The 72,089-nt window shown below is 38.4% G+C and overlaps 5 protein-coding genes across 5 annotated transcripts; 2 read left to right on the forward strand and 3 right to left on the reverse strand.

The window, feature by feature from the left end:
* The first annotated feature begins 253 nt into the window (after window positions 1–253).
* On the forward strand, window positions 254–7,200 carry LOC108670788 (zinc finger protein Pegasus). Its single transcript, XM_018158281.1, has 3 exons — window positions 254–381; window positions 710–831; window positions 1,291–7,200. The coding sequence occupies exons 1-3, from the start codon at window positions 267–269 to the stop codon at window positions 1,936–1,938; spliced, it is 885 nt and encodes a 294-aa protein (XP_018013770.1). The 5' UTR covers window positions 254–266; the 3' UTR covers window positions 1,939–7,200.
* A 15,213-nt stretch (window positions 7,201–22,413) lies between these two features.
* LOC108670786 (heat shock protein HSP 90-alpha) lies at window positions 22,414–24,922 on the forward strand. Its single transcript, XM_018158278.2, has 2 exons — window positions 22,414–23,064; window positions 23,235–24,922. Exons 1-2 carry the CDS (start codon window positions 22,417–22,419, stop codon window positions 24,717–24,719), a joined length of 2,133 nt encoding a protein of 710 aa, XP_018013767.1. The 5' UTR covers window positions 22,414–22,416; the 3' UTR covers window positions 24,720–24,922.
* A 287-nt stretch (window positions 24,923–25,209) lies between these two features.
* LOC108670787 lies at window positions 25,210–28,439 on the reverse strand. The gene is made up of 2 exons (XM_018158279.2): window positions 27,407–28,439; window positions 25,210–26,661 (listed from the first exon to the last, which is right to left on the reverse strand). Exons 1-2 carry the CDS (start codon window positions 28,281–28,283, stop codon window positions 26,570–26,572), a joined length of 969 nt encoding a protein of 322 aa, XP_018013768.1. The 5' UTR covers window positions 28,284–28,439; the 3' UTR covers window positions 25,210–26,569.
* Window positions 28,440–31,872: 3,433 nt separating this feature from the next.
* On the reverse strand, window positions 31,873–35,377 carry LOC108670783. The gene is made up of 4 exons (XM_018158276.2): window positions 35,324–35,377; window positions 34,575–34,710; window positions 32,694–33,689; window positions 31,873–31,941 (listed from the first exon to the last, which is right to left on the reverse strand). The coding sequence occupies exons 1-4, from the start codon at window positions 35,359–35,361 to the stop codon at window positions 31,873–31,875; spliced, it is 1,239 nt and encodes a 412-aa protein (XP_018013765.1). The 5' UTR covers window positions 35,362–35,377.
* A 654-nt stretch (window positions 35,378–36,031) lies between these two features.
* LOC108670784 lies at window positions 36,032–39,483 on the reverse strand. The gene is made up of 2 exons (XM_018158277.2): window positions 39,092–39,483; window positions 36,032–37,661 (listed from the first exon to the last, which is right to left on the reverse strand). The coding sequence occupies exons 1-2, from the start codon at window positions 39,331–39,333 to the stop codon at window positions 36,032–36,034; spliced, it is 1,872 nt and encodes a 623-aa protein (XP_018013766.1). The 5' UTR covers window positions 39,334–39,483.
* Window positions 39,484–72,089: the final 32,606 nt, after the last annotated feature.

Here is a 72,089-nt window from a genome sequence, read left to right on the forward strand (position 1 = left end):
CAATCTATCGGAATTTTCTTCATTCAAAGTGAAAAATTTTTGTTATTTTGAAGTGTTCTAGTAATTCTTGTGTGGAGTGTGAGAAATGAAATCTGCTTCTTTTTGGAATTATTCATTTCAATGACAATTTACTGATCAACTCGGCAATGTTTTTATTGGCATGGTTCGAATTGGGACATTTTAGCTGCTTTGGATGCTCAGATCTTTTGGATGTTGATGTGCCAACGCGACTCTAAATTTCTCCTTCCAGATACAGCAAAGAAGAGATGCATTGCCCTCAGTGCGAGTACAAGTGCGTTCAGGACAAGGCTTTCAAGAGGCACATGGAGCTGCACGCTGAAAACAAGCCTATTACTTGCTTTGCTAGCTGTGTGATATGTGGTGAGTTCATCACTTGTTTTGTTTGCTGTTTCAAATGCATTGAATTTATATTTTAGTCACTGCGTGAAATGGTAATTTAAACAAACAGCGTATAAATATGCCTATTTGCTTTCAGTGCTTTTAATCCTCATGTCTAACATGAAAATTATATAGGTTTGTACCTATAATTGCATGATATTGCACCTTAATTGCAACATCAAGAAAACCTTGTAATGTACAGCTCAGTCAAGTACACCTCAGAATTAGATCACAGTAATTTGCTTGGAATTTTGCAGTGTCACAATACTTTTCAAGCCGTTTGTACTAACAAGATAATTGATCTTTGCAGGAGTTGATTTTCCTCAGGAATCTGAAGCTCGGTTGCACATGAACATAACGCATCGCTGCCCAAGTAACCCCGACCACTGGCAGTGTCCCATGTGTGGCTTCCATTCGGTCCAGGAGAAGAAGGCAAGTCGCACCGGATCCCGCGCCTGGATTTCGGCGCCATGTCTTGCTCGTTACATTTACTCAAATGAACTTTTATTTGATGTACATTTTTTTGAAAATTAACAGCATTCTAGTGATAAGCTCCATCAATTGTAATAAAATTGTTACATTTACTCAAATGAACTTTTATTTGATGTACATTTTTTGGAAATTTAACAGCTGTCTAGTGATAAGCTCTATCAATTTTAATAAAAATATAATGAATTTCGAATATTTCTCACTGTGGAATATAAGACTGAAAATAATTGTGGTAAAATTTATTACCATATGCGTGATATATTGCCATGGCTTGAAGAGTTATGGCCTGTGCGAATGCTGTCCGGAGGTGAGCAATGATTTTTTTTTAGTGTTGTGTCCATTTAACAGTTGATGAGTAGTTTGGCTTATACTGCATTTTGCTAATTGTTTCATTGCTTACAGATGATCCAGCACATCCGCATGCACACAGGCACCAAGCCTCATTTGTGCACCTTCTGCGACTACCGCTCAGGGCGCAGGGACAACCTGCGTTCGCACGTACGCCGCATGCACAAGGCAGAAAATTTGTTCGCGGATTCGTTCCAGCCATCAGCCGCCCTCGATGCCGAGGAACACTTCTTAGGGATGCAGCGAGCCAACGACGACCAAAGTGAAATAGACAATGAAGAAACTGATGGTGCTTATCGGGCAGTTGGCGCCGAGAACGCCATGTCTGGAAATTCTATGCGGAATGTTGCTGTTGGAGATCCACATCCCATTCTGGGGCTAGCTAACAATCCTCAAGATTTTGAGATTGACACATCATTGGTGAACTTGCCATACGGTGTCATGGAGAACTATCCGCTTGGATCCTCTAACATGGAGAATATGATGAACGACCTGGTGAACCAACCTGGAGCATTTGAGTCTCATATGCTGCAGTCGCCACAAATGAATGGATACTTGACATGGACTTCGCACGAGCACCAACACCAACACTCGCTGCCCATGCAATCTTCAAGCGATGGTCAAAACCTCAATAGCACCGAAAGCTCGTCCATGGATGCCAACGAGTCACATATTATCTTCACCATGTCGCAACATTCCTGAGAACAGGAAACTTTAGTTTTAATAAATTCCGTCTACTTAATGTGGGCTCATTTGGACTCAGATGGGAATGATAAAAAAAATTTCAAGTTTCTTTTTCATCAATATGATATTTTGACTTTTTAAGACCTATTTAAAGTTGTAATGTGATGGTTTTTACTTATGCAACTTTTATTTCTTTGTTCGATGGTATTCACCTTATGACCATTGAGGAGCAGAGTGCTGTCATATCAATAGGCATAGACAATTAAGTTAGACGAATTATTCCTACCTCTAAGACTGGTTAACTCTCCTATGCATGATAAGGGTTCATACGATACGTGCCTTCTGAGTAACCAGTACGAGTTAATTCTTACTTTATTACTGCCATGCAATTGCGGTGGAATAGTTAACTATGCAATGTAATATAAGTGTTCTTATTCATGCAATACGAGTAGCTACATTAAGCGTTCAAGTTTATTTTTTCTGTAGACATCACACCTCTCGCAGAATTTTACGCCTTTTATTATTTGAAAACTCGCTTCGAAATGCATGCACTGTTTTTACTCCATTTTTTTTATGATACTTAATATTAGCAGTTGTTGGGATAATTTTTTTTTTGTTGACGCTCAAGAATCACGTGGGTGATACCGAAGCGAGTAACCTAGAGCTGTGAACTAACGTACAACTAGTGCCATATCACGCACTATAGCTAATTATTTAGATCTTGATGCAAACGAACGCTTCATGACGCCGTATTGCATTGTACATGGTTATTGCTGATGCTCACTAATAGCTGCCTTTACACATACTTGCTCAATGACGACTGATGACTAGTGTGATGGTTGACAAAATATCGCCAGCTGTCTTTGTAGGTTACTCTAGTAAGTCAAGTTTGTATCAGTCTAACCGCTGCCTATTTCTGTGATGCCTCATTGTCAGTGTTTTGTATATTATATTCACTGCCAACTTAATGCCAGTGCGTTGCACCGTAGTAATCGCGTGCTGGAACTTGCTTACAAAAAGTTTTTGCACAGAAAAGAAAGCCAACCTCTATTTTTGAGAAAAATGACTATTGTGTGTGCCAAGTTGTATTTTAGTCGAATAACGTTTTATAGTTGAAGTATTCATATTGCCGGCAATGCTCATTTGCCGTTTTGAAAGTGGGCCTTGCGTATGTTTTTATAACAGAGCGTAATGCTGATGTCAATTTGCCCATGGCGTTATTTACGGCATACGATATAGCAGCTAGTTAATGTGTCAAGTAATCTTGTTGAAGAGTTGTGGTCAATTCTCATGATTTTGTAGCTTTGATAAGGAACTGAGGTGAATTTTATAGTCACTGCAGCTTTTCTCTGCCGTTCTAAATTTTTGTCACAAAAAAAGGGGATCTGGCATTAGTGTGTCGGTACGATCAGGTCCTATGAATAGTATTCGCTTTTGTGATATATTGTGCTGCTATAAATGCATTACTGCGAACCAATCTCTCACTTGCGGGAATCATTTTATGAAGGGGGTCATTTTACCCTGGAAAAATATTTAATGTTGAACTACAATTTAGATGTAATTGTTATTTCCATGTAATCGTATTGGGTCCTATGATGAGATATTAGTTCATCTCAGGAAAGATGAAATTGAATGGTAGCTGATCTGCGTACAAGTTGATGTTACTAGTTTGAGAAAATGAATTTCAGAATTTGACTGAATATTGCCTCCTAATGAATGCTCCTGCCCGTGTCATTGTTATGCGTCGTAGGCATGGGAGCTGCCTGTCCGTTACGGGACAGATCCTAGCATTATGATTTCCATTATTTTGGGGGGACATTAAAACGTCCTAACCATCTCGTGAATTGCGCCGCTTCCTATCGCTGAACAAGGGAAGGAACTTTGGTTTGCGTGTTGGAAAAGAAGTGTGTCGGTGGGCAATAACACTATTTTCTTAATATTATATATTCATATTGCCGAACCTAAAGCTGTAAGAGTGCCGACATGTAGATTGTTCAGCTAAATAATCCAACTGATAAATTAGCTTCGTTATCTGAAGTTCGCCTTTCCTAGCCTTCTGGAACAAAGAAGGATATGAAAATGTGATTTTGCGTAGCTTTGGCGTTCCGCTGAATCATCGTTGTTGGATCAGATTTCTACTGGGAGTTGGATTCCAGTAAAAATGTATAAGCGACACTTGTCTCCTATGACAGTTCAAGGTTCCTATTCAACTAGATTTTAGAAGCGGTTGTCTACTTCGCTTGTCTCGGCGAGAACTGAGCGTTTACCTGCCAAGTTAGAGTGAGATTATTCATGTCTTAAGTTTAATCACACACCAGATTTATATTATATAACCAATAGAACGTAAGACTTTTGATGTTAGCTGCTTCGTATTTAATGACGCGCCGTGAGATGATGGGAAGAATTATTCATGTTTATCCTTTAATTTTAATATAAGTTTGGCATGAAGTTTTGCATTAGCGTGAAATCTGGAAACGAGAATCATGGATGCTGTTCTCCGCTAAGTTGTGAAGGCGGTGATCTACCATTGTTACTACAGCATTTTTCTTTCATAAAACGACAGATTTTGTTTAACCTACATTATTAATGTGGTGAATTATTTTATTTCACGGTTTTTAAGTATGAGTAATATTGAGATCGATTGTGTCTCGTACGTGGAAGCACGCGTTTCTATTAGAGATATGCATTTTTTTCGCTCAACCGCGCTGAATTTAATTTTTTAACTCATAAAATTGCTAGCCATGATTCTTTGTACTTCATCATTTTGAATTAGAGGAGTACAAAACCTAAAAGTTTATTCAGTCAACTGTACGGAAGCTCGAAAGCTTGGTTGTCCAAGCCTCCCGTGCCGTATGCATTACCGTGGCTGCTGCTGAGTTTTGTGAGCGACAGCCAACATTTAGGTATTACAAAGTTGCTTGTGATTTTATTACATTAAGAGCTCAGTTGGTTTTGTCGATATTGCACGAGTGGTGCAAGAAAGCCCGATCTATTTTTTCTCCTATTACACTTCTTGGATAGGAGTTGGTGGTTTTCCATTTTTCCACGAAGTATTAATACTAGGACTCGCATTTATTCTTCGCGATTGGTGCTCTCATCTATACAATTGTTTGTCATAAACTAAGCGTGAGCTTCTTTGAATTTGTTAAGTGGCGTGAGTATGGCGATGTAGAAGATTTTGTTATGCTTGTGCAGTATTTGGTCTCGCAATGTACTAGACTAACCAGGTGAAATAACTCTTTTAGTTGTGCTGTTTTTTTTTTTCAAAACTCCAGTTGCTTTTTAACTCAAATTCGCTACTTTTTATGATGGCGACTTTAGTTTCGAGTGTAACCATTATTTTTTTCAGAATTATTTTTAATGCCAACAAGGAATATATTTCTATACCTCATTGCGGTTGGTCATGATAAACTTTAAAGCATAAAATGAGTTTGAATTGAATGTCATTGCGAGCCCGCTAGAAATTTTCAGTTTCACGCGATTGACATTACTCGCGTCTTCAAAAAAAGGAATGTATATGTTCCCTCCAAAATTACTAGCTCAAGTTTCTGCATTGCTGGAATTATTTTTATGTATTAAGTAAATAGCCTAGTTTATGTGATATACGTGGCGAGTATATTACGCTTTATACATTCCATGTATTTTCTTTTTTATATTTGTGCGTCTCTTTTATCATTTAAGCTCATATTGAATGGGAATTTTACAAGGGAACTTAATGTTTGTGCATTTTGTGCTTATTTTTGTAGCTTCGTATTATAGTTCCCTTCTACTTCTTCTTTGTTGTAATTTACTGAAGTTTATTCCACATAAAACATTGGTTAATAGCTGCCCTTCCTAAAATTTGCACGAGATAATGTTTCCTAATAATGTGCCGTTGCATCTACCAAATTTTTGACTTTTAAATTCCTGATCACGCTTAATAAGAACATAGGTTGTCCATTTGCCTTTCTGACGTTCATATGCAAACTCTGACGTTGTTACGTTCATATATAAACTGCGAGCTTCAGCTTCCACAGAAGCTCAAAGTTTAATTTCAGTCTAAATTTTGAAGTAACGTGGCTGCTTCATGAAGTCTATGATCAGTTCAATTTATTATTCACTTAGAGGTTCGTGTTCATCAGTGTTTTGTTTAATGACTCTGGAGTGCGTAGAGCTTAATTTAGAAAGTGTGCACTCAAGTTATAAAGTAAGTAATGTTGTTGTTCGCACATGTTATTCATGTTTATCTACTTTTGTCTTCTCGTAGTTTTAGATATTGATTATTTTATATTCTGGGGATTGACCTTGGGAACATTCGCTGTAACGTGTGGAGCGTTCATTCTATTTATGATCGGGCTAGCTCTTAAGAAGTTCCATTTCATTTCCACGCACACGGATTGTGTTTCAAAATTATTTGTATCTCCTCAGAGTTCGCCAGGATCGACCACCGCTCGCCCGATTTTTAACTAAAACGATCGATTCCCTTTGATTTATTGGTCTGTTATTATGGTGATTTAAAGACCAATTCCCATGCTACTTTGATAAATTTCATGCTTCGTATAAACGAAGTTGAGAACACTCCGACTGCCCGTCTGCGCGATGAGGCATGCAGGTCTCTAGAGTATCTCGCTCGCTGACTTTGTAGTGTCCTGGTAGTTTTGGTGCATCCACGTTATTCTAAAATCGATTCCAACAGTTATTTTCTTCCTGAGCTGCTCTTGTATTCTGGCCAGTTATTAATCCAAGTTATTTCTTATGTACATCCCTGTCCTCTTGAAACATTTGTTTAAATACTTGATTGTTTTACCGAAGTTACTGTCCCATTCTGTTAGTCATTTAACGTATACCAATCTTGCAGCGGCCTCTATCATCTACCCATTCTCGATCGGATGGTGCATGTTACGGGAACAAGGTATCCTTTTCCTCTCTTTGTTGGTGTTGAACTTGTTATCTTAAACCGTCCTGTATTAAAGCTTTGGGAGGATTTCAAGGTCAAGGCATTAATAGTTGAATTATTTGTTAGTGTTAGTTCCCAAATGATGCCTCGGAACATATCCTAGCTTTAAGAGGATGCAATACTCGGAGTGTTCCAAGTAGCATAAGCAAATCCTTACTGATGCAATGTGTGATGCAATGAAAGGATGAGCCCAGGGTATAGTGTTACGTCATTGAGCTTATTCCTACTAGATATAAAACCCTTAGCTGTAATTGCTACCGCTTAAGCAATTTATCACCTGTTGACTCAATTCCACTTTTGTACTTTTGTATCTTGCATAAAATATATATTCTCCATAACAAATATTGACGTGTGTTCTTTTCCAGTTGTCTTTTTCATGTACGTCCTGACATCAACGACAATTAGCTCTAATGGCAGATTTTGAATCGCCGTTTTAATTGCGGCTAGAACGTGACCGAGCTGATTATTTCTTGGATTGAAATCTGTATCATCATCGAAGCCCCATTAGACATCAATTCGGCTTCTCTTGAAGCCATTTGAGTATTTCAAATTCTTTGCTTCAGCTTTCTTAAGCAAAGCCATTTACGTATAATCAAAATTCTTGTATTCTAGGTTTCATTACCCGTTATGATGAGAGAATTTTTGTATTTTAACAGCTGAATCTTAGTTGGCCTATAATTTAACGAAATTCATTCTCCATTTCTCTCCATTCGCATGTCTACCATTGCTAACCGGCATTACCGGTTAAGAATTCTCACAGAGCTGTGGTGAGAGACTCAGTCTCTCGCACCCAGCTCTTAAGTTCGAGTCCCACTGAGGACAAGTTCTTCCGGGAAGCTCAGCTCATGGTCAACTCAGCCATTAATCCAACTCTGGTTGATAAAAGAGTACCTGGCTTGTCCAGGGTGTTGTGTAATGCAAAAATGGTTCTGGCGGTCAGCAAGCCAGTGATGGTCGTAGCATGGTTGAACCAGTACAAGGTTGACCCATCAGAAGCCCATTTTTGCGGATGTAGTTCGTTGTTCGCCTGTGACGTCACTGATCTCAGTGACGTCACGGGCAGTAACCAATCACCGAAATGCGATCAAATCAGTCAACCAATCCGTCATGAGAATGACGGGTTTGTTTACGTATCTGGATCTACGTGACGTAACAAGAAAGCTAAACTGATAGACGGAATTTGTCGTGGGTCAACCTTATATAATAAATAATAATAGCGGTTTCAGCATTTAGTAGGCTGTGGGCCTGTCGCCGATTCTTAATATCGCAGAACATCCGCAGCCTTTTGTGGTCTCGAACTCGCAACTCACTGCTACAATTCTGTTTTGCTTAATTAACAGTCCGGCCCCCTCGCCGATTCTGACTAGAAACTGGCGCACAGAGCTGGGATCGAACCCGCGCCTCTCTGCGCCAATCTTGGCACTCTGAATTTTAACCACTGGGCCACCCTGCCCTAAGTTTAACCATGCTCAGTGTGGTCTCATAATACAAGCCTAAAATGGATTGGAATATCGTAAATAGATCCAAAAGGGAATGTCATTAGCATAAGTTAGCTCTCATTATAAGTATTTAATTAGTCCAGAAGCTTTTATTATTGTCGGGATGAAGTATTTAAAAACTGAGCGGACAATAATTAATTATTAAATTTCCGCATGTAGGGAAACGGCACCTGTATGTCGGCGATGTCGGGAGTCGGGACCGTCCTATAACTAGTGGACANGTGTTTTACGATCGGTCCGTAAAGAAGCGTTGATCGGTTCAAAATGACATAAGAACAGGTTCTTTTGAATAACCTATGGATTGCCACCATGGCCCAAGGATACTGCACTGCAACTTGGAACTGTGGAAGATACAAATGAGCACTACCTTCTCATAAGCGGACTACATCGGGAAGCTCGGCGGTGGCCACCTATGGTATAGAATATAGATCCTGTTGCATTCCACGACGACGATCATCGGACGATGACGGCACGACCTGCTGGGTCAGCTGAGCCTGGGAGTGGGTGGGAGAGACTTCCCACGAAGGCACGAAGTTACGAAGTGCCCAATTTGCAATAGTAAAGGTCACAGTTGTGTACATCAAGAGTACAGGACGCCTAAGCAACCTCTGAGAGAACAGCAAGACCTCCTTGTGACACCACTCTGAGTCTCTGACCTAATTAAAAACTGCTGAAGATCTTTTGATTAATCCAGGTGCAAGTGCCCAGTTGAGAGCAACTCCAGTCACCTCAAAATGGATAACCATAACAACAACACTGCCCAAGGCCCCAATTTTTTTTCTTTGATCTTGATTACTCAATCATCAATGAAGATTACCTATACAGTTAGAAATTATCATATAAAAATAAGTGTAACTGTAATACAAGTAAAAATTGAAAATATATGGATTTTTTCTTTATTAAATTAAGTCTCCAAAATGGACTAATTTTTGCCACATTTTTGCAAAAGCTATCATATCTAGGTTTCCTATGTGCCAATTTCAAAGTTTTTACTTTTTAGTACCATTATATATATACACATTAGAAAGCTCTCATTGTAGGCTATCAATTCTAACTGAAATAAAACATTTTAGTTGAGACTTAGACTGCAGGAGGGTGGAAAAAGTGGGTGTGAGTGTGACTGCTGACTGATCGATATGAATGCTATAAATTAACCAAAAGCCAAAGGGAGAAGTGAACAGAATAAAGTCCATTTTGATAAGTAAATGATTAAGAAATTAGACGTAAATGATAAGTAAATGACAAATTCCTAAATAAATGATGAATGAATGAATGATGTTATGAATGAATGATGAATAAATAAATGATTAATAATTAATAGATAAATGAATGAATGATTGAATGATGATAAGATAGATAAATGATGGGAAAATTATGAGAAAATTTTGATAAACTGAAGGGAAAATGATCTGAAAATGAATTAAAAATAATAGGAAAATGATTGAAAAATGCTGGGGAAATTATGGGGAAATGTTGGAAAAATTATGGATAAATGATGGAAAAATGACGGGTGGATGATTAGGCATGGAATATATCTACTTGGCAAGCCCTGACTGGATTTTTCAAGCCATGGTTTTATGGGTTTGCCAGCGTGATTCGATTTCTTTGATTAGTGAATTCCATTTCTTCAAGATGCGAATTCCATATCTTGGCCATGAAAAGCCATTGACGAGCTGCAACCTTATTTACAAAGTTGCGTTTACATGTTACCCCAAATATCTAATTTACCCTAAAAACAGTCCAATCATACAGCAACACTAACATTTTTCTTCACTTAAGAGGCACCTGAATAGTTGATAATGCAGTCTGACCGCTCTGATGTGACAGCTACTACGCAATCTTCAAGTTCAAGGAAACATTTGGGTTGACATGTTATTACGATCTGTAGGATATTTTGGCAGGAGCATTGAAGTACTGCGGATTATGGAAGTTGAAAATTTTATGAAGCGACATGTTCGCAAAGTGCAAACCACAATTTTTTTTCAATAAAACAAACATACATGACATTAAAGCCGCAAGGTTTCACACCTACTGAAATTATATAATATTAGAGCTGCGATATTTCAGAAAAAAGTAGGATTTTTCCAGCCCTGGACAGCATAGCAGTAGCAGAATGGAGATTCATCAGCAACTAAAAATAAGGAAATGAATGAGGCAAAGAAGAATGAAGCTGCCACATGCCTACATTCTTCTGCTGCTGATGCCTAATCTGCCAGCAGCAGTCATTGTTGACAGTCAACAGTGGCAAACTTGATGGAGAACAAATGCTGGGAATTTTTCTCATGTGTTAAAATATGTATTTACAACATTAAAAGTGCAAGGATATTTTCTTGGTTTGGTTGAAAAAAGTTATCTTCTTGGCTGCTAGAAGATAATTTTATCTTCTTGCAGGCTTATAGTCAAATGGAGTAAGACAGGATCGCAGCCTTCATGGGGTAAGAAAGGACCAGCCCATGGTGTGCATTCTAATTGCACTGAATTCAATTTGACAAAACAATATGTTAGAACAATCATTGCCTGTCATTTCAGTGTTTGTGGCAACCCTTTTCTGCAAATAATGAATTTCTGGCTAATTTTTAAAGAAAACCTATGTAAAGAAGGGTAAAAAAATAGTTAACCCTGTTTGGGAAATAAGCTCTATCTAATGACAAAATTTTTTTTTACCAGGTTTGTGGATGTAGGCAGGTTACCTCAAGTAATAGGCAACTTTTTAGACATACTACGCATTCCTACCTGCTACCATCACTGCCTGACATGTATTCTAAAATGGGGTAAAAAAGGACCAGACATGGGGTAAGACAGGACCACTAAATGATCCTGTTTAATCACACAAGTGGCCCTATCTTACCCCACATATGGTCCTGTCTTACCCCACAAATGGTCCTCTATTACCCTACAGATTATCAAAAATGATTTTTAAATGAATATTTTATTGTGTAGTATGGTACATGGAGTATTTTGGTCAAAGTTTTTATCTTTTGCTCAAACTTCATTATAACTTGTTAGCATTTTTAATTAGAGAAATTTAGTGCACTATTTCAAATTGCATCAATGGGATATAGAAAATAGGGATGTCTCTTCCCATTAGTGAGCTCCAGAACTATGTGCAAGATTGGCTGGGGGAAATATCACTGTGTGAAACATGAAAAATAATTATGATCACAACTCTGTGAGAGGGCATGAGCTACATTAGAAGAAGTGCACCACAAATGCAGTTAGCAAGAAAACACATGATGTCTGATACTTAAGTTGTTATCCATTGTTTTATTACCAATTTGATAAATATTTCAGACAATGACACTAATGGAATATACATTAAGCATTTAGCAGTGCTCTACAATGAACCAAAGCCAACCCACTATTACTATGCTTAACAAAGTTTTCTCATGACAAAAACTTCAATGTGACTGATATATTTTTTTTCTTTGATCTTGATTACTCAATCATCAATGAAGATTACCTATACAGTTAGAAATTATCATATAAAAATAAGTGTAACTGTAATACAAGTAAAAATTGAAAATATATGGATTTTTTCTTTATTAAATTAAGTCTCCAAAATGGACTAATTTTTGCCACATTTTTGCAAAAGCTATCATATCTAGGTTTCCTATGTGCCAATTTCAAAGTTTTTACTTTTTAGTACCATTATATATATACACATTAGAAAGCTCTCATTGTAGGCTATCAATTCTAACTGAAACAAACATTTTAGTTGAGACTTAGACTGCAGGAGGGTGGAAAAAGTGGGTGTGAGTGTGACTGATAGATATGAATGCTATAAATTAACCAAAAGCCAAAGGGAGAAGTGAACAGAATAAAGTCCATTTTGATAAGTAAATGATTAAGAAATTAGACGTAAATGATAAGTAAATGACAAATTCCTAAATAAATGATGAATGAATGAATGATGTTATGAATGAATGATGAATAAATAAATGATTAATAATTAATAGATAAATGAATGAATGATTGAATGATGATAAGATAGATAAATGATGGGAAAATTATGAGAAAATTTTGATAAACTGAAGGGAAAATGATCTGAAAATGAATTAAAAATAATAGGAAAATGATTGAAAAATGCTGGGGAAATTATGGGGAAATGTTGGAAAAATTATGGATAAATGATGGAAAAATGACGGGTGGATGATTAGGCATGGAATATATCTACTTGGCAAGCCCTGACTGGATTTTTCAAGCCATGGTTTTATGGGTTTGCCAGCGTGATTCGATTTCTTTGATTAGTGAATTCCATTTCTTCAAGATGCGAATTCCATATCTTGGCCATGAAAAGCCATTGACGAGCTGCAACCTTATTTACAAAGTTGCGTTTACATGTTACCCCAAATATCTAATTTACCCTAAAAACAGTCCAATCATACAGCAACACTAACATTTTTCTTCACTTAAGAGGCACCTGAATAGTTGATAATGCAGTCTGACCGCTCTGATGTGACAGCTACTACGCAATCTTCAAGTTCAAGGAAACATTTGGGTTGACATGTTATTACGATCTGTAGGATATTTTGGCAGGAGCATTGAAGTACTGCGGATTATGGAAGTTGAAAATTTTATGAAGCGACATGTTCGCAAAGTGCAAACCACAATTTTTTTTCAATAAAACAAACATACATGACATTAAAGCCGCAAGGTTTCACACCTACTGAAATTATATAATATTAGAGCTGCGATATTTCAGAAAAAAGTAGGATTTTTCCAGCCCTGGACAGCATAGCAGTAGCAGAATGGAGATTCATCAGCAACTAAAAATAAGGAAATGAATGAGGCAAAGAAGAATGAAGCTGCCACATGCCTACATTCTTCTGCTGATGCCTAATCTGCCAGCAGCAGTCATTGTTGACAGTCAACAGTGGCAAACTTGATGGAGAACAAATGCTGGGAATTTTTCTCATGTGTTAAAATATGTATTTACAACATAAAAAATGCAAGGATATCTTCTTGGTTTGGTTGAAAAAAGTTATCTTCTTGGCTGCTAGTAGATAATTTTATCTTCTTGCAGGCTTATCTTCTAATAATTCACTTGTAGCATAGAGAGTAAATAGTTTCACTATTTTTGAATATATAAAGCATAACATTAAGCACTAAATATACTTCCTAAAAATTTGTTTTGATTTCATTCAGAATATTTTTTTCTTCTTTTCAGCTTTCGCCCAGACCCATTCTGCTCAGCATATTATAAATGTCATGCTATATGAACAATAACTTGATGATCAGGGGACATAAATAAGCCTTAAGAACATTACCAATAAGTTCCTTTTAGAGAATATTGCAGGAATGGAGATTTCTCTTGAGAAGTGTGTGTCTGAAATGTGAGTATCATGCTGTTGATGAATTTTCTACCAGACAACTATTGCCTTTCTGATAGGTATGTAACTGGATATTATTCCCATTACAGTAATAATACTGCACAATTCCTATTAGTGGAAGTATTTTTTGTATTGTGATGGTGATATTGTGGAATTTACATATTTTTCTTTCATGTTTAAAATGACTTTTATTTAAGATGAGAGAGAAAAAAATGCCATCAGCATATTAATCATGAAAATTGAAAGTAAAAAAAATATATATATCTTGTTTTGTAGTATACTTTTTTTAAATTTCTTAATTCTTAAATTCATTTTGATTTAAATTTCCTTGTGAATCATTTGTACTGTAATTTGCATCATATGTAGGAGTGATTTTGATTACCATATATGTTGCATATAATCCAGATGTAGGAAGATGCATGTCTCTCTGGTTATTATTGGTTACATGAATTCAGCTGCAAGCGCAATCAGTCTAAACTCTAAAAGTTTGTTCAGAAAATTAAGACTTTTTACAGTCTTGTGAAAATCCTGTCTCAAATTAAGAAGGCTGAATCATTCTTCAAGAAGTTTGTGGTAGGTAACTCACTTGTGTGCCTTTTTTGGCCACCGCAAAGTGGGGTGACTTTTGCCACTGGGGGTGACTTTGGCCACCACTACAGCAGAAACAAATGGCCGCAAAACAAAATAATAAATGTTGGCTAAAGTGACTGGGGTGACTTCAGCCAATGTTTATTATTTTGTTTTGCTGCCATTTGTTTCTGTTGTAGTGGTGGCCAAAGTCACCCCACTTGACAGCACCAGTTCCTTTGTTGCACAGATTTCAATATCCATTGGTCCTATTTCAGAGCACAGCAACCACAAGTGGCTGGAGTCATTTGCAGTGATGCCAATGGTTTAGTTTTGGCAAGTAAGGAGTCTGCCATATTTAATTGATGTAATAATTTTAATTACTTTGAATATCACCTTTTGAATAATTTTATTATCTAGAAATTGTACTATAAGTAGTTGCTCATTGATACTACTCTAAAATTCACCAAATCAAAAATAATCTCTTTGAGGAAGTTTTAATGCATTGCCAGATCACTTCACATTGTTATCCTTAGTAATCATTACAATTGCAGCTACTACAGCAGTCTGGTATATATATCAATTGACTCTCTTTTTTAAGTCTTAGAGTTCAATGTAATTTTTTTACTCTTCATCATGTTGCAGTTGTCATTTCCTATACAAAGAGTTGAAAAATTGGCAATCTTCCTTATAATTGCATTAGTTACGTACTCATGAAAAGCAATTTGCTTGTTCTTGATAGCTGTATTATTGAGTCAAATTGAAAAGTGTTGAAGTAGAAAATTGTCAATCCTGTCAATCTCCTTAAAAATGTGTCTAAAACATATGACAGTTATCTCTCATGTAAATAAAACCAACATTCTTTATAACTTCATTCTGTTGTGACCAGGCCGAAATATCGAGTCTCCTGAGCAATGCAGCGGTGGCTTGACGGCTGTGGCTGATGCTGTGTCTTTACTGGAGCCCGACTCACCCACCCTTCCTCTAGTCATCATTGAAGGTGAAACTAGGTAAGGTTACACAGCAACTGTTTTAATCTTTATATTTAATTTATTTAGACTCACCCACCCTTCCTCTAGTTATCATTGAAGGTGAAACTAGGTAAGGTTACACAGCAACTATTTTAAACTTTAGATTTAATTTATTTCTCAAACATAACTAGCCCTACCAAGTTAACCCGACTCACCCACCATTCCTCTAGTCATCATTGAAGGTGAAACTAGGTAAGGTTACACAGCAACTGTTTTAAACTTTATATTTAATTTATTTAGACTCACCCACCCTTCCTCTAGTTATCAACACCGTGAATTTCGGCCCGTATTGGCATATAAGTATGGAAAAAAACGAACGATGGCAAAATTTAAACAATTTTCACGAGCAAAACATTACGTTAGGTCCTAATGAATACGTGTACCAAGTTTCATCGAGTTAAGTTCATTAGTTTGAGAGATATTCCTTGATCATTAAATTTGAAAATTGGCCGTGAGACCGGCCTCGAGTCCGGCCGTTAATTTGTCCGAGGCGTAAACCCAGGAGAGCTAGGTTAAAAAAAAAAACAGAAAAAAACCATCGCTGGGAGTCATGTGCTGCTCGTGTTGTGTACAAATCGTCTAACAAACGTTTGAACTTCTGACATTGACTTCGGACAGCCGCCCCCCATATCGCCCCCCTACTGCCCTGTTCTTCCTTATCGCCCCCCAATATCTTTCCACCGCCCCTAGGGGGGCGATATCGCCCACTTTGGGAACCACTGATTTAGACTCACCCACCCTTCCTCTAGTTATCATTGAAGGTGAAACTAGGTAAGGTTACACAGCAACTATTTTAATCTTTAGATTTAATTTATTTCTTAAACATTACAAGCCCTACCAACTTGGCAATCACAAACCCTTCAATTTTACAGTGTTTGGAAGAGATTGTGTCCCAAATGGCCTATGATTAAAAATTAAGAAATTTTTGTCTCAAATTAAGAATTTTCCATGCTGCTTGCAACCAAAAAGTTAATAAATTCCTACATGAATTTGGATTAAGTTTTGTGTTAAAGGTTATATGAATACAAAGCTTTATTATTTATCAATAGTTCTGACCTGTTTGATACAAATGTTCAAACTTCAAGTTGCTAGTTTATACATCTGGTGGTTTGCTTGTCAAAAAATTCCTAATTATTTTTTGTAAGCTTTGAATTTTATTTAATATTGGTTGAGAAACTCCTAAGCAATACGTAACACTAAACTTATCTTTCTGTTCTTTCAATAGAGGATGCTCAAAGACAGTCCATATATGTATCTCTTAAAGCTTCATTTGTTGCAGTAAAATTGATTGAAAGAGAAATTATTGTCTTTACAAATGATGAGCATTAGATTGATGAGTGCACTAGAACAATTATTATTATTTTACTGACTAATGAAACTTGGACTGCTTATGAAAATATCTGATGCAAGTTGCTTAACAGTTATGTAAATATTTGGAAAAGCTTTAGAAACTTCACTGATTCATTTGTTAATTTTTCATATTTTTAATAGAATTTATATATAATAACAGGTGTCGTGTATATATTAATGTTAGCTGATAATATAAATTATCACCATTAATATTATTGATATTAATGTTAGTTGTTGCCCCCACAGCACAGTGGAAATACTCCGGAGTGATGGGGTGACATTGTCTGTGTTCAAAGCGTCCCACCAGTGATGGCAACGCTTCATTTGAGCTCTGCTGACAGCAAAAGCCTACAAGCAATTGAACTTCACAAGCCCATTACAAAGATGGTTCGCTTCAAGTTTATCTAAGGAAAAACAACGCCGCAAAATGCTCAGGAACATTATGCAAAAACTAGTGTTAAACCCCAATTGGCAGGCTTATGTATTTTTATATCTGTTAATGGATTAATTGAGTATTCATTTTTTATTTAATTACATTCTAAAACAAATTGAATAATAGTAAACAAGATACAAAAATACCAGACTCTCAGCGATGCTCAAAATTCCTGAAGCTGATAAAGCTCATTAAAACCAAGTTGCTACCGAACCAAGTTGCAGGCCGATAGACTGATGGACCACATGAAAAAGGCACTGATAATGTCTATGCCTGTACCCACATTGCTTATTCTGTCAAAATAATAACGCTAGCAGATGATATTTGAATGTTCATCAACATGAATAAATAGTATTAACTGATAAATGAGTATTATTCGTATCAACGTCACGGTTAAACAAACAATGTTAAAAACCTTAGAATCGCCATTTACTCGCTCGTCGCTGCACTCTATCCATCATTTTAGAATGGAAGGATCAAAGATGTAATCATTATTCGAAATGGATTTTTTGTTTTTGTGTGTCCTTGTAATAGAATAAACATAATAAATTGAAATCGTATCAGAAGGTTTTTACTATTTTTATCTCGAGATAAAGGATCGTAACTATTTCTGATGACGGTAAGGTGGAGTCATGTAGGTACCTTATCGATGTTGTAGCTTGAAAATTCTAGGAGGAGATAGATTTCTACAGTACCCCCTTTTTTGGCCGTTTTCTAAGAATTTCACGTTTTCTTTTATTTTTTTCGAAAAATTGACACGAATAAAAGCTGTCTATTTTTTGATTTGACATATGTGTACCAAGTTTCAAAGTGATCCGTCTATAAATAGCCGAGATAATTTTTGGGGTAGACGCTCCCCTTAATCCTTACTAATTGCAAATTTTCTGAGCACAAGTTCTTCTGTCGAGAACTGTCCCACCCCTCCTTTCCTTTTGATCTCGTCCAAGCATTTAATAGGGAATGAAATTAGATCATCTGTTGAAAGTCTGAAAATTTTTCGTTTTCAAAAATATCAATTTAATCATCAATTATCCTCTAGAATTCTCTATCTCAACAATTAACATTTAGAACCCTCATCAATAATCGCTTTGGATTTGAATTTGAACATTGCGTTCCCAGTTCATTCTTAATACTCTATATTAATTTATTGCTATTTTTTCGTGTCTGCTGTTAGACGACCAAGCCTGCAAGTGTTTGTTGGCCGACACCATTTTTGCAATGAGCGAAAATTAATGAACAATCCATCGCAACAGCCAGGCAGGCGCTCTTATGAACTAAAAATGATAGACTCAGAACATCTTAATTAATTCCAAAGTCAAACTTTACAATGGGGTGAGGAAATACTCTCTTTTTGTACTGTTTGCGAAGTCGTCGCCCTTTCTTACACTTAAGTTGTATGCGCTTGATAGCAAGGAGGTGAATCCGATGTTCTGAACTACGTTCAATAACTCCAACATTTCCTTGAAGCGGCAAACATTTTCTCTGAAATATACTGCCGCTCAGATTCAGTTGTGATGGTTTCGTTTTTTTTTCTGGTAAGGATGGACAAGTCCAGTATAATTATTGATTCGTCTATTTTGCAATATCTAAAATCGGCGTTAGGCACGATTTGACCTAAGACACCCCTTAATTGTGCAGATATTACAAATTTTAATCTCAGAGCACTACTACTGTAAAACGATAGCTATTATTACAAACACCATACGTTCTTGCATTTCAAAATTAATCGATCTGTAGGATCCAATTCCGTGGCGCGTGTCACTATTATTGTCTGGAGACTTGGTAAGTTGGGCGTTACAATTCAATTTCAGTCTTACTATAGTCTACAGATATAATTAATTATATTATATAATTAAATTTAATTATATAATATAATTAAAACCATACATCCCGAAGAAATTTTCACTTAAATCTAGAGACGATTTTTTAGAAATTCTTCGCGGTCGGCGCCCATCTGGTATGCTTGCTTCACTTGACGTCACCAACCTCTTTACCAACGTTCCTACAGAAGAAACTTTGGAAATAATTGCTAACCATGTTTATTCAAATGAAAGATTACCGGCTCCACCAGTCCCTAAAAAGGTCCTACTTGATCTCCTCCGCATCTGTACTTCAAAATCGCCTTTCCGGACACCTGACAACAAAATTTACCATCAAATCAACGGTGTTGCCATGGGCAGCCCTCTGGGTCCAACCTTTGCTGAATTCTACATGTGCGAACTAGAAAACCGAGTATTGTCGGACGCAACAATCAGGCCTGAAATCTACTGTAGATACGTCGACGACATTTTTGTCGTTGTTCGAGACGAGAATCACATGACGGAGCTACGCGTGGCCTTAGAACTCAGTTCAGTTTTGACGTTCACCTGCGAATTAGGGCTGAATCAGTCTTTGCCCTTCCTCGATGTACTCGTACAAATGGAAGATACAATGTTCGTCACTACAGTTTACCGAAAACCTACAGACGTCGGAAGAGTTCTGAACGAAATGATAGGGCAGTGAGGATCATAATGTCGGTGTTCCAACTGTTCATGGAGTAATTTATGCAATTCTTTTTCTAGTACCCATTATACATTTAATACATACCCATTGATCAAGTTTTTATTCATGAATTTTGGGCTGCAATGCAGCTTTTTTTATTTTAATTACTGATGGCTATCCAAAAAATACGAAATTAATTGTACATGGGCAGTCGTGCGACTGGCTAACATTCCGAGTCAGGTGCAGCCATGGTTGAATAATTCAACCATGGGTGCAGCCATGGAACCTTGTTCAGACGTGACTTATGGACGTTCGGGAGTATGGGTGAAAGGAAAAAATAATTAAACGATCGATATCGTATTATAATACTAAAATCATTGGAAACCACGTATGAACACTAGTCAGCTTTGAACGTAATCTGTGATGCCGCACGAATATCACTTTAATTACGATAAGCTTGGTAGTTAGAACGTCTGTTTCTCAAATTATATCTTCGATTGCTATTCTTGTTACTCACAAATAAAAAATGAATATTTTGGCAGTACTCATGAAGGTATTTTTATTCAAGTAAGTAAATTCTTCCTTCGGCATACATGTAGCCACGTTTGACAGCCTAGGATTTTTATTCGTTTTGTTATATTATTATTAACAATTATTTATCAGATAATTATAATTTTTCCGAGCAGTTAGAACATAATTGCAGCGTTATAGCACTTGAACTTTTCAATGAAATTAAAATCAAGTGAAATTTTACAATATATACGCATAATACGCTACATCGTGACTTTCGCCATGCTAGTGCGGACCAATTTATGTGATGACATCTGACCAAAAGGGTTAGTTTTATTTAATTATTGATCATCCATTTAATGAATTCTGGATGAGCAGAAAATTGTGTTTTTAGTGAAGAGAAATGTTCCGAATTATATACAGCCAGAATACATGTATTAGCATAATATTTAGGATAATTTGAAAGCGATGTTAATGAAATAGAAACTAATTTGTAAGAACTCGTGCTGTGTACAACAGGTTAATCACAGTCGCTGATGGAGAAAAAATGTCTTTCGCTGTTTTTTTACAGGAACTCACCGTGAATTGTCGTTCACATTTCCCAGCACTCAGTGTCGGTTCAATAATTTTGAAATTGAATATGAAATTATTTTTATTGCTCCGGGGCGGGTGAAGTTGGAAATCCCCGCCGATTTAAAAAAGGGAAAGACCATTAATGAAATTTATAAATACTGAATCAAACAACGCTCACAGGACGGAGTTTCTCGGTAATTTCTTGCATTCCTGTTGCATGATGATTGATGAAGCAATCGTACTACTGCATCATAAGACTTAATATAAATTGTATTGTTTGAATGATTGTTTTTACTACTTGGACTCGGACAGATTCGTATTGTTTTTAATGTTAGTTCGAATAAACGCAAATTGCTGACACATTCTCTAGACTTACGTGACCTGTTTTCCCTCACTCAGAAGCTTCTAGAACGTTCACGAAAGTTCCTCAGGTCGCCATGTACAGAAATACACGAGCACCTCCCCTCACCTCCCCTCAGCAGGGTGCGTTATTCTTAGCCTTCCCTCGCGTGGCTCTCACTTATTCTTTCCTCGTCGCTATCGTTTATCAGGATCTATCTGTTCCATTCCCCGGATATAAGGTTAACAAATGTTCTCATATTGACCTAGTGCTTGTAATTAGAATTGTTGAATTTAATGTTTAGTTATAGTTTAGTATGAAAAAGTTATTGTCAATATGTAGTGCACATTCTGCAAGCGGTGTCAGTAGAAGCCATGATTAATTAAACTCAACCGGAAGAATACCTGAATATCAAACTCAACCGGAAGAATACCTGAATATCAAACTCAACCGGAAGAATACAGGAATATCAAACTCAACCGGAAGAATTCNACGATGCTATCAGGGAGGCTGTTCCACATGTCGGATACCTGAAAATCAAACTCAACTGGAAGCATGCCTGAATATTACACTCAACAGGAAGAACAACCGAATATCAAGCGGAAGAATACATGAAACTCAAACTCAACCGGAAGATTACCTGAATATCAAATACAGGAAAAATACATGAATATTGAACTCAACCGGAAGATTACCTGAATATCAAATACAACCGGAAGAATACCTGAATATCAAACTCAACCGGAAGAATACCTGAATATCGAACTCAACCGGAAAATTACCTGAATAACAAATCACTTCCTAGCGCTACCCGCGAGGGCAATCGGCGAGGAGGCCGGGCGGTTAAGTACAGCAGAATTGTAGCAGTGAGTTGCGTGTTCGAGACCGCAAAATGCTGTGAATGTTCTGCGATGTTAAGAATCGGCGACAGGCCTACGGCCTACTAAACGCTGAAACCGCTATAACCGCTATTATAATTGTTTATCTAATTAATTTTTGTCTGAAATTTATAAGAAACGCAAGTGAAAGTATTCAGATTAATCATCATAGATATAGTAAGTGGTGCTGGTCCTCAGTTATTGGCAATCGCCAAACGATGTTTATCGCTCCCGTCCTCCACGTGGCTGCGCATCGGCGTGGCAGGCAGGCTATTTACAGCCTTGCTACCGCCTGCCACGCTTGCCCTTCCTTGACTCTGACATTCCTCATCTTTTAGCTGAACAATCGTTTTTATTTGCCACAAACATTCTTTATTTTTACCAATAAAAGTTAGTAGTTTACATATGGATCATGAGAAGTTAAATAGAGATCTATGTTTTCACTGTCCAAATAACCTCAGGACGTCCATATTTCCGGTTTTATATTTGATTTGACCGATTCAATAAAGTTAAAATACAAACCGATGCACCTATTACTGATCGTTCTTTATTTTTCCCAAAGGTCGAAATGGCAGAAGAAGTTGAAACATTCGCCTTCCAGGCTGAAATCGCTCAACTCATGTCGTTGATAATCAATACGTTCTACAGTAACAAAGAAATCTTCCTCCGAGAACTGGTGTCAAATTCTTCGGACGCGCTTGATAAAATTCGATACGAATCCCTCACTGATCCGACTAAACTGGATAGCGGAAAGGAGCTTTACATCCGCATTATTCCGAATAAGAATGATCGCACCTTGACGATTTATGACTCTGGTATCGGCATGACGAAGGCCGACCTCATCAACAACCTGGGCACCATCGCCAAGTCCGGCACCAAGGCCTTCATGGAGGCCCTCAACGCTGGCGCCGACATCTCCATGATCGGGCAGTTTGGTGTGGGCTTCTACTCCGCATACCTCATCGCCGACAGAGTGGCGGTCACTTCCAAGCACAACGACGACGAACAATACACTTGGGAATCAGCTGCCGGAGGCTCTTTTACTGTCAAGCTCGATAATTCGGAGCCGCTGGGCCGCGGCACTAAGATCGTGCTCTACCTCAAGGAAGATCAAACGGAATACCTTGAAGAACGAAGAATTAAGGATGTCATCAAGAAGCACTCTCAATTCATTGGATATCCTATTAAACTTGTCGTTGAAAAGGAGAGAGAAAAGGTTGGTTTTGGATTTGTGTGACTATAGTTAAAGTTATTAGGATGAATTTATCATTTGAGGAAGAAAATTATTTTATCACAGTCAAATGTCAAACCAGAGAGAACTTCGGAGTAAACATGGCATGTCTCTCCCGAATATTTTTATTTTAAAAAATGTTTTTTTTCCTGCAGGAAGTTGACGATGATGAAGGGGATGAAAAGGAGGAAGACAAGACAGCCGAGGGTGACAAGCCGAAAGTTGAAGATGTCGGCGAAGATGAAGAAGCGGACAAGAAAGAAAAAAAGAAGAAAACAATCAAGGAGAAGTATAATGAGGACGAAGAGTTGAACAAAACGAAACCTCTGTGGACCCGCAACCCTGACGACATTTCCCAAGTTGAATACGGAGAATTTTACCGGTCCCTCACAAATGACTGGGAGGATCACCTTGCCTGCAAACATTTCAGCGTCGAGGGTCAACTGGAGTTCCGTGCTCTGCTGTACATCCCGAGACGCGCTCCATTTGATCTCTTCGAAAATAAGAAGCAAAAGAACAAAATCAAACTGTACGTGCGACGCGTGTTCATCATGGACAACTGTGAGGAGCTCATCCCTGACTACTTGAACTTTATCAACGGCGTAGTTGATTCCGAAGACTTGCCTTTGAACATTTCCCGTGAAATGTTGCAGCAGAATAAGATCCTTAAAGTCATCCGCAAGAATCTCGTCAAGAAAGTACTGGAGCTTATCGATGAGCTTGCCGAAGAAAAAGATAATTACAAGAAATTCTACGACAACTTCTCAAAGAACCTCAAATTGGGAATACACGAAGATTCAACCAATCGCAAGAAGCTCTCAGAGTTCTTGCGCTACCACACTTCTGCCAGCGGCGAAGAAATGGTTTCTCTTAAGGATTACGTGTCCAGAATGAAGGACAACCAAAAGCACATCTACTATGTCACCGGAGAGTCGAGGGAGCAGGTTGCCAGCTCAACATTCGTAGAGCGAGTTCTGAATCGAGGCCTTGAGGTCGTTTACATGGTAGATCCCATCGACGAATATTGCGTGCAGCAACTCAAGGAGTACGACGGCAAAACGCTCGTGTCTGTATCCAAAGAGGGTCTTGAGTTACCCGAGGATGAAGACGAAAAGAAAGCTTTTGAAGAAAAGAAAACTAAATTTGAAAACCTATGCAAGCTCATCAAAGATATTCTGGACAAGAAGGTCGAGAAAGTTGTTTTGTCCAATCGTTTGGTTTCTTCGCCGTGCTGCATCGTGACGTCTCAGTATGGCTGGTCAGCGAACATGGAGAGAATCATGAAGGCGCAAGCCCTACGAGACTCGTCAACTATGGGCTATATGGCCGCCAAAAAACATTTCGAGATCAACCCAGACCACAACATCATTGAAAACCTTAGACAAAAGGCGGAGGCTGACCGCAATGACAAATCTGTTAAGGATCTCGTCATGCTCCTCTTTGAGACTTCACTTTTAACATCCGGTTTCACGCTAGAGGAACCTACCAAGCACGCAGGTCGCATCTATAGGATGATTAAACTTGGCCTCGGTATCGACGATGACTCGGCGGACACTGCTGTAGAGATGCCATCTCTAGACGATCTTCCTCCACTCGAAGGAGAGGACGAGGATGCCTCCAGGATGGAAGAAGTTGACTAATTTTTCAAAGCTAATATCAGCTTGAAAATTTTCGTGGGAATGTTAGATTTCAGTACAAACTCTAAGGTTATTTTTCTATTGATTCTCTAATTAATGATATAAAATTTAGAAAAAAACACCAATGCAAAAGTTTGAATTTTTGACTATACGTAATTCTAGCGTAACTTTCAAATTTCGGATGATAAATAAACGAAGAAGATAACGGTTTCTATTTTTACTACCAATAAAATCTTAAAAGTAGCAAGCGCTTCATAATTCATCTTGATTCACGGAAGCTTCTTGGATTCAAAGCTCATCAAAAAATAACTAATAAAGATATCATTATAATATCAACTTTATTGAAAAAGGCATAACCTGAATTTTTGTATCATTTAGTTTGAACAAATGACGACATGACCTTGGACAAAGATAACATTGGGCAAATGACGGCCCCTTATACATTCAGTTCGATTTTTGAAGTTTCGTTCAACTCGCTGAAGCATATTGATATGTAAGTTGGCGATGGCTTGGCGTATGTTGTTCTTCAAATGAGGTAGGGTCCTTAGACAACCATTCATTGTAAACTATTGATTTAAGATAACCCCATAAAAAATCACACGGAGCAAAATCGGAGAACCGAGCACGGAATGCTCGTTGAGTAGCGATAATGGAACGACCATTAGTAAAGTACGCCTCGAGAGCAAACGCACGCTGCTGACTTGTCCAACGCATAGTGGCATCTGACTAGGCAGGAAACAAAACTTCATTTCTTTCCCTTTCATATGAAATACTCCCCACCCTTTTCCTACAACACCTGGCTGCTCGGCACAAAATACAAAACAGGAAGTTTCCGTGAATCACCTAGTACCAGGAGCCAATGCACAGCGACAATCTTGTTAATGGCTTATGAAGACGACTTAATAAAAAATGCCTCTGTTCAAATGCACAAGGTAAACAAGTTAAGCACTATCACAATCGTGACTCAATAGTAGGGAGAGTGGTTCCCTGCATACTTAAGGTAATAATTGTGACCACATCTAGGAAAGAAGCGATGATCACACACAGTGTAAGACTAGAAAAATACATACTGTACAGTCATTACTTGTAAACGTATAAGCGACGAGCATTAACATATTAGTTTTGACTTGGAGGATGACAACAAAGAACTCTAGCAGATAAATATTGCCGGAGCTTATTCCTACCGATTAAAGCAGTGGTAACAAAAAGGAGCTCGAAACTCCTCGGCATAGGAAAACGATTTACCTTAAACATATGCCGTAACCAACTACCGATTCCTACCGTAGAAGCAAGAATATTAGAGAGATTCTGGAAATGTCATAAAAATGTATCACAATACTATCAAAGTTATTCAATTTTGAGCGCCCTTAAAATGATTCGTTTATACTTTTCACTGCAACTCCGCGGTCGCGAGTGTCAATGTCAAATTACTCTATTCAAGAACAACATTCAAGAGTATTAATAAAATTATCTTTAAAAGTCGCTGATAAAGAGTATTAAACAAAATATTTTTTAACTTTAAAGAGACTTGGAGAGGACATGATTGCGTTTCTGCAATCAGCAATAGAATCTGACCAAGCAATTTATATACTAAAATCCAATTCGGCCTCATACTTTGTAGCCCAAAACTTTATACTGCGAGTAAAATATTCAAACATCAAACAAAGATCAATTGCTAATCAAAACAAAACTGAAAATAAATTATAGGAAAAATGTTACGCCTCCAGCGTCGTAATGGGCTCAGAAACAAAAGGCAGTTACCCTGTTTATTGACATTTAAATCCCCAAATAAACGTCAACGTCTTAGCCTTAAAAATTACAAATCACAGACGAAGCAGTAGTACGTCGTGGGCTTAAATACGTTTGGGAGGCACAGAAGACGACCGAGGCTTCGGTATCTCTCTCGGCGATTCCGGCTTGCCGAGAGTCCTGTCCACCGTAAAGCCTGAAAAGGAAGTGGCCAAGTTAAGCAAAAAAGTGCAATTTTCTGGTGCTGAATGTAATCTGGAATAAAATCGTGAACACACCACGTTAATTTAAACAATCGGTCGAGAATAACATGATCATGAAACTAATGTAAATTTATAGAATACGAGCTCCCGTTTCACTTGGTCTAGCGTGTTGTCGGAATTGTGAACTAGACGTTTTCCTTGCAGGGTAAACGATTTAAAAAAATGTATCGGGTATTCTAATATTTGTTTTTCTGCTTTAAATTGGGGAGGACGTAGAAACAAGGATTTTACGAAAAGTTTGCTAATTCTTCGAAGACCAAAATGTATAACAACTTGAGCCGTCTTCAGGGACTATGTCTACTGTAGCTGACAATAAAAGACCCGAAGGTGAACTATTGACCAAATGACTTTTCACTATGGTATGCGATGAAAGCTTATCAATATTTACTATTGACATTCAGATCATTTGCTGCAAAAATGACATCAGGTTTACTCTTTCATTGACTTTTAAAACTTCAAATCAGAGGGTAGATGGCAGTATTCTCTTGTTACCGCCGCAATTTTTCTTGATTAATATATAATATTTCAGCACACTAATAATTCGATACAATTAATTAAAATTTAACGGGAAATTGTGAATTTTTCGTGATTAATATATATTATTTCTGCACACTAATAATTCTATACAATTATTTAAAATGTAACGGGAAATTGTGAATACAACTTTGCGGGTCTCACCTCTAGAGAGTCTATTCCTTCTGTCATTCAGGTCGACTCTGTCTTCAGGAAAATTTGACTTCAAAGCTGCAGTCCCAGTGCATTTCAAAGAAACAGCACTCTGTGTGCCATTGCAGCCGGAAAAATTGGTAAAATCTTCATTCTCATCTGCGTCTTCGTTTGGAAATTCATTTGAACTGGGAAATGACGTGTTTAAACAGGTTACAAATTGATCTGAAGACGAGGTTGTGTCGGACGAGGAATCGATATAGTGCGGCAAATCGTCGCCATCCATGTTTAAAGCTACGAAACTTGGTTGCCTTTGACTGGCAGCCAAGTGATTGCTGCTCTCGTAATGGGGCTGTTGAAGGAGAGAATCGTACGACGTTGGGGAAGTTGTCCCGCAAGAGGTATCGCTGTAGCTTCCAGTTTGGAGAGGAATATTAATTGATAAGGATTTACCGAAAGATTTCCATTGTCTTCTTCGTGAGAGTGCGTTTGTAGCAGAAGCAATTAGCGACATTTCTGGTCCATGTAGCTCTTGGATTTCCGGAGGGCTAGTCTCTGGTTTAAAATATCTACTTAGTGTGGGAAGAGGTGTGCTGGATGGCAAGCTTAATGGGTGATTATACAGACAACCCGAATTATTTTCGTCGACTGAACAGGAAGTTGGAGGAGTCGCTGGAATTGTCACGACCTGTGGGACCAAAAGAGATTTCTTGCTCTTCTTCATCAAGAAAAAACCTGAATCTCTGACAGACTCCCCGTCACATTGCCTTTCGTTCAGCTTTGCTTTAATGATGGATAAATTCTTTACCGGTGCATCAAGAATTTTGAATGGGCTGGTAAAATGCATGGATGTACTTGTATGTTTACTTTTGGATTCATCCGTGCGCATAAGATTGTACTGACGTTTGGGATGTATAAGACCCGCTGTTACAGTGTAACATCTTTTGCGACTAGTTGAGTGATTCGAACCAGTCAGACTATTCGTATCAGTGCTCCGAACATCATTTTCAGTTCGTAATACAGAAGTCGTTCTTTTATCAGTGGACCCGAAAGAGCATCGCTGCGGCTGAGGTGCGAGGGGGCGGAGCGGCGGAGAACATGTCCTTGCTGGAATACTGGCTCTGGTGGGGATCGCTCCCGACCTTTAATTTGAGGGGATCTGCGGTGAAGAATGAGCAGGTTATGTTTAAGAAAATTAACTTGTGGTGGCAGTAGCATAATAAAATGTCATATAGTAGTATCGGCATACAGGATTAAAATGGGGCCTGACCTATCACTGATCACTGATTCTAGACATAATAATAAAAATGATAATAATAATGAAAACGGTTTCAGCGTTCATTGGGCCGTAGGCCTGTTGCCGATTCCTAACATTGCAGAACATCCACAGCTTGTTGCGGTCTCGAACTCGCAACTCAATGCTATAATGCTGCTGTGCTTAACCGCCCGGCCTCCTCGCCGATTCTGACCAGAAACTGGCGCACAGAGCTGGGATCGAATCCGCATCGCTCTGTGCCAATCTTGATACTCTGAACTGTAACCACTGCGCAAGAATTTTCTGAGCTTCAAACCCGTAACTCACTGCTTGAGTTGCGACCCATGATCCGATTCAAATTATGTGGGTTTTATATCATGTAATGATTGTATTTACGGGAGTGATAGCTGAGCAGCACACGCGTCTGCTTCCTTATGGTCCGGTTGAGGAGCCCGTACACCAGGGGCTGTAGTACGCATGCGCAGTACAGCAGCACTGACGCGTACCACTGTCGGGACACTTGGGGTGAGTGGGTGATACTGTCGGGACACTTGGGGTGAGTGGGTGAAACTGTCGGGACACTTGGGGTGAGTGAGTGATACTGTCGGGAGAGTTGGGGTGAGTGAGTAGGTAAATAAATGATGATGACAAGTGTCACTGTGCATGGTGACAGGAAGTAATTTTGGATGATACCGCCCTTTCTTGAACAAATATACCACTCTATGACGCTCTCGACGGACGAAAAAATTATCATTAGCAATGAAGTATATGAAGATTAAATAATTTTAGCATTGAATGACGTCTGAAAAACGAAAGTTATTCTGTACCTTGACGCCGACGGGTACCAGCAGGTCTTGCGCAGGTCCTATCATCTCCAGACCCAGCACGACGGAGTAGGGGAGCCACGTCACCAGCTGTAGCCCCACCACCACACTCACGGTCCTGCCGTGATGTTTATAGTGAATTATATATTCTTTGATTGTGAAATATGTAAATCAAAGGTAAACATCATGACAACGTATCCTATTCAGGGCCTATACCTTCAAAATTCGCTAAGTGAACGTAAGTATTTACGCTCTATTTTCTTGTCTATTATTGGTGGATTTTGCTCAAAAGGCCGTCAATGATTGGCTGATGAACTTACGATCTCTTAACTTTTTTGAAAGTACGGGCCCAGGAAATTGGGATGCAGTAAATTTAGTGGAAAAACGATATGAAACGTCATGGGCCTATACTTTCAAAAAAGGTAAGAGATCGTAAGGTCATCAGCCAATCATTGACGGCCTTTCAAGCAAAATCCACCAATCATAGACAAGAGAATAGAGCGTAATTACTTATCGTTCACTTAGCGAGTTTTGAAAGTATGGCCCCTGCAGGTTAGATCAGGATATGAGTATAACAGGAAACGTATCTTCTGTATTTTATTTCTACGCAGAATGAAGTTTCTTAAACCTCTCACCTCTCGATCTCCGTTTTGGAATGCAGTGAGAAAAATTAGCGCTTGAGTTTTGCTAGAAATTGTATAATTTATCAATTTGCAATTTAAATAAATGAATTTTCCCTGACGATCCAAAAGATTTGTTAACCAAATACCGAATGCAATTATAAAAATATGCGAATATATTTCCAAAGGCAGAACCAGGGAGAAGTCCGGGGTAATATCTGGTAGTAATTAAGCTCATAATACAGTACGATAAGGATGCATTGTATTGCATGAAAGTTCACACTTAAACTATGTTTATTCTATAGTAATTAGGGCTGGCTAAAGCAAAACAGAAAGCAATTCGATCATTCTGGACTCATGATCTTCAAGTTGAAAAAATATTTCGATAAAATCCGGCCAAGCGGGCAGCAACTTCAGCCCTTACAGCAGAAACTTGCACAACAATGATTAATTGTTATTAATGATACAGGATTCCTAGCACCCCATTGCACAACGCTGACTGATGAATGTCAATGACTCAGCCCTTACCTCAGCCCTTGCACGACTATTATCGTTTGAGTACTCATTATTAAATCGTTTGAGTACTCATTATCGATTATCGTTTGAGTACTCAGTATCGATTATCGTTTGAGTACTCATTATCGATTATCGTTTGAGTACTCAGTATCGATTATCGTTTGAGTACTCAGTATCGATTATCGTTTGAGTACTCATTATTAAATATCGTTTGAGTACTCAGTATCGATTATCGTTTGAGTACTCATTATCGATTATCGTTTGAGTACTCAGTATCGATTATCGTTTGAGTACTCATTATTAAATATCGTTTGAGTACTCAGTATCGATTATCGTTTGAGTACTCATTATCGATTATCGTTTGAGTACTCAGTATCGATTATCGTTTGAGTACTCAGTATTGAATATCGTTTGAGTACTCATTATTAAATATCGTTTGAGTACTCAGTATCGATTATCGTTTGAGTACTCATTATCGATTATCGTTTGNACCTAAGAACCACATGTCAAACTTAGTTAGTTCAACCATGTGTCCACTAATGTTGCCAATCCTGTCTCTTATACACATCTAGATGTGTATAAGAGACAGAAATAGGCCCATGGCCTGTTGCCGATTCTTGAACTTTTCGTGACTTGATTCACAAGGGATCCGGCCTTTGGAACCCGATCTTTCCATAACTGACGATTGATTGAGATGCATAATTACTCGAGATGCATAATATAATAATTACTCGATTACTCGAGATGCATAATTACTTAATCGGATATGAGAACGTAATCGAAATATCCACTGTGGTATCATCAGTCGTGAGTGGCATTTTCGTAAAGCCACATTTTCAGCTGAATCTAAGGAATGAAGAACATAGTCAACAGTAATGTTGGTACTCTTGGTTGAACTGCAGTGTTCAGAAAAAATTATCACTTATCGCTCGTGCGAACGAAGTAAAATAAAAGTTGAAACATTTACGAAATAAATAGGCACTTTGGTCATTCATTAACTACCTCAGGGCAAACAATGCAACAAATGTGAAAGCTTGAACTTTAACGTTAACGTTTCAATGTTAATTGTGTATCTGCATTTGGTTATTGCGGCGTTAATAAGCCGGAAGCACACACGATCATTAGCAAGCGCAACGAACAAAAATATTTAACGATATTGAGCGGGGCGGGAGAGGGGACTGCGTACAGAAGAAATTGCATACTCAATCAATAATGCACGCGAAATTTAAAATAATTACATGGAATTTCAACGCAAACTTCGAGTCATACCTTCTTCACGGCCTGCGCGTCACTACAGCTTCTGCGCACGGACGGCCCGGTCATTTTGTAGTACTGCGCAGCGAGCGTCGATACATTCATGTATTTATATTATCAACCGCTGTATTTTATAATGTATTCGAGATATTATCATTTGATTGGAATTTGCAATTCTCATTTCGGTTTAATTAATGAGATGAAACTATTGAAATAAAGAAATGAATCTTTAAACACTAGAGCTCCACATGACTGTACGAGTGTTTTACTTCTATACGCATCATGTTGTTCGTTCCCATTCGAAAAAATTATTTATTTCACGATGCATTTGTTTAATTAATTAAATTAGATGAATGATGATCCCAATTACTTGCTTCGTATTTCTTGTATTAGTTATGCGGGAACATTCATTATATCTGAAGCCGCGATAAGACTATTTCATGGAGCTTGAAAAATAAGTGTAAAATATCAAAAAAATATTTCGCCCTCCACGAAAAAAACCCACACTCTTTACGTAACGGATAGGATTAAAAAAACATTCCAAGTTCCGGTTTAACTTGTAAGTTATTCAAGACACTAAATCTATTGTAAATTCTAAACAACCAGAAGTGCAAATTATGCGTGCATCATCTAAAAAACTAATCTACGATAACGTATCAAAAATTGCATCACGTTTATTTTGAATCAGAAACCGCCCAGTTGGCGCGCACTAATATTGAAGAATTTTTCAGTAGTTTTAACATGATAGAAAGTAAGGTAAAGTGTTCATCTAACAATCAATTAAGTTTACATTGTAGCTAACAATTTCAACAATTATATTTTACTCTTACCTTCCTGTGACTGGCAGGGATGACTAGGGTGCAGTCTGACCCCGACTTGGGGAGACGTCTGGGGGGCAGGTCTCCAGGGTACATGCAGGTGGTTAACTGTGTGCAGGGGACGCCCGCAGGAACGTTGTTCTCAATTAACGACTTCATGAAAGCGGCGTCAGCCGCAGGCTTCCTCAGCTGAGATTTATGCTCGGGCTTGGACGATTCAAGACCCGACGAAGTCGCAGAGCCAGAAGAAAGTGATTTGCACACTGGCAGTTGTGAAGAACAGAAAACGATATCATTACTAGATTGAGAATTAATTTTCGAGTGAAAAGCAGCAGCGTTGTTTGATCCGCCATCGCAGGCACGGATGGGACCACTGTTGTTCATGTGTGGGTGTAAGAAATTTGAGTCGATCTGCTTGAGTTCCCCCGTGGAGCAATGTTTCTTAGAAGAACTCAATGAATCGTTCATGTCGTCGTCTGATTTGTGTTCGAGGTGTAAGGATTTTGGCCTGTAGAAAGAACCTCTGTGCACTGCCGCCTCCGTCGGGTGGTCTTTAGGAGAATAATGCAGGGACAAGGAAGTGTTCTTCATCAGACTTGAGTATGGCAGAATCTGCGACGTACACGACCGAAAAATTCCCTCGGCAGAACCACTCGCTTTATCGTTTTTTGAGCTCTGAACGTAAGTTCTGGAGTAGGGCGTTAATTGGGAGAAGTTAGAATAGCTTCTTCTAAGCTGCCAGTCCTGGGAAGTCACTGAAGATTTCCTGGTCATTGACAGAGGTGATGAGTCGCCGGAATGGATGCCTTCATCTGAAGGCTGTCGTCGCTCCGACAGTTTCGTTTGCGTGACATTTGGAGATAATTTCTTTAATGTCTCGAGGGCCAACGACACCGAAGAGGAGGTTTTCTTGAGGTCGGAACTGACGACAGCATTGGGAGCGTTGGCAGTTTGGCCTTCACCCAGCATGGTGCCAACATTGACCTTACGGCACTTATTACGTGCCACCTGTGGAGTAACAAACATAGAAGATGCCTCAGGTTAACTGTCTGAGAGACGCTGCGTAATGTAAATCATGACACATGTCGCGTCAGCACATATATTCTCAGGCGGGACAAAATACACAATACCCGTAAATGTAGCAAATTCCAGCCTCGTAACCCATATAATTGAAAATTGTTATCACAGGCAAAGAAAAGTGCAAAGCTGAATGGCTACTTTCATATTTGTTTCTGTTCGAATTCTTGTCTCTGTCTTCGGAGAGAATAATAAAAGCTTATTTCAATGCACCTCACGCAAGAATGCAGCATAACAGCTTTATAAATGTCGTGTTAAAAACATAGAACTCTCTCTTTAACCGCCATGAAAAAAACCAATCCCGCTTTATGTGTCAATGACTTAAGGTCTTAGGTTTACCACTCTGAAGACGCAAGAGCTTTTCCTCTACCTATGCTATTCCTACCAGAGGTGTTCCTCCCTTCTGGCAGTAGCGACTGAAATACCTTCGTTTGAAGTCCCATATTTCGTGAGTGACTACCACGATAATTGAGGGCGATAACTTAAGCTGAAAAACACGTCGGCGTACGACATTGATGAACGCTAGCAGAGGAAACAGAGATGTATATATATGACCGGTTTTTAAGGAATACCGTGACTGTGGTTCAACTAGTTTAAGGAATATAAATAACTAGAGCAGATCAAATAAAATCATCTGAACAAAAAGACGCTTTAACAGTAGACTTTATAAACAAATTGATATGAGATGCAGTTCGACGCGGTCATTTTGCAGGAGGCTAGCACCCAACGCACCCTGAGCAGCCTGACGTAGCAGGAGGCTAGCACCCAACGCACCCTGAGCAGCCTGACGTAGCAGGAGGCTAGCACCCAACGCACCCTGAGCAGCCTGACGTAGCAGGAGGTGGTGACGGTGAGCGGCAGAAGCACCACCAGCAGCAGCCACGTCGCCGCGTAGGAAAAACTCGAGCGCCACACCACGCCACATGAGCACCAGTCGCTGCGGTACGAGTACCTGGAGAAGACAACACGATTATATTATTATTGTTTATTATTTAATACCTGATACCAACGCTAGAACCACACGACCATATCATTATACTTGATATAATACCTGATGCAAACGCTAGAACCACACGACCATATCTTTATTGTCAACACAGCCTGCAGCTGCACGGCCCGTAACGTACGTAACACAAGGGATTGAGTGACAAGATTTTCTGTGCTACACGCAAAAGTTCCTATCATAATACAACTGCATTAAATAATAAATTATACGCCTTATGTTACTTTTCATTTATGTATTTATTAGTACGAATTCTCCCTGTTCAGTTAATTCTCCTAGTCGTCTTTTCTTGCTTTAATCATGCCTTTTATAGGCATATTTATTAATTTGTATGCAATTAACATTTATTTAGTCACCTGGCCCAGCCCAGGAAAGGGAGGAAGGTGACCAGCATCCCCCGGCCCAGCATTTTATAGGCATATTCATTAACTTGTATGCAATTAATAGTAATTTAGTCACCTGGCCCAGCCCAGGAAAGGGAGGAAGGTGACCAGCATCCCCCGGCCCAGCATTTTATAGGCATATTCATTAACTTGTATGCAATTAATAGTAATTTAGTCACCTGGCCCAGCCCAGGAAAGGGAGGAAGGCGACCAGCATCCCTCCAGCCCAGCAGGCGGACAGCAAGTAAAACACGTGTTATGGAGGTCTTGGGTGGGTCGAGATCAGACTAGGAACGCGACATAGATCACTTACAGCAGAGTATTTTACGTTCGATATCAAAAGCAAGAGGCAATGAATAGACTAGTAAACTACGCGCGATCTCCATAGAAAATTCGTAAGCCATATCGGGAAATGAGGATACTAATTACCAACATGAATGCCCGACGAATGAATGACCAGCAAATGATAAGAAAGAGACGGGAGACGATGCTATAAAATTTTACAACATTTTGCTTCTTTTGATGGGATTGTGCAAAGAAACCCAAACATGGATGGTTATTTCCTGAGACTTGACTTGCAACACCTTATCGAGTTTACAAGGAAATAGTTTCTAAACGTTAGTCCCTTATGCTGAAATTATGTTAAAGACGAATTCACTTGAAAGGAGATATAGAATGCATACGAATTCTTGTCACAAACTAAAAAAAATTAAGCTCCGCTGAAACCCGGCACAGTAAAATTAAAACTATAACATTTTTGAGAACTGATTCATCAATCGATCGTTCGAATTTTATTAATCTGGTAGTTTGAAAATCATATCAGCACAGAATAACAAAACAATGCATAAACAGACATTATAGGATTGATGATAATAAAATAATGAATGCTAAAGCGCGTAGTTCTGCGACACGAACCTGTCTAGCGCGATGACGGCGACGGTGAAGGAGGAGGTGGAGAACAGCCAGTTGGTGAGGAAGCCCACGAGTAGACACAGCGTACTGGGCACTGTCTCGACCATCCCGCTCACCGGCTCTTCAACCGTCCCGCTCACCGGCTCTTCAACCGTCCCGCTCACCGGCTCTTCAACCATCCCGCTCACAGGCTCTTCGACCATCCCGCTCACTGGGTCCTCGACCATTCCGCTCACTGGGTCATCGACCATCCCGCTCACCAGCTCTTCAACCATCTCACTTACTGGCTCCTCCGCCTCCTGAGTGCCGCCGCGTGTTCGGTCTTCTCCAGCCCCCGGCGTTGCTCTCACCACGCGAGTCTTACTGGAGGAGTTCACCACTTCACGGAGTGAGATGACGGCCATGTTGAATTTTAGGGCATGATCCTGCTGATTTTTGGAATTCACTTTGAGATTTTCGAGGTCAGATTCGAAGTTATGACTTTGTCCGTTTCTTTGAGATAAATTGTTGGCATTTTTCGACGATATATATGTCGGGCCAATCTGATTTGCAGCCATGTTGTTTCTTACGAGTGCATTGGGTGACATTTCGGTGGTGTATGACTGTCGATTTTCAGAGTAAAACTTAGGACCAGTGTTGTATAGAGAAGTTTTTGCCGAATTAATACTCAGCGGTGAAGATAACGAGTCTCGACTGAAGAGTTTGCCCAGAAACTGGGTCCACTTACGAAAAAGCTCATGGTAATTGCGATCAGAGCAAAGCTCTTGGCTTTTAAACTTAATCCCACTATGATTAGAGGTGAGGTTACATCTACCGCCTATAACTTCGCCCAATTCAAAATTTAGTTTGATGAGACACTGTCTTAAATATAAATAATTTATGTTTAATGTTTTGGAGGTGTTATTCTTCCATAAGCGTTGACATTGAGTCCATCTTCTTCTGCAGTTACGGTCATTAGAACCATCCGCACTCATAGCTGAACCTAATATTTTATAATATGATAGTATTCTCTCGATAATTCCTCCCTTGTCGCTCGCTAGAGATTTAGCGCCACTGCCAACATGCCCATCAAGCGCCGAGTTCAAGCGCTTCAAAAGACCAGCTCCCTCCAATACGACCGAAGACCTTTCAGCAGACCTTCGCGTTCTACCGATGTTGTTTGTTTCACTTGAAGAAGCTGCTGCCCGGCTGTCCCTCCTTGATATATCGTCATCTTTGCTAGACCCACTTGGTAGCACGGATGGGACAGAGTCGCTGAATAGATCCGTAAAATGATAGTCCAAGTTATAAGTGCTCGAAGGGGACGGACCGAAGCTGGAACTGGCAATATCAGATGCGGTCGTCAAGAATTGCCCCAGGTCTGTGTGACTTGGCGACACGAGATCTTCAGTTGTGCCTTCATTAATGTCATGATCAGAATTTGAAACTGCGCTTTTTGTAGTTCGTACATCGTTGTTTTTGGTGTGGCTATGAGGAAGATTTCTCTGCGCCTCATTGAATGGAAATTCGTTCCAAGTGACAGTGTGGGAATAAGTCACGACCATGCACATGGGAAGCACCAGCAGCGACAGCAACAGGTTCAAGACTGTCAGGCTCATGACCAACCTGCGAAAATAGAATCTCATACTGAGCAGGTAACTTAAATGATGCATTGTAACTTCAAAATACTCGATGTAATGATGAAATCAAACGCCCACTCGTGGGCTACTCTCAAACTAAATCATTCGGTTTAAGTAATGCAAGAGTAAAGGTCTTGTAACACTGTCAAACCAATCAAATGCATCCTTCTGTGTTTTAATCGAGTATTATAAGTGCTCCAACATTGGATGATTACCTAAATTATGAACTGATATGTATCATTACACGTGTAACTTTTGAGCACCTGCATGTTTTAATAAAAAGTGCTGAGTTGATGTATCATAATAACGGTCAGTGACACCCGGAAGAGATGCATGATCCCAAATGTGAGTATAGATCGATATGCAATATAAGTAAAGGCCTGTTCCTTTTACGACATATGGACCGTAACGTCGTAAAGTAACCGAAGGAAAGTGCACGAACCCAAGAAACGTTCTTGTATATAAGCACAAGCAACGGAAGGTCAGACCATCGCCCTTACTTTTAATGAAATATTTAACCCCCAAAGAAGGAAAGCTACATACATTTCATGCCTAACAGATGAAGCAGCATTGGCTACATTGTATATTATTAAGCCTTATTGACGTCATCATTTAAATTAACAGTTTGTTCTGTCAGATGTAACTCATGCATTGCTCTCGCCATACACTTAATATCGATATAAGCATTAAGCACTCGTGCTCCTGATGAAGTTGTCAAATAGCGCTAACTTATGGCACGCTATTTCAAACACCAACATCACAACACAGTCTTTCTTTAAACATAATTCAAGATTATCAGGTCACATAAGTGTCACATACGACACCTAAGTAGATAAATGAGGCAGTAAATCACAGAAAAAAAGGACATTGCGAACTTTTTTGCGATGACAATGGCTGTGATGGCTCGACGGTTGCAGGTAAACGGCTGAACGGCACAATTCTGACCAATAATTTTTAACGTTTAACTTGACTGGAATTTAAAGGCTTTTTCGGTACTCATTCCTCACAAACATGCAAGGTGATGTCTGTTTTTGGTTGAAGCTGCACCAATTAAAGCAAGCGTTGCATTTGAGGTTACCCAAGTGTCATCATAAGGCCTTTAAATAACTTAATGAAACGATTCAAAATGCAACTTTTTTAAACGGTCATTCGCGATAAGCTATTCCGAAATGCTCATTATTACTATGATAATAATAACCTCCTGAAAGGGTTTAATGAACAATGAATACGAGGTTTTTTAGTTGGGAACTAATCTGTTGTAAGAGTTTTATGAGAAATTAATGAGAAATCATGAAGTTTGCTCTAACCTGTTGGAGGTATTTAATGAGATATGAATCGCAAGTCTTTACGTTAGTACTAACACGGTTAAAGCGTTTAATGAGAAATGAATGTGAGACCATTAAGCTGGGCACTAACCTGTTGGAAGGGTTGGCTCTGAGTGGTCTTCGTAGCAGCATGATTGACAGGAGCAGGCTGTTGGTGACAGCAGCGAGCACTGCCAGCACAACCATGGCAGCAATGCTGCCTGACACATCATCAGTGTCAGCATCAGCCCTCGAAATAACCGATGTCTGCAGAAGTCTGACAGCCGCTCGGTCAGCCACGTGGCTGCTGTCGTTCGTGCCGTTCATTCCCGTTAAGTCATCCGTTGATTGCATCGTTAATCGCGTGCGAAATTCAGTCAACTTCGCTCAGTTCTAAAGAACGCGAAATATACAGCAGTCATGGCAGCAGAATTTTTGAGTCGTCAATCCTTCCTTCTGTCATAAATATTCAACTGCTAATTCTATCATCTCGAAGATCCTGAAATCGCCTGTGAGAAAATAAAAATTATAGAAATAAAAGGCTCGCATTCTGGAATTCATCTCTACCTTTTTGGATTTTTTAGAAAAAATCACAACCATGCGTAAAATTTTTCAAAGTAAAACTCAAAAAAAACTCTTGCCGTTTTGATTGCGCGTTCACTCATTCTATTGCGTCTTTCCGTGAAACTATCTTGTGTCAGCGAGCAGAAATCACGTTTTAAAAACCAGTTATTCTAGTGCGTTCAATGATGAGCTAGACGCTGAAATTATCGTCAATGTGGCGTGTGAAGGGAAAATGCCGCTCAATAGATCATGGCCTCATTTGTAATATGCATAAAATTATTCATTTGCTTCTCAAAAGATAGACAGGAAATGCTGAGTTTTGTGAATAAAGCAACGTTTGCAGAACACTAATGCGTGTTAAATCGCTTTGCGTCATGAAGATTAATTATGAGGTTATATGGGTGCCGCACAACAACAATATTGTAATTTGTTAATATTATTGTTATAGTTATTTTATTAAGATTATTGCCTTGTTTATAAAAAAACAACCATACACTAATCTCGAACACTGCTTTGCAATAGAACTCCACCTCAATTTTTCACGAGAATCCATACATTGAATTTACTTCAGCGCGGTTGTCCCTAAGTTTTCTCTGAGCACAGAGCGCAAGTCCTCGAGCATACAGACACTCGTAGCTCCCAGGCTGTACTAACGCATTGCGTACGCTACACACATGATACTGAGGCTGATGCCATCGTGAAACGTAATATACGCTGGTGCGTCCAGAGTATCGTACCAGTCTGTGCTCCGGTACATTATGTAATGGTAGCGTGACATATGATAACGTAGCGCTCCGGTACATTTTGTAATGGTAGCGTGACACATGATAACTTGACGCCAAGGATAAGGTTTTCATAAATTAATCCATACAGAAACCTTCATTCATTCATTGAAATAATTCTACCAATGGCAGACCTTAATTAAATAAGGTTTTTGATCATCGTTGAACTGACGATCATGTAATCAATTTTTCAGCAGCAGCGCCTTATTGTCGAAAGTTTGTTATCACAAATTAGTGGTGATTTGATCTTCATGATGGAATAGTTCTCCACTTGAGTAACCATTGGCTGCAATACCGCCTATTACCTCCTAAGGTTTTATTAAATGCTCCTGCCTTCACTCACGCTCATGAGCTGTTGTATTAAATGCTCCTGCTTTCACTCACGCTCACGAGCAGTTGTGCTAAATGCTCCTGCCTTCACTCACGCTCGCGAGCAGTTGTGCTAAATGCTCTTGACTTCACTCACGCTCACGACAATATATTACAATAGATCATTGCAGGTCTCGGCAATACATTACAATAGATCATTGCAGGTCTCGGCAATACATTACAATGTAATAATAGCACATGTCATTTACTGGCATGCGGGCGAGGGGCTCAATCATTGCTATAGGAGGCCGATGCGTAGGGCCGTACGTGTGCTGCAGGTGCAAGAGATGCAGTGAACGAGGCTGTGGTGACAAAATAAATTATATTATTTATTTAATTATTTTTTATAAATGTTATAAAAAATATAACTCATGCAGTACTCACTGCAGTGAGTGACAGAAAGCGCATTTTCTCGTCGACGAAAATGTGAAGTCACGGACGGACAGGCAGACAGACGGACAGACGGACATGGCGAGCACAATAGTGCATTTTTTCCACAAATGAGAAAATGTGCTAAAAAGGTTCTAATTAACCTGCATTTTAGATTATTTTTGGAGTGAATTCGCAGGAGGCTTCTAGTTCGAATCTGCATTTTCACTGAATGATACCAAATTTACAGGTTATTTTGAATACGCTCCCAATGAGTGCAATTTGAAAAAAAAACATTGCAATGCAATTATAAATAACTCACATAATGAATTGTTAGGAAAGTAACGCATAAAGTTTTAGTAGTTTTATTTAGTAGTAGTTTTGGCGCTCGAAGCTAAGTGAGATGTTATCTTGCAGAACTTTGGCAATGTGAGAAGCGCTTTATTTTTGGTTAAGACTTGAACAATTGCATATGAAGCGAGACTAACTCTGGTGCCAGCTGAGGCTGTCAAAAAAAGTGGCAGCAATATAGGTGGGCAGCTATTGGAAGTTTAGACGTCTTGCAAAATGTATCCAGGAATAATAATATCAATTATTGATTAATTGAACATTCCTAGTAAAAAATGAACGATTTGTAAAAGTATTCTCAAATAGTTTATCCCTGAATGTAAATCAGGTGGACGTTATTAGAATAAAAATTTTTAAATAATTTTAACTTTTAAATAATTTTACATTTTAAAGAATTTTTACTTTTAAATAATTTTACATTTTAAATAATTCTAAGTTTCAAATAATTTTACATTTTAAATAATTTTAAATTTACAATAATGTTAAATTTTATATGTGCACAAATTTTATATGTGCACAAGCTGTAGGCTCTTCAGCGAGGGCCATACACAGCCCACCGCTGCATTTCACGGTCATCTCATATCCATAGCTGCTATCGCAAGCAGGGCCAGGCTCGTAAATTGTTTGAAGTGCGTGACAGTCAAGAGGGCAGCGGCCTTGAGCCGAGGGCTGGCCTTGTCCGGCTCCTGCACGCAGTAGCGGCTCGAGGGTAGCATCATCCTACCCTTGCCCGGCTCCTGCACGCAGTAGCGGCTCGAGGGTAGCATCATCCTTCCCTTGTCCGGCTCCTGCATGTAGCAGCAGCCTAGAGTCGTACGCAGGTATCACTTTACCCCATAACGAATGATTGGTTAATGATAATCAGCTACTTCTACCCCATCGGTATAATAAGTCTCTTAGATGATCGTTAGCTACTGCCTTGCCATCGGTATGATGAGTCTCTATTTCGACTTTAATTTAAAAAATCATGGACATGGTCAGCGTGTAAAATGAATTTGTTCCTTCATTATTGCATCACAGCGTGACAAGATCCCACGCATGCACAGCTTAACAACTTAAGGTTCGACTATGAAGCATCATAGTCCAGAATGACAGGTTAGGAATGCTTCCATAGGAAGTTTATTTACATCCAGTCAAAAAAGAAACGTTTAGCCATTTTGAAACAGTTTCCATCAGCATTACAATCGACGAGGGAAAAAACAAATAAAAATTTTTCAATTTAGTTTTACGGTGCATACAGTGCGAGTTGAATTATTCAGATGATTTAATCCGCTTTAATTGGTGATGTTGACTGCCAAAGCAATTAATGACTATAATCATGCACCATTATAAATCAACCAACTTTGCTTGAGTTGTTGAATTCGTAGGCTTGGTGCAGCTTAGAATTTTTAGGATTGAAACGAGACGCATTTTTTAATAGTAAAATTATTTGCTCTGCACGAGTAAAATTTTCAGAAAGGAGTGATTGGTATTATATGGGTGAAAATCCAGAGCTTCTTCTTGATTGGTCGTCACGCTTTTGTAATAGGCAAAATGTAATCATTCATGTGGTAAAATTTTCATTTTAAAGAAATGAATATCTATTATTTTTACGAGGCTATGGAAGAAGAACTGTGTTTTGAAAGAGTAAAATCATTATTACTTAAATAGCGGAGAAATTTTATATTACTAACGAAAGAAATTATTTAAATGTTTCTAGTAAATAAAAATATGGCGTTTTAAGGATAAGAATCGCCCTGTAAATCGCGTTTTTTAGGAGCGGAAATCTTGCGTTTGCAAGGAATGAATTTTCGGAGTTATCGGGATAAGAACAACATACTTCGAATGAGTTCTTACTAATTCCTTCTTATTTAAAATGTGAAGTATTAGGGATTGTGACTAAAAAATAGGAAAATGTGGGCACAAATTTCGTGTTATTTACAAGAATCATAGAAACTATTGAAACATGAAAGAAGGGAAGACACAAATTCTGTTTTTGTAGGAGTGAATTTCTAGCACGTTTTTATGAAAGTAAATTGCGCTATTTATGCTTTTAAATTTGCGAGCTTTTAAATTTACACGATACTTGAATGCTCTTGATTTTAGATGCCATAAATTGGTCGGCTGAAATAAATGAAATAACTTTCGAGTTTACAGAATGCGATGTTGCGACTCCAGCTATTTTGAGAGCGTAAATTTCTAGTTTTAAGAACATAAATCGAGAGCAAGTAACTTCTGAGTCATAGAGTTGATAAGTCAACCAAACAATCGCTCCCTAAAATCAGTGAATATTTTTAGTAGCAGCGGGTAGGATTAAAGAAAATCTTTTCTTCAATAATGTTCACTTGCAACGCTTGAAAACATTCGATGAAATGAAACAAAATGAAAGCTAAAAACGGAGCAGACACAAAATAAAAGCTGAAAAAACAAGTGAAACAAAGTAAAAATTGTTAAAATGAATCGTTCGCGGATGTGTAGAGCTCCCAAACATTTCCTCGCTCGACGCTTTTAACATTTAACGTCCACCTCTGTCGCTCGACGCCGCTACGATGTCACTAATAATAAGACGGCGGCCCACGTATGTACATGCGCTCCTGACATCAACTTTGCATGGATATTTAGCACATTTATTTGATTACGTCATTTAGCACTAAAATAGTTATAATGCATATTGAAATCCATAGCTTAAATTAAACAAATAGACACAAAATACTGCTTGTAGGAGCGAAATGTCTAGCATGTTTTCATGGAAGTAAATTGCACTATTTAGGCTTTTAAACTTATGAGATTTTAAATTTACACGATACATAAAAGCTCATGATTTTAGATGCAATAAATTCGTCATTGAGGGAAATGGAATCCCCCCACCCCATCCGAGTTTACAGAATGCGATGTTGCGACTCCAGCTATTTTGAGATCGTAAATTTCAAGTTTTAAGAGCAAAAATCGAGAGCAGGTAACTTCTGAGTCATAAAGTTGATAAGTCAACCAAACATTCGCTGCCGAAAAGCATACATCTTTTCTTCAATGATGCTCACTTGCAACGCTTGAAAACATTCATGAAATGAAACAAAATGAAAGCTAAAAACGGAGCAGACACAAAATAAAAGCTGAAAAAACAAGTGAAACAAAGTAAAAATTTAAAAAAATGAATCGTTCGCGGATGTGTGGAGCTCCCGAACATTTCCTCGCTCGACGCATTTAACATTTAACGTCCGCCTCCTCTCACCCGACGCCGCTACGATGTCATACTAATAATAAGACGGCGGCCCACGTATGTATGTACATGCGCTCCTGACATCAACTTTGCGTGGATATTTAGCACATTTTATTGCGTCATGTAGCACTAGAATAGTTGTAATGTATATTAAAATCCATAGCTTAAATTAAACAAATATGTTTCAGATAAAGTACATCCGGGGCAAATATAATAAGAAACATAACTAAAATCATCGATTCATAAACTATTGAGATACTAGCTTAGAAGTGAGAAGTAGATATAATAGTACATACGTGTGTTCTTAATGTATATGTATATTCCTATATGAAGGAATTTTACACGAACTTAAAAATTAATATCGCTAAATTATTCGAGATTTAAAATTTTCAAATCACTTTAGACGCAACAAGTATACATAATACTCAAGTTCTGATATGTAATAATTCTATTAAGTGTATAGTTAAAAAATTCTGAAATTTTTCATTGGTAAGCATGATCGTTATTCACTTATCGCAATATCGCCTTACTTGCAGCTGCTAAGCTCAATGCGTTTTATCAGCTATTGTTTTGTGAAAAATAAGAGACAGAAATTCCCGCTCTAAGATGTTGAAGCTCCGAGGCAATGAAGGCGCTTTTTGTCACACTCTTTACTGAGCGGCGGAGGGCACAGAAGAAGCAGGGCTGTCGCGTTTCCTCTGCTGCAAAACACGCGTTTGATCTATTCGGTGAAGTAGTCGAGAAAAGTAGGCTTCTTTTGAATTTCCAGTTAAATGAGTATGTGGCCGTGACGTATTTCCGAATATAATTGGATAATTATTTGAATATTTTTATTATCCGCCACTGATTACCACGGTAGCAGCCCCCGGACGTTTTTTATCGTGACTTTTTCGAAGCGCTATTCGTGATTAATTTTCACGTCACGATGTCGCTCGCTTATTTTCATCAACGACAAACTCTTCGTCATTATACCTACCCGAAGCTTAAGCTAAATTTATCCGTGATAAATGATGAACTTCATGACGCCCACGGGTCTTGACACTAGAGAAAAAAATGACACGTGGGAAAATCGTACAATTTTTCAAGATCTCTTAAGCGTGTCGGCCATGATGGAAAAAGTCGACAGCGATGCCCAGGTTGATGACGTCAGTGGGAGGCTGCCCGAGGTTAATCACGTATTAACCTCACGCGGCTGACAGTGTCACAAGCAGACGTTAATCTTAGAATTTATGATCTGGATCAACAAAAAGAAAAAATCCCTTATACTGTCAATCTTCTTATATTTTAGTTGACTGTAAGCAGACGTTAATCTTAGAAGTACTTCTTAGAATTTATGAACTGGATTAACAAAAAGAAAAAAATCCCTTATACTGTCAATCTTCTTATGTTTTAGTTGACTGTAAGCAGACGTTAATCTTAGAAGTACTTCTTAGAATTTATGAACTGGATTAACAAAAAGAAAAAATCCCTTATACTGTCAATCTTCTTATGTTTTAGTTGACTGTAAGCAGACGGTTATCTTAGAAGTACTTCTTAGAATTTATGAACTGGATTAACAAAACAAAAGAATCCCTTATACTGTCAATCTTCTTATGTTTTAGTTGACTGTAAGCAGACGGTTATCTTAGAAGTACTTCTTAGAATTTATGAACTGGATTAACAAAACAAAAGAATCCCTTATATACTGCCAATCTTCTTATGTTTTAGTTGACTTTAAGAGTCCCGCGGACTCTGCATAAACGCGCTCAGCCGCAATAGTCGCTATGGAGTTTTAAACTATTTAGAACTGCAATAACTCCCCTCATAAATAAGATACAAGTCTGAAATTTGGAATGCTGTCCTGGCTAATTATTTTCAATAAACAGACATTAATATAAATTATGTAAACTTTTTATTTCAACTGTTATCAGGGAGGATAAAATTATGCACCCCGATGTTCGTATAGCGTGTGACTTTTCTAGCATTTTCTTGATATCCGTCGGTTTACCTATTTATTATTCATTGATCGCTACCCCAAACGCTTCTGAATTATTATTCTAGTACTTCTTAGAATTTATGAACTTGATTAAAATACGAAAGAATTCTTTATGTTTTAATCAATCTTATGTTTTAGTTGACTGTTAGGTCGACCTCATTTTGTTTGGGATTAGAATTAGTGATGATAAGTCTCAAAAATAATTTTTTTCCGAAAAAATTATTTTACTATTAACATAATATTAAGTTTGAATTCATTCAATACGGAAAGAAATTTAGATATTGAGAGAAATAATTTGAAATATTCGAAGATTTATCACAAGTGACCTGTCAAAGATTTTACACCCCAGATAACGCACATAAACGACTAACATTAATTTTATCATATCTTTCATGTGAGGGTCAACATACATTAGTACAGCTTCTGGCAAATATATTGACTTAGTTGAACCTAATATCCGATTTATATGCACCAGATCAGAATGATATATTGCTAACATTAGCTAGAGTAGCACCACCTTAAGGTTATTAGCGTTATTAATCATAACCTGTTACATGACCATGGTTCTTAAATTATGTGCTGATTATTATTCTTTATTAATTAAATTCTTATTTTTAATTTGGTGGTGACACAACGGTTATAGTTCAGAGTATCAAGATTGGAGCAGTGAGTTGTGGGTTCGGTCACAGCTTCCTGCGACACTTCTCGTCAAATCGGCGACGAGGCCGGGCGGTTAAGCACAGCAAAATTGAAGCAGTGAGTGGCGTGTTTGAGACCTGCAACAAGCTGTGAATATTCTGCGACGTTAAGAATCGGCGACAAGTCTAACGTAGCAATGAACGTTGACACCGCCATATTATACAGTATTCGGTGTGTGGCCACCGCTATACTATACAGTATTCAGTATATACAGTATACAGTATTCGGTGTGTGATCGCCGGCCTCTAGAGCGGAGACTTGTGAGGGCGGGAGGCAGGTGGAGGTTAGGCTGAAATATGGCCGGCGTGTTGACGCGAGCTTGATGTGCGGGGAGGCAGGGTAGCGAGGCAGCAGTCGGTTATTATGTGAACCCTCTGAATCAAATTGGGGCGATTTGAAACAGTTGAGGGATTTGATGAATACTATTTTACGATAATATAAAAAATAATACATTAAAAATAAGACAACACAAGTGTTTACAAAAAAAGGATTGCAGTAAATTATACATTAAAATATTAATGGCATGAGAGTCTTGAGAAGGAAGTGATAATGTATGGCAGATCAAATATTTCCCACGGAATGTGCTTGATCCGACGCTTCATCGCCAATTTTTCCTTCCCAGGATGCGGTCACTACCTGCTTGCTTGCAGGCACTTTCTTATCCACCACTTATCACCTTATCTATGTTTAGCCACGGATTTGGAATCATCAGGAAGAGGTTTGAGTCCCTCGAGTTGACAGGAGCTGACATACCAAGATTCGTATCGCGCCAGTACAGGAAGAGACCTTCTCACAAACTGCTTCACTACGTGACTAAATAGTGCTCATAAATGAAGGAAATAACATTTGTCGTGCTAATAATAGGTAAGGGTGAATTTGAATGATTTAAACATGCAACACTGGGTATATGACATTCAAACACCACCACTACAGTCCAATTATATTATCATATGTTCTAATTCGAAGCCTGGAACACACGCATTCATAGCTCGCGCTATCAAATATATGCGAACGCTTACTTTAGCAGTAAAATATAATGTCGTGTATATACTGTATAATAAAAATGTGAGCCTGCAGCTTGCTGCCTCAGTAAGAGCTGTAACGACTGGCTAAGTTACATTTATTACACATTTGTAATAGCGACGTTCGAGTTGATTGAGTTGAGTTAATAATATTATAGTGGTTTCAATTGCTATAGATGAACAGTTTTCTTCCACCACTACTTCAATAATACATGCTGAACTTTATAGCCTAAGAACATCTACAACTGAGTAAGTGTGATGACAAAAAAAAACGAAAAAATTCTCAGAGTAGCACAAATCGTAATGGCGTTGCAGTCGCCATTAACGACTTTGCGCGCCATCAACTTCAGGATTCAATCAAAGCAAAACCTATTTACGGGCCTTGGCAAGTTGGCAAATTGATGATGAGTTTCATGATCAACAAAGGAGACCTCATTAAGCCAAACGAGTACTGAAATTATCGTCAATGTGGCGTGTGAAGGGAAAATGCCGCTCAATAGATCATGGCCTCATTTGTTGCTCTCAGGAAGTTTGAAGTCTCTTGTGCTGAATTGCACTGTGAAGAAAATGAAGGGAAAATTGCACTGCGAAGAAAATGAAGGGAAAATTGCACTGCGAAGAAAATGAAGGGAAAATTGCACTGCGAAAAAAGAAAATGAAGGAAAAATTGCACTGCGAAAAAAGAAAATGAAGGGAAAATTGCACTGTGAAGAAAATGAAGGAAAAATTGCACTGCGAAGAAAGAAAATGAAGGGAAAATGCCGCTCAATAGATCATGGCCTCATTTGTTGCTCTCAGGAAGTTTGAAGTCTCTTGTGCTGAATTGCACTGCGAAGAAAGACGTGGAAAATCACGACTCAGCAAATATGCGTCGTGCGAAGGTCACAAGCGCTTTGTTGCACAAAAGAAACAAAGCGTCTAAAGCAACAAATTTTCTTATCTAAAGCAAGAAAATATCACAAACACTGCAGGTTTATCACATAACTTCTGATACGCGTCCATAGTTATTTTTTTCTCGTAACTTATTGTCTTGACTAAAGCAACAAATTTTCTTGTATAAAGCAAGAAAATATCACAAACACTGCAGGTTTAACACATAACTTCTGATACGCGTCCATAGTTATTTTTTTCTCGTAACTTATTGTCTTGACTAAAGCAACAAATTTTCTTGTCTAAAGCAAGAAAATATCACAAACACTGTAGGTTTAACACATAACTTCTGATACGCGTCCATAGTTATTTTTTTCTCGTAACTTATTGTCTTGACTAAAGCAACAAATTTTCTTGTCTAAACCAAGAAAATATCACAAACAATGCAGGTTTAACACATAACTTCTGATACGCGTCCATATCGTTTTTTTCTATGTTAACTTATTGTCTTGAAGTCGATCGATCAAGAGTAAACTTGAAATATGCATAAAATTATTCATTTGCTTCTCAAAAGATAGACAGGAAATGCTGAGTTTTGTGAATAAAGCAACGTTTGCAGAACACTAATGCGTGTTAAATCGCTTTGCGTCATGAAGATTAATTATGAGGTTATATGGGTGCCGCACAACAACAATATTGTAATTTGTTAATATTATTGTTATAGTTATTTTATTAAGATTATTGCCTTGTTTATAAAAAAACAACCATACACTAATCTCGAACACTGCTTTGCAATAGAACTCCACCTCAATTTTTCACGAGAATCCATACATTGAATTTACTTCAGCGCGGTTGTCCCTAAGTTTTCTCTGAGCACAGAGCGCAAGTCCTCGAGCATACAGACACTCGTAGCTCCCAGGCTGTACTAACGCATTGCGTACGCTACACACATGATACTGAGGCTGATGCCATCGTGAAACGTAATATACGCAGGTGCGTCCAGAGTATCGTACCAGTNCGTATGTACATGCGCTCCTGACATCAACTTTGCATGGATATTTAGCACATTTATTTGATTACGTCATTTAGCACTAAAATAGTTATAATGCATATTGAAATCCATAGCTTAAATTAAACAAATTTGTTTCTTATAAAGTATATCCGGGGCATATGTATATACTAGTAAAAAAATATGAAATGCGGATTAATTTATACGCAATTATTTTAGAACAATCCAGAGCCGCCAGAAATTCGAGTGAAGGATTGACGGCCACAGCAATTATTGGCCGTGACACGTTCTCGTTATTCATGGGTTATTTACTATGAATTGTTACATTGTACACACATTCGGGATTACATAGGGATTGCGTAGGGTTTGCGTCCCTTATTGACTAACATCATCGATTCATAAACTATTGAGATACTAGCTTAGAAATAACATTAGCTAGAGTAGCACCACCTTAAGGTTATTAGCGTTATTAATCATAACCTGTTACATGACCATGGTTCTTAAATTATGTGCTGATTATTATTCTTTATTAATTAAATTCTTATTTTTAATTTGGTGGTGACACAACGGTTATAGTTCAGAGTATCAAGATTGGAGCAGTGAGTTGTGGGTTCGGTCACAGCTTCCTGCGACACTTCTCGTCAAATCGGCGACGAGGCCGGGCGGTTAAGCACAGCAAAATTGAAGCAGTGAGTGGCGTGTTTGAGACCTGCAACAAGCTGTGAATATTCTGCGACGTTAAGAATCGGCGACAAGTCTAACGTAGCAATGAACGTTGACACCGCCATATTATACAGTATTCGGTGTGTGGCCACCGCTATACTATACAGTATTCAGTATATACAGTATACAGTATTCGGTGTGTGATCGCCGGCCTCTAGAGCGGAGACTTGTGAGGGCGGGAGGCAGGTGGAGGTTAGGCTGAAATATGGCCGGCGTGTTGACGCGAGCTTGATGTGCGGGGAGGCAGGGTAGCGAGGCAGCAGTCGGTTATTATGTGAACCCTCTGAATCAAATTGGGGCGATTTGAAACAGTTGAGGGATTTGATGAATACTATTTTACGATAATATAAAAAATAATACATTAAAAATAAGACAACACAAGTGTTTACAAAAAAAGGATTGCAGTAAATTATACATTAAAATATTAATGGCATGAGAGTCTTGAGAAGGAAGTGATAATGTATGGCAGATCAAATATTTCCCACGGAATGTGCTTGATCCGACGCTTCATCGCCAATTTTTCCTTCCCAGGATGCGGTCACTACCTGCTTGCTTGCAGGCACTTTCTTATCCACCACTTATCACCTTATCTATGTTTAGCCACGGATTTGGAATCATCAGGAAGAGGTTTGAGTCCCTCGAGTTGACAGGAGCTGACATACCAAGATTCGTATCGCGCCAGTACAGGAAGAGACCTTCTCACAAACTGCTTCACTACGTGACTAAATAGTGCTCATAAATGAAGGAAATAACATTTGTCGTGCTAATAATAGGTAAGGGTGAATTTGAATGATTTAAACATGCAACACTGGGTATATGACATTCAAACACCACCACTACAGTCCAATTATATTATCATATGTTCTAATTCGAAGCCTGGAACACACGCATTCATAGCTCGCGCTATCAAATATATGCGAACGCTTACTTTAGCAGTAAAATATAATGTCGTGTATATACTGTATAATAAAAATGTGAGCCTGCAGCTTGCTGCCTCAGTAAGAGCTGTAACGACTGGCTAAGTTACATTTATTACACATTTGTAATAGCGACGTTCGAGTTGATTGAGTTGAGTTAATAATATTATAGTGGTTTCAATTGCTATAGATGAACAGTTTTCTTCCACCACTACTTCAATAATACATGCTGAACTTTATAGCCTAAGAACATCTACAACTGAGTAAGTGTGATGACAAAAAAAAACGAAAAAATTCTCAGAGTAGCACAAATCGTAATGGCGTTGCAGTCGCCATTAACGACTTTGCGCGCCATCAACTTCAGGATTCAATCAAAGCAAAACCTATTTACGGGCCTTGGCAAGTTGGCAAATTGATGCTGAGTTTTATGATCAACAAAGGAGACCTCATTAAGCCAAACGAGTTGGTCTAGCATACCGTCTGCATGATATGGCATTCCAAAGACCTAATCAGGATCGAATTTTTAAGCCCTTATCTTGCTTGGCACTCCTAAGCCCTTAACTTGCCTGTGATTCCTAAGCCTTTATCTTGCTTTGCGCTCATAAGCCCTTATCTGGCTTGTAATTTCTAAGTCCGAATCTTTCTTGTCATTCCTAAGCCCTTATCTTGCCTGGCATTCCTAAGCCCTTATCTTGCCTGGGCTTGCCAGTCTCCGCAGACGCTGACGCCGAAACTCGGAGGCGGGATTGAGGACAAACCGGACAGCGGAGGTCTTTTATTTTCCCGTGACTATCGTGAGAAGAAGATCGGTGAGAACGTTTATTGTTGCTGTATTGTTCTATCAATTTTTTCACAATTACCATGATAGTAAGGTTTGTCTTAACACGTAAATTGAGGAGTGGTGAAAAATTCGTCATATCAAGTACTTTTTTTTAATTTTTAGATGAGCATGCGGTTGACAATAATAAGTAAGGAAAATGATATTCAAAAATCATTAGGTACTGCCTAGAGATAAATGATAAAATAAAATGCCATATAGCTGGAGAGTTGAGCAATAATAATGAGACGTAATTTGAAGAATAGCGTCAAGCAATAATACGGAAGAGGAGAGTAGACGCTAGTGTGGGGCTCACATACTGAGGCTGAGGCCAGCAAAGAGGCTCATGCAGAAGCTGAGGCCAGCAAAGAGGCTCATGCTGAGGCCAGCAAAAATGGCTCATGCTGAGGCTTAAGCCAGCAAAGAGGCTCATGCTGCGGCTGAGGCCAGCAAAGAGGCTCATGCTGAGGCTGAGGCCAGCAAAGAGGCTCATGCTGAGGCTGAGGCCAGCAAAGAGGCTCATGCTGAGGCTGACATTCCTAAGCCCTTGTCTTGCCTGGCATTCCTAAGCCCTTATCTTGCCTGGCATTCCTAAGCCCTTATCTTGCCTGGCATTCCTAAGCCCTTGTATTGCCTGGCATTCCTAAGCCCTTATCTTGTCTGGACTTGCCAGTCTCCGCCGACGATGAACCCGAAGCTGGAGGCGGGATTGAGGACAAATCGGACTGCGGAGGTCTTTTATTTTCCCATAACTATCATCAAAACAATATCGGTGAGAACGTATTTTGTTGCTATCACGTTCTATACATTTTTTCACAATTGCCATGATAGTAGATTTGTCTTAACACGTAAATTGCGGAGAGGTGGAAAATTCGTCATATCAAGTAGGTACTTTCTCTAATTTTTAGATGAGGATGCGGTTGACAACAAGAAGTAAGGAAAATGCTATTCAAAAATCATTAGGTACAGCCTAGAGATAAATGATAAAAGAAGCAAAAAAGAAATGATAGCTGGAATGTAAAGCAATAATAATGAGACGTAATTTAAAAAATCGCGTCAAGCAATAATACGGAAGAGGCGAGTAGACGCTAGTGTGAGGCTCACATGCTGAGGCTGAGGCCAGCAAAGAGGCTCATGCTGAGGCTGAGGCCGTCAAAGAGGCTCATGCTGAGGCTGAGGCCAGCAAAGAGGCTCATGCTGGGGCTGAGGCCAGCAAAATGGCTCATGCTGAGGCTGAGGCCAGCCGTACGTGCAGCGCTAACGAGGCGCTTCCCGGTGTGCCATGAAGCTGAAGAGGCCACGCAATGTTTCAAGTGTTTCCGCTCCAATTCAAGCTTGTTCGCAGAATTTGATACGCGTGAGTTCAAGATCAAATCCCCCATAACTGCTAAACTTCAAGCTTCGCATGAAATAAGAATTCTTGCATGTATATATGATTCCGAGTATGCAGCGAAGATTTAGATGGGTTTTAGGCGTATTTATATCACGGCAGGTTGTAAGATAATTCTAAGTTCTGTAGAAATATCATCAATTAGTTTGCATATCCCAAAGCTTTGTTCAAAAAGTTCGCAATAGTGCAAATTCTTTCATTCACAAACCGTTTCTTGGTTTATCAATGAAACCTTGGTTAAAGAATGCAATCTTATATTCTATCATTTTTAACGAATTCGAATAAGTAGCGTAGGGAGCTCACATCATATATAGCAATTCAATTTATCGTCTCAGACAAAAATGTGCAAAGCCAGCGAAATAAAGGCGTGCGATGCCTTGTATTTCCTACCGAGCATTTCTTTTGTAATGAACACATGCAGTATATTACGTCCGATTGAGGACACCGCGTACCGAGGAGACAGCAAGCTGCTCTGTCGTCAGCAGCCCAGATTATTTTCATCGAAAAAATAAACAAAACAACGTAAAGCAGACAAGTGGAACGGGGCCGATATATGTGTACGAATGCTTGAATGATCGTAAACAGTTTAGCGGCGCGTGTGAAGTTGTATCCTTAACCTACCGATACCTTACAGATAGCAGCAAAAGCCAGCCATATTCCTGTATAGACTTGTACAGATTTCCTATAGGCTTGCGATAAATTCCTATATAGACTTAATCCTTAAATTCCTATATAGACTCAATTCCACATATGATAATTATTTGTTGCGCGTGTGAAGGTGTATCCTTAACATACCGATACCTTACCTGAGATTTTAACTTTGATACGTCGTAGACAAACGATCACTGCTTGAGCTATGATGTGTACTTACGATCACAGGAATCAGTGTGTGGCATAGCGCTTATCAATAAAATTACATTATAACATAAGACTGAAAGTATTTTCATCTGTTTTTACACTCCTTAAATTTTGACCACAATTACAAGTTTTGTATAGTCTAATTCCCGCTCGTTCATAATATTAACGACGAAAATTTCAGGTCCACAACAAAGACGAGAAACGCGAGCTCAAGTGTTGTGATGTGCCACGATTAGGTGAAATGTGTGCCAATAAATTTTCCAACGTTCCACTTATGCAATTGCTTGGCTTCATTTAGAACCTAGAAAAGAACACTGTTATGCATTGATGTTTGAGTGACATCGATTTAGATGCACTTGAGTGGTTACGACCATCGCAGGTGCAGCGAACAATGGATGCCTTGGATGGTGCTTTACTACTGAATGTACGATGTTGTAATCATTATTGGGAAGCATGTTGTAATCATGTTGTAATCATGTTGTAATCATCATTCGGAAGCATGTTGTAATCATGTTGCAATCATGTTGTAATCATCATTCGGAAGCATGTTGTAATCATGTTACAATCATGTTGTAATCATCATTGGGAAGCATGTTGTAATCATGTTACAATCATGTTGTAATCATCATTGGGAAGCATGTTGTAATCATGTTGCAATCATGTTGTAATCATCATTCGGAAGCATGTTGTAATCATGTTGAAATCATCATTGGAAGCATGTTGTAATCATGTTGTAATCATGTTGTAATCATCATGGAAGCATCTTGTAATCATGTTGTAATCATCATTGGAAGCCATGATAGAATGATCAGTTCAAATAAACGAATGGTCATTTTAGGACAACTAGTTCATGCTGTTTCTTTGAGTGCGTACGTTGAGTTATCAACGTGTCTGACAGCTCGCGCAATGTATATCACATGATAATATCTTCAAGTGTGACACCGAAGTTTATTGTGTAATAAACTGTGCTCAATTAAGACTGTTTGTACGATGTTTTAGGGTAAATATAATGTAATCTCGTTTATAAGATTCAAATCATGATCATATACTCCATATGTCGAATATATCTTTGATACATTAAAACATCCATGTACTATTAAATACCAGAGGAGACTTGAAACATTCAAATAAAAAACTATGAATAGAGAAAATGAAAACTTTTTGTTGAAAAATGTTGACACGAACTCTAAAACATGATAATTTCTTCAAATGAAGCTAGTGTATTGGCATAAATTTCAACATCAATATTCATGTGCTGTGAGCCTATGTTCACTTATTCAAACTTAATATTCATATATAGTTTATGATAAAATCTGATCTAAAGCATCAAATATTTCTTCAATTTCTAGTTTCTAATGGATATGCTGCAATTGATTAAGCCTAACACAGAGGCGGCGATCCATCGTGGCCTGGGACTGCTACGTCCGCAACAAATACCAAGGATACCCTGCAACACTACCAGCGGCGAGAAGCAAGCAACAGCATTCAGGTGAACAGCAAATCAGGTGGCCCAAATGAGGGCGGATGAACGATAATCAGAGGCGGCGATCCATCGTGGCCTGGGACTTCTATGTCCCAAACAAGTACCAAGGATACCAAGATTACCAAGGATACAGGTTCATTACAGCGTTTTGGGACTCAGTGAGGCTTCCTTGTTGGCCCTGCGTCGCGGCAGGACTCTTGCGTGATGCGGGACGCTAGAACAAGAAGCCCATTCATCGCCTTATCCCCGAGAAACAGACGCGGTGTAGGCACGAGTACCCACATCAACAACGAGCACGTATACACAAACTCAACATTAATAGCGCGAATATACAGGCAAATTACATGTTCCTAATGAAATCAAAGTCCCGCTCGCAATTTATTCGCTTAAGTTACTTCACTTGAAATTAAAACCGTAGAGCCATGATTGCAAGCCAACTGCTACTGTAATTATTTGTGTGCGGCACAGATGTTTGCTCTAAAAACAACGTTCATTAAGCTGTTATGTTATATAAGCGTGACTCATGCGCCGATTATGGTATTATTGAGCAACGCTTTACAGACCGTTAGTTTCCAATGAATGCGTGAGCACGAATCGCTTTAATCACGAGGAAGAAACCAAATAAAAGGGCTCTATGGCAGTGAATCTTTAATGATCGAGTAGGTAATAAGTTGCTAGGTGTTGTGCTTCGAAGTTTTGGTTTAATAATGAATGGTTTCCGTTCAATAATGAATTAGCAAATGAATCATAATATTATGAATGACACAGCGCTGTAACACCTCAAGTCGTTCTGTAAATCAGGGAGGACACGAAGCTGTAACACCTCAAGTCGTTCTGTAAGACACGAAGCTGTAACACGACATGTTCTGTAAGTCAGGGAGGACACGACGCTGTAACACGACATGTTTTGTAAGTCAGGGAGGACACGAAGCTGTAGCGCTGTAACACGACATGTTCTGTAAGTCAGGGAGGACACGGCGCTGTAACACGACATGTTCTGTAAGTCAGGGAGGACACGGCGCTGTAACACGACATGTTCTGTAAGTCAGGGAGGACACGACGCTGTAACACGACATGTTCTGTAAGTCAGGGAGGACATGACGCTGTATCACGACATGTTCTGTAAGTCAGGGAAGACACGGCGCTGTAACACCACAAGTCGTTCTGTAAGTCAGGCGAAGCTCGCAATAAATGCTCTTTTGGAGGCACATCACGAATTGATTGTTAGCTCAGCTCTGACGGCTTTGACATACTTAATCCGCTATTATTTATTGCAATGCAATTCCTACCTGAATAGTTCAGTATTCGGGCAGTGAAGGATAGCTTCTATAGCAGCGGAAATGAGAAGTAGAGGAAGTTCCTTCGCTCTGAAGTACGGCACTCAGCGAGAGTCGAACACTGTGACCATTCATCGAGAGGTGTGGGGGTCATGGGTGGGGTGATGAGAGCAATAATTAATTAAGGGTTTAATAGAGTACCGATTTAATGTAAAACAACGCAAATGCTGAATTCGGACACATGATTGGCCGCACAATAGGAAAATATAGTGAGGATTAATTGCATGCGATTTCGTGATAAAGTATTAAAATGTTGATTTTTCTAACATGAGCGTTCTTCCAACTTTTATCCGCGAATTTGCCAAAAAAATTTAATCATGTTGACAGCATGATGCAAAATTTGCCCAAAATTAATGCAATAATACTGGGTCAAATGTGGATTATAGGTCATCCTATGCAGTTTCTATGGACAACATTGAATTTTATATAAAATTATATAAAATTGTCAACAAACTTGAGTTTGCCCAATATTTTTTCAACTTTCGAACAATACGCATTCCCGTTACAAAATGGTAAATAATCTCAATTTATAAGCATACATCTAGCATTGCGGTCTTAAATGTAAGTGAATTGAGTTCCTTTCTTATAAATAAATAATTTCTGTGAATGAATTGCGGTCATTGCGATCCTTTATTATAAATATTGCAAGATCCCCACAAAACAAATGAGTGCACAGAATCCAAGTATCGATGCACTTTTTGCTCTTTATTAAGTTCTTGACTCAGTCAGGGCTCGTGTTGTGGGTAAGAAAGTGGACAATGTGATCCATTAATTTTACTGAGTGTCATCCGCCCCTCTGAGCGCTCATGCCTCGAGGTGAGGGCCCGCCGAGGTCTGCTGCTCGTCCTCTAATAATAATAATAATAATAATAATAATAATAATAATAATAATAACAATAATAATAATAATAATAATAATAATAATAACAATAATAATAATAATAACAATAATAATAATAATAATAAAAAGAGAAGGGAAGTGTAAGGAATCCTACCTACATAATAACTTAACCCCACAACTGAGACCTGCAGTCAGACACCGCGAGCTCAACGGTGGGGCGCTCAGGAACAATCCCCCTATAGGAACGCGAAATCCCATAGGACTTCTGACGAGCACAGACACACGTCAGAAGTCCCCCCTGAGGGGGAAATTGCAAGAAGAAGTTGTTGAGAAAATATGGGTGTAAAATAAAAGAACTTATAAAAAAACATGAGAATAAAGCTAATGCTATCATGAAAAGATCCAGCACAACAATATGAAAACAATGAGCGCGGGAAGATTTCAAAAATGGCTGACATTTTGTAGGAAATTTATGCGGGCTTCACTTAACTCTGAAAAAGCCGACGGCTTTATCGTTTGTTTGGTTTTCACCCGAAGATGCGTTGCGGATTTTGGAAATCGAAAATGTGATTTTTGCGGACTTGTGACATAGTTTGGTCACAAGTAAATAGTGTTATAAACAAGCTATTTGCTAATCGCAGTTTCAATACAGAGATATACACATATAATGGAACAAAGATAGAAGAACAAGTCAATATTTATGAGCACCAAATTGTTTAATATTGTAGTCAGAGAGGGATCTGATCTGTCGGTCGTACAACTGTGGTACTGGGCAAATTCTCTTTACTTAACAAAAACATCTCCAAAATCAGTAATTTAAGATGAGAATGTTTAATTAATTGACCGTGTCTTCAACGTGCTGCGTTACTATCTAGCATTTCAAAGCAAAGAACTACACTTAAAATCTAGGATCATAAATAGAAATGTTGTTTTCGGAAGATAAATTTAAAATCAGACCATTACGAGTACAGCGCACGGAACGAAAGCCTTCTGGACACGCTGTCATTGATCTTAAATTCAATTATCTTCTTTACATTGAGACTCCATCTTAATATTGGCACAGCTGCTTTTAGTTCAAAGAATGGCACTGCGACCTCATATGTGAGGTGACATATTATGATGCAGACAGTCGTATGATACAGAGCGTATAGAAACCCTTGTTAATTGATGCGTAGAAACGTCACATTGAACACGCAGCATGGACCCATGCATGTTAAATAAGATTAAGCACTTCTGAGATCTTTGGCTCTGTATTCAGAGCACACGAATATATAGCGTGGAAATTAGTGAAGCAACTTCTGGACAAACACGAGAAAGTATTTCCGAGTAATTTTACGTCGAGCGCAATTCAACGTCTGATGCAATCGAGCTATTCGACGACTGATGGGTGAAATCATGGGTTTCCAATTCAACTATGGGTGAAATGGTATTAGAATGTATCACCATAAACGAAAAATGAAAGTCTTGAGTTATGCGAAATGTCTGCTTGTTTTGGCCAGGTTTTAACCGAAAATAAACTAGCTGAAAAAAAGAAAACGTCACCCACCGCGGCATTTTTAAATTGTAATTGCAAGAGAAAGCAATCATTCAATGCCTTCATCCTGTTCACATTTCGGTGTGGCTGTAGGCATGCAATGATCAATTCTGTCAAGCGACCTCACACATTTCGAGCTTGACAGTTGATGAACGGGCTAGTGACTGCAGCCCAATTTCCGGTACATAAATAGTAGTGATTGAGACGACACATGGAACCGTCCGATCAGCTGTCGGTCACGTGAGACGTCAGATGTCAGGGACAAGTATTGCAAGGAGTGGATATGATACGATTATTAACAGGGTTTTAGCCAGTTATTAATGGTCAAATCTCTTGTTAATAATTGGTTCCGATGATCGTCGATAAAATCTTACATACATGAATGATTTGAAAAATATATTAGGAAAAATGTCAGCTTGTCAGCGTCGTTATGTCTAAACCTGAATACTGTTGCGTTCTTAACTGAAATAAAAAGGATTACAAGTTGACAACCAAGTTTAATTGATATTTTAATTTGTTCGGTGGAGATAACAATTATCAAATTGTGCATATATCTAGCAGTATTTGTCATCAAAAGATACAAAATGAAAATAATTATAGAAAGTATTGTAGCGCTGATAAAACAAAATACACTGAAATGTAGTCCACGCTGACGGTTGGCCTGTGATATGAGCTCTCAATGATAACAATACCAAAAATAATAATAACATCCGTTGGCAAACTCTGTTATAGATTTTCTAGTTTATTACAAGAAGTAGTAGAAACAAGAAAGATAGCAGGAACAAGTATTAACACAACAGTAGAATTAAAAAAAAGATAACAGGAACAAGTATAAACACAAAAGTAGTACTAACAAGAAAGATCGCAGGAATAAGTATTAAGTAGTGTGTATACACAGTTCTGTGTATACACAGAAGTAGTATTAAGAAGAAAGATAGCAGGAATAAGTATAAACACAAAAGTAGTAATAACAAGAAATATAGCAGGAAAAACAGCAAAGACATCAGCACCAACATGGGGAACAACAACCCTGCCAGCTTCCCTAAGAGCGTCCAAGTATAAACAAAACGCGCGTCAAGACGCCACGTAGACCGCAACGCCGCTCGCTTGAGGTGCCTTGGCAAGCGCTAACTGATGGCCGGTGTGTTTAGGAGGCACTGCTGAGTTTCTGTGGTCCTTTGATCTGGGGAAATGTTAGAGAAAATCAGTTGAATGGATTGTTCAAATGTTCAAATTGTTGAATGTATTGTTCAAATTGTTGAATGTATTGTTCACGTCAAATAACTGAACAAGTTAGTGATATTTTTTGCTATTCGTTTGGCCATTAGACCAAAGTTAAGAATTGACTAAATGCAGAATAATGAATACCAAGACGTCGCAAAAAAACAGCGCCTTCAAAAGAAAATTAATTCCAAACTGAAAATAATTTCATTGAAAAAGGGCAATGATTTTCCATCTTCACAAGGTTAATCGATAATAAATAATTTCTCAGGTATGAAGAATATAGTTTGACACGTGAGAGGCCTTCAGAAGAATCGCTATCGGCCGTCAAAACTCACTCTTAATAGATACACACGACCAGCGATCTTGACCTGAATAAAGCAGCGTCTGCCATTGAGATGTAAATGCACATCAACATCGCATGCCTGTCACCTCGGAATCGTGGGACACAACCTGGCGTTGATTGAGGAAATTCATATCATGAATGCCCTTCACGGATGAGCCGTTGAAGCAATCTCTACATTTTTCCGATGCTATCTATGTAGCATTGCTGTAGCATCTATCCAATGCTATGTACATACATGCAGTCATGTTAGATATGAACGAATTAGACGCCAACGACGATCGCAAATCTAAAAATCCCACAATGATACATGATCCACGTCATGCTCTATAAATTCCACAATGCTACATGACCCATTTTATGCATGAAAGGTGGCAAACAACTTATCCACCTCCTACATGAAACCTCGTCTCCCTATGGAATCGAAACAGCTATGCAAAGCGGTTCATCGTATCACCATTTGCTGGACTGTCGGTTGAATAAATCTTGCCGTGTGTGTTGGTTAGTCCACTAATTTTGTAGCCAAGATGAAGTTCATGTTCATCAGGGTTCATCAGGGTTTAGTTCATCAGGGCTTAGCCTGGCCATTGAGAAGTATGTATGGTTATTGCAACTTGAAATTATATTCACAAGTAACCGTGCAAAAATTGTTTAGAAGATATTCATTGAGGAACTAAAAGTCACTCCTTTCCGTATGAGCTTTAGTATAAAACTAAAATTTCTTCGGTTAAATTCTTTCATGTTTTCATGCGAGTGGGAAGAACGACGGATGTTATGGAACACCTTGATTAGATAATTTTGTACGCGCGAACCACCGTAGCACAGGCACCCTACAATGATAGTATTGTAGTTTAGGTGAACACTAAATAAAGAGCGTTAAATGAACATTTAGAACTTCAAATGAACATTTAACCTCGACTCCTGTCATGGAATTAAAATTGCATTTATCATACCTTCTGCTAAGTCATGATATAGTTAAACACACACTGCAGTTAACGCCCCGTTCTTTCAACATCAAATTTCATGTTGATATCCATAGCTTCTTATAAAAGTACTACAAATAAAAGAATATGAATTGGTTAGAATGAGGTTTCCAAGGATTAAAGAGCTTGTCAAAACACATTGATCAATTCACAAAAGATGTTCGTCATCTTTCGAACAAAATATCAATTATTCTCTAAATAGGCAAGGGAATTGTGCGTTTATATATGTATGTATACGGGATCCACACCCCAGATAGAAGAAATTTTAAATTAAAAAAATTAATGACTATTGACTAGATGTCATTTAGGTCACGGAAGGTTATAGAGTCCCAGAGTCCCAGAAAGTGGGTCGAACGAGGTATATTTTAGAGTACCCTGTCACCTGCGTTACGCTAAGACCTTTCATTGCCGAGCGAGAAGCTCCTTGGCAGCTGATTAAGGTAAGTATATGTATGATCAAAAGATAAGTAAATTAGTTGCATATGAACGTATATGAACGAACCCAGAGACCTCAGCACTACATGATATCTGCAGTTTACGGTACACTTCCCTGAACGTCTATTTTCGTCTTTAACGTCTAATTTCGTCTATGAAATACACACTTCAATAAAAAGTAAGAACATGCATCAATAAAAATTGTCACTGACCATATGGAGACCAAATAAAAATAGATTCCTGCGTAAAACCTTTCCTCGGCAAAAGACGTCAAAAGAAATTTAAGAGTTCTCAGAAGCGCGTATGATATACGGCGCTGAGCGTATCGGCTTCGTTCTACGGACGTCTAATAGCCAGTCAGGCGCATGATCATGAAATTTGACGGTAATCTGTTGAAACCTATGGAAATATTTGAAGCCATAGAACGCTAGAATTGTTCGTTCTCAATCTGATCTTTTTGATTGATTTTTCTCATCGCGAAAAATTTTTCCAGTCACATGATGCACCAAAAATATAAAAATAAATGTGTAAAAACTAATTTACGATAATTAATTTCGATAATTTTGGTACTTGTATTTCCTCACCTTCTTATCCACTTTAAAGTGCCACAGGAAGCGTTTTACCTCATTCATAATGAAGTTACCATTGATACGCATGAATAAATTAAAACTATCATGACAATATCCCCAAAATTGATTAATTTTCCCCCGAGGGTACTCAAGGGTAAGGTCATGCGATACAAACCTGTAACGGGAATTGATCCCGTAAAACTGTACTTAACACTTGCGCAACAGTTCATAGTCGTGAGTGACACTTTCAAATTTCAATCGAAGTAATATTATTATTATCAAGTTTACAGTTTATTATTACTATTATTTAGTTATTATAGATTATTATATTATTACTATTTAGTTATTAGTTAGTTATAGAGCTTCCCTACTTTCCTCCACTTCCTTAGTCATCCTGAGCTAGGGCATCCTCACAGGCGGTCTAAACTTGGGGTTCCAAAACAACCTCAATCAACACTCGGTCCCCGTTTCGATTTTTTTTACGACTTTTTACATTTTCCTTTCATTCCCCCCCTCCTTTTTTATAATATATAATACAAACCATGTACAAATCAGAAAAAAGGGCTTTTAGAATTGCTAAATATGGCCTTTGTGTCTCTTATGGCCTTTGTGTCTTGTCTAAACCGAATGTGTCTCTTAATGCTGTAGCTTGAAAATGATAAGAGGAGATAAGTTTTTAAGAAGGCGTATATTGGAAATTCTAATCGTTCAGGGGAGCCAAATAAGAAAGGAAAAAAAGGCTATAATATTGCTTGATACTGCATGTAACCGTAGCTTTTACATAGTCAATTACACGTATCAAAGATACCATCATGCGTCTTTAGACTTATTCTAGTCCATTTTAACGCTAATAATAAGCTATATATGTGATTTTCTAATATATTTTTTTATATAAAATGGGCATTTTATAAAAGTTTATTCTAGGCTTGCAAGCAGGTTAGATGTGAACACTCAGCACTCACATTAATAATTGATTCAATTATGAGTATTATTTTCATTAGTCTACGATTATCGATTCTACGATTTTTATTATTCTATGATTATCGCGGCGTCTGATTCAAACGAACTTCGAGGCACGTTACACATAAGTTTGAAACAAGCGACAAATACAACTTTTTGATCATATTTAATTAATTTAATGCAGGTATACTCTATATGTACGGCTCTCTCTTCATGATGGCTGACATAAGATTACAAGATCCTTTATATGTTATTTTCTATATGCTCAGGTACGATGAAGCAACTTGAAAGAAATTACTTAAAAAATATTTTTCCTAACTACTTTCCATCGTTGTTACATTGGCCAACTACCCATCTTCAATGGCGTGATGACTTATTAAATACAAATATAATTCGGATAGCCTAAATTTTATACATCCTATAAATAGGAATATAATATTTTTTACATTATTGCATATTTTATGGATAACATAATCTTTTTTTGAAAAATTGTCTTAAAAATTCATCTAAATTAGTAGCCTTATTCCGCATATTGATGAGATTTATATGATAGGACTAGACTTTTCAATCTATACTATATAGCTTGGCTCATCGCCTCATCCTCTTGTATTACTGTGAGTATAATTTAATGTAAACTGATAGCGTGTTGGCACTGACACAAAGCAGCTCCTCGAAATGATTCAATCATCTATTTTAATGAATGTCTAGATCTGTTAAGCAATGATTCCCGGTAATGAAATTCATTATAGTCTAGAAAACTTAAACTTAGCACGGGAGTTCTTTTTCAAGACGCTTTTAATGTATATGCACAACTGCAAGTCTTCAATACAATAAAATAAGGAGCTGTGAGCATGTACTTCATTAAAATCTTGATATTCCATTGTATTATAGCATAATAATTGTACGAGCAGGACATGGAAATTGGCCAAGACCCAATAACCGTGAGTGACGATCATCTTTCAGTGTGAAGTTGGATTCGACGCAGTTTCTTATAGCCTCATTTATTCATGATTCCCTTGGGTTAAAGCAGCGACGATGATTCCATTTATAAACACGACATGATCAATTCGATGAAAAAAATTAGGTTTATATTTTTCTGTCTATTAATTTGTACTAAGTAGATTACACGAATGACTCAGTCAAATTTAAATATCCCTGATATAAACATGCAAGGAAACGTAGCAACGATATGGAAGTGGTTTGCATAAGTCGTAGGGCATTACAAGTTTGCATGAAAATACCTGAAAGGAACAGATTGGAGCGTGCAGTAAAATTTTGCTAAAAACCTATTGGTTTATTCTATGGGGTATGGGTGCTTCGAACATAACCGTTCCCTGCACTGGTAGGAAGATCCGTTTTCACTCCTTAATGGAAAAAGAAACACAACAATAGTCTATTGCAAAAGTATGCCAGTGCCATCGTAATCATACATATAAAAATGTTCAGTTATAAATAAAGAGACACAAAATCAAAACATAATAATTCAAATGTGCACCGAGGGTATACGTGGGAGTTCTGCAATAAGACATATAACAGAGTATAACCCGTTTCATTGTTCGTTATCGAGGGTGAACTCATGTAATGTTCTGTGTTCACAAGAGCCAAGTACACAATAGCATGACATGATGAATGCAGCGGCATGCAGCACGAAGCCTGCACGAAGGTTCTACTGCACGCGTAGCGAAGGACCAAGTTCCATATACGCACCTGGTCAACACCGGACGTGAGAACAGTCGAGAACTGCTTGTCATCTATACAACGGTGAAAATATAGGTATTTATTTGATACGTGACGCCATTACAGAACGAAAAATGAGAGTCAACAGTTGCGTGACAAAAATTGAGACATTAATTTCACGTTCTGTAAACTGAACTGAAACAAGAAAAAAGTTCAAATTTGCATGAAGGCGAAACTAAACTAAATGAATAACTCATTAAATTGTGTAGGCACAAGAAATAATACAAGTAAAGTAAAAATTATATGAGTTAACATTGCTACAGCGAAGGAGATGACATGCACTCCATTAAAACAGTCGTGATTGCATGTAAATAAGATGCAAGAAGAAATGCTAGAGTAAATAGTTGCGCAGCACGTGACAGAAGCTTGTGCGTTTGACGTCATCAAGAGCGCTGTCTGTCAGACTGTGCACACTGACAGACTTTGAACCCGTCTTGTAGATAGTGCGGCGGACGGTCTAGACTCTAGAGTGAAGCATGTTATACGAGTAAATGCTATAGGTTGGACATATTTTCCATATAGTCAAACAAACCCTACAACTAAAATTATATTCAAACGTAGCTGCTATACTTCACCGCCGCTTGATGATTAGCCGAGCAAGTATACGTGCTAAAGAGACTGTTTTACGCTGCAGCTCTTACGACGACATCAATGTGAATTTCGGCTCGACTGCAGCGAACTGTTTTTTTGTCCCGTAGCGTGTTGCGAGAGTAATAACTTTGTGAATAGGAGAAAAAGGTTTTGATTTGTGACGAAAATTCCATCTTCAAGGTTGAGTCATTTTAGCGCATTTTCTCATTTATGTAAAAAAGGCGCTATTGTGCTCGTCATGTCCGACCGTCTGTCTGTCCGTCCGTGACTTCATGTTTTCGTCGACGAGAAAATGCGCTCCCCGTCAGTGAGTACTGAGTTATATTTTTTACATGAACACATGGAAAAAAGCCTGGTCCAGCATTCAGTGATGGGTGCGAATATGTTCCTTTACAAGGGCCCGGAAAAAAAACAGACAAGCAACAGGTTTACACTCTACAAAAAGTTCATGCAACTTACCGGTTAACGATCAATTATTCATTTATTTCAAACTGACGCACCAGCAATTCATTTTGGTATTCAAGTCGTCGACTAAAATTTCTTTGCGGGTTTTTTATTCTATTTTAATTAAATAGTATCGAAGTTTATTCACATATTTTTTCTAAGAGCATGCGCCTACGACACTTTATCAGCACCGCGAGTCAATTCAATTTTATTTAAGCCGAAAAGAATTTTAAATATTCATTGTTGCGATTTCTATTTACCGTATTTTTTTCTAATTGTTCTAGCATGAATGCTGAATGTGGTTGCATGTGTTGCCTTCATCTTTCGACAGCTGGATGAGCATTGGTACAATGTGTCAAAACTTTGTTGGTGCTACTGTTAACATGTTTCAAACTTGTTCAGCTCTTCCAGACAGTTCTGTTTAATAAAATCTAATCACTTTCAAAGAGCATATAATGAGGAGTGAGCAGCATTATATTTAAAGTGTAGACTGTAAATGCAGAAACCCTCAATGGCCCTGCTGGATGAATTACAGAAACCACATAAAATATTTAAATTAAGCTGCTAATATTTGAAACTAAATTTTCTGTATGAATAGGCTGGCACGTAACGCTTGAGGGAAAACACTTGATATCGGCTCGGATATTGCTTGGATGTCTCTGCTCGAGTTTTCTTTACTTAAATTTATTAAACACTGTAAATTTATAACAAATATGATTGATGGATGACCTAACTCGAGCATGATATATTAAGACCAAAATAACTGCAGCATATGACATTTTTTGCAGTGAGATTCATCCCCGGACATGATGCCGGGCGTGAGAAGAGATGAGTGCAGCAGCTGCCATTGTAATTGGCGAGTCACAGAGAAGAATGGACACACCTGTACACTCTTCATTTATGAATTCCCGCAACCAAATGCAAATTTGCAGCTGCTACAGCTCGCAAAACCTTGGCCTTTGGTAGATCGAATCTGGTAAAGCCTATTTTGCAAGGGAAATCTACGTATAAGGAAAGTACAATAAATATTTGCTTTCTGAAGCGAATATTGCTAAAGCACTACAGCGAAACGATATTATGTCTTTGGAAATATTTACCTTCAAACATATACAAATGTATGTAGATGTAGTGATCCCAGCACGCAGTATGACATGGCTACGTTTGGGCAGGGAAATTTGTTCCATTATGTGTTCCGTTATGTGTAAAAATTCCCTCCGCAGCCTCACGTGTTATGGACATGTAGGATATGTCCACTATACACGAAGGTAATTTGCGCTGCTGCAAAACAAGGAAAAGCCATAACATCGAATGGCGTCACGAGTAAACACAATTACATAAAATTACTGCTAGACATCACACATTATCTGAACTTCCAAACCAATACGCAGAAGCGGAATTTATTTTCAGAAAACGCTCTTTCAATTAAGAGCAATTTAAAATTGAATTTGACGTTTGGGCGGGAGAATATATGCGCTTAGATGATCACGGAACGTAATTTAAAAGAATGACTATAGGGATCCACGATAACTTGGGTTCGTTTTCTCTCGATTTAGTGAGTTGGTAATTTCATCCTAGAGCTTCAACGAGGATGTCACTAGAATATGCCTATACTTTAACCATGTCATTAATTGAGTTCCGGGAACGTCTTAACTCGAAATTTCCAGTTTCATGAATTGCTTCTAATCAATGTTAAATTTTTCCCAGCTTCCCAAGATCAATTGAAGCATTTCAAATGTTTCTTGCTGAAATACAACGATTCAAGTATCAATATACGCCGATATCCTTTAAACATCACCAGCTAAATTTTTAATCTACTTTGTACAGCAAACCGTAGAAATTAATCTACCGCCATGTAGGGGAAGCTTAAATATGGGAATTTAGTAGCTTAATTAAGCTCAGCCAATGAGGCGTGGATAATGAGCAGTTAGTCATGTATTGGTAAATTAAAGGGAATGAAACATGATTGCAGAATAAAAGCTTTAGCACTCACATATGAAACGGCGCAATAAAAAGAATATCTTATTAATCGCAATAAGAAATTTATACTTCTTTTACATATCGTCCTCGTACCTCTTCTGCAATATGATTATGAGCTGAGTAAGCGCTTGATGGTGTACAGTATCTTAACAGTTAATACTCAAAATTAATTCCTATCATGCCCATTTGTACCTAATCGCCCATTTGTACCAATTCTCGTCTATTCGCAACCATTATCGTTCATTCGTACCATTTCTCGTCCTATCGTACCCAATTATACTCGGTCGTACACTGCACTAGGTACTGGATTACACGTTGCAAAGAGACCGACGGTTGCCCCCTTTGCGGTTATCCACAGATTCCGGGAAAGTGAAAGGGTCGAAATTTCCGAATAAAACCAGCACTTGGCGGGCCATAGCAAACAGTCGTCATTTACAAACGACAGTCGTCATTCATCATAAATGCAGCGCAGTGATATTAGTCCAGTAGACGGGTTAATAATGAAAACGCTGCAAAGACTTCACTGATATGGCGAATGAACTACGTGTTGATTGTTAATAAACAATAATGAAAAACATAAATGAATATTTATTGATCAATTGAAGTCAGTTGTTGAAAAGTAATGCCAATAATTTCAATGAAAATCTCTGTTGGTAGTGGAGAAAAATGCGTGTAAATTTAACAAAACAGACGGAGAATAAGCTGTTATTAAAGTTCAAAGACATGAGTATATTGAGTCGTCAGAACAGCAACGTGCCAAAAACAGGCTTGCTACGTGTCATGTTGCAATTAGCCACATCTTTTGCACAGGCAAGCACTGTAGACGGATGACATTGACATGGAACATCGTTAATAATGTAAAGTGGACAGTTCATAGTAAAGTTTCCTTAGCGCTCGAGTTGTCCTTGCGATCTTTAGTATTGTTATTAGAATATTCTGAGTGTAAGACAATGAATAAATTACAATTGTATGAAGTCAAAATTAATATATCACTCATCATTTACAGAAATATTTACACTGCATTTATTAAAACGGTTCACTTGTTAAAAATGTAAACAAGGATAAATTTTACTCGTTGGTGTACCCGATCTAATGAACTAGTTCTAACGTTTGATAGTTCGAGTACAATCAAGGACGCAGACGCAAAAAATAGCTAAAGATTTGGAAAACTGGTATGTTTGGAGCCAGACGAGTTGTCACAGTCTTGTGTTGTCATGTGGCGGAACTTGCAAAAATTTCTTTGAAAAAATTTCCTAGTGGATTGTGTATGTACTTAGCCGTTGTATGAATATTAAAAGAAATAATTTCGATGTATTTGACCAGAGTTTGGTATTATTCACGTAGGTAATCACCACGCCAAAAACCGCAACTCCAAACTGCAGAGTAGGGCGCGCGCGCCGAAGTCGCTGTTAACGACCAACACGGGACAATGTTTTTTAAACTACATTCTGGATACACGGAACTGCAGGTTGAAAAAAAATCATGGCTAACTTCTCCTCCGTTACCCTGCTGGTGATTTCGTTAGTTGCTTTGCGGTGCAGCGTAACCTTTGACATTTCGTTACGTGAAAGTAAATGAAGATGGATTAAATAACAGATGAGCAATAACGGTTCATTATCCTGTTGAAAATTTTTAAGAAGATTGGCAGACTCCCATCGAGGCAGACTGGCAGAGGTTGCATAAATGGAAGAATGCAGATGAATGTTGCATCGAGGACTGAATATTCCAATATGAATACATAGTATGATTGAATCAACCATCAATCAACATAGTGGATGGAACGCTCAACCCTGTCTCAGTCAACGCGGAAGACGTTCAAGTTGCGGCTGCAGGCACCGACAATAAATCTGTGACTTTCCACAGAGAAAAAAAAAATATCAGGCTTCAATTGTCTCCAATCGTTTCACTTTTTCCAGATTAATACCTTAATCTAGTGTGTTGTGTTTAACTTCGGTTCAAATATACGACAAATAACATTTAAAAATCGTGTAACAACTGGGTGGCAGAAAGTTGTAAACCACGACTATTATACAACGAAAAACTCACGCGCGGCTAGTCGCTCGCCACCACACTCGTGTTGCTCGAACACGACACCGGTCACTCCCCCTCCAACTCGAGAGTCCAGAGCGTCACGAGAAGCACTACCACACCCTACCACCACCGAGCGCTAACTGCAACTGACTTGAACTGAGGCAGTGAGTGAGGCTGAGGCTGCCTGCTGTTTCCCCCGAGTCTCACTCTCACTCTTATTATGAGTTGCATTGACGCTACCGGCAACGAAAACTGCATATAAAAAATTCCATTGATTTCTTCCGATAACTATTACTTGGGGTACAATAAAAAACTTGTCTATATTAATTTCCAGAAAACTGTCTTAGGCCGATTGATTTTCGTTCACAAAAATACCACTAATTTCCTATTACAACTTGAAACGCATTTAACCAATTGAGCTCACCCTCAATTGTTCATATGATTCGGATTTTTGATAATATTGCCCCAATACACTATCATAGTTATGTTTTAGTTAAACTTATCTGAATATTTTCCTCAGGAAACATTGCTGGCAGCCAGAGAGGCAGTCAACTTCTCTAGTTGGACAACATCGTGCTAGACGAGTGTTATTTTGGCAGCTGCAGTGCAGGCGTTGCAGCTCCAACACTAGGCATATATTTCGTTTTTTATATAACCGAGCTGTGCGATAACTAACGGAAAGAAAACGCTTACCAAGACATAAGTAGATCAGTACA

Source organism: Hyalella azteca, unplaced genomic scaffold (genome assembly GCF_000764305.2).
Source record: "Hyalella azteca isolate HAZT.00-mixed unplaced genomic scaffold, Hazt_2.0.2 contig1683, whole genome shotgun sequence".
NCBI classification, from domain to species: domain Eukaryota; kingdom Metazoa; phylum Arthropoda; class Malacostraca; order Amphipoda; family Hyalellidae; genus Hyalella; species Hyalella azteca.

Bases quoted from the DNA above. Each gene is read 5' to 3' on its own strand.
- LOC108670788 (XM_018158281.1), top strand. From the start codon at position 267: ATGCATTGCCCTCAGTGCGAGTACAAGTGCGTTCAGGACAAGGCTTTC. The intron at 382-709 runs GTGAGTTCATCA...TGATCTTTGCAG, and splicing joins TGCTAGCTGTGTGATATGTG to GAGTTGATTTTCCTCAGGAA. The intron at 832-1,290 runs GCAAGTCGCACC...CATTGCTTACAG, and splicing joins ATTCGGTCCAGGAGAAGAAG to ATGATCCAGCACATCCGCAT.
- LOC108670786 (XM_018158278.2), top strand. From the start codon at position 22,417: ATGGCAGAAGAAGTTGAAACATTCGCCTTCCAGGCTGAAATCGCTCAA. The intron at 23,065-23,234 runs GTTGGTTTTGGA...TTTTTCCTGCAG, and splicing joins TTGAAAAGGAGAGAGAAAAG to GAAGTTGACGATGATGAAGG.
- LOC108670787 (XM_018158279.2), bottom strand. From the start codon at position 28,283: ATGCGCACGGATGAATCCAAAAGTAAACATACAAGTACATCCATGCAT. The intron at 26,662-27,406 runs GTGAGACCCGCA...CTTCCTTTTCAG, and splicing joins AAGGAATAGACTCTCTAGAG to GCTTTACGGTGGACAGGACT.
- LOC108670783 (XM_018158276.2), bottom strand. From the start codon at position 35,361: ATGCTGGTCGCCTTCCTCCCTTTCCTGGGCTGGGCCAG. The intron at 34,711-35,323 runs GTGACTAAATTA...TGTCTTCTCCAG, and splicing joins CCTTTCCTGGGCTGGGCCAG to GTACTCGTACCGCAGCGACT. The intron at 33,690-34,574 runs GTGCGTTGGGTG...GTTACTCCACAG, and splicing joins GCTACGTCAGGCTGCTCAGG to GTGGCACGTAATAAGTGCCG.
- LOC108670784 (XM_018158277.2), bottom strand. From the start codon at position 39,333: ATGCAATCAACGGATGACTTAACGGGAATGAACGGCACGAACGACAGC. The intron at 37,662-39,091 runs GTTAGTGCCCAG...CTATTTTCGCAG, and splicing joins AGAGCCAACCCTTCCAACAG to GTTGGTCATGAGCCTGACAG.